Source organism: Gossypium raimondii, chromosome 5, assembly GCF_025698545.1.
Source record: "Gossypium raimondii isolate GPD5lz chromosome 5, ASM2569854v1, whole genome shotgun sequence".
In the NCBI taxonomy this organism is placed as follows: domain Eukaryota; kingdom Viridiplantae; phylum Streptophyta; class Magnoliopsida; order Malvales; family Malvaceae; genus Gossypium; species Gossypium raimondii.
This window is the reverse complement of record NC_068569.1, coordinates 27,780,375-27,852,463: the sequence shown is the minus strand read 5'-3', so window position 1 is coordinate 27,852,463 and position 72,089 is coordinate 27,780,375. Positions and strand designations below refer to the sequence as shown.

The 72,089-nt window shown below is 33.8% G+C and overlaps 4 protein-coding genes and 1 long non-coding RNA gene across 6 annotated transcripts; 4 read left to right on the top strand and 1 right to left on the bottom strand.

Annotated features, from left to right (window-relative positions):
- The first annotated feature begins 997 nt into the window (after positions 1 to 997).
- Positions 998 to 1,896, top strand: LOC128041387 (uncharacterized). The gene is made up of 2 exons (XM_052631792.1): positions 998 to 1,421; positions 1,549 to 1,896. The coding sequence occupies exons 1-2, from the start codon at positions 1,219 to 1,221 to the stop codon at positions 1,811 to 1,813; spliced, it is 468 nt and encodes a 155-aa protein (XP_052487752.1). The 5' UTR covers positions 998 to 1,218; the 3' UTR covers positions 1,814 to 1,896.
- Positions 1,897 to 23,101: 21,205 nt separating this feature from the next.
- Positions 23,102 to 31,164, top strand: LOC105771412 (pleiotropic drug resistance protein 2). Its single transcript, XM_012592871.2, has 18 exons — positions 23,102 to 23,556; positions 23,643 to 23,763; positions 23,855 to 23,943; positions 24,028 to 24,112; positions 24,910 to 25,200; positions 25,447 to 25,537; positions 25,920 to 26,820; positions 26,930 to 27,090; positions 27,194 to 27,297; positions 27,390 to 27,540; positions 27,625 to 27,878; positions 27,982 to 28,314; positions 28,425 to 28,715; positions 28,798 to 28,881; positions 29,032 to 29,165; positions 29,246 to 29,473; positions 29,890 to 30,316; positions 30,700 to 31,164. The coding sequence occupies exons 1-18, from the start codon at positions 23,102 to 23,104 to the stop codon at positions 30,967 to 30,969; spliced, it is 4,470 nt and encodes a 1,489-aa protein (XP_012448325.2). The 3' UTR covers positions 30,970 to 31,164.
- Positions 31,165 to 41,039: 9,875 nt separating this feature from the next.
- Positions 41,040 to 43,616, top strand: LOC105770784 (rust resistance kinase Lr10). Of its 2 annotated transcripts, none has more exons than XM_012592122.2 (4): positions 41,040 to 41,808; positions 42,023 to 42,135; positions 42,240 to 42,269; positions 42,397 to 43,616. In XM_012592122.2, exons 1-4 carry the CDS (start codon positions 41,081 to 41,083, stop codon positions 43,524 to 43,526), a joined length of 2,001 nt encoding a protein of 666 aa, XP_012447576.1. In that variant the 5' UTR covers positions 41,040 to 41,080; the 3' UTR covers positions 43,527 to 43,616. The 2 variants fall into 2 exon arrangements, with proteins under 2 accessions (XP_012447576.1, XP_012447577.1); XM_012592123.2 differs by having other exon boundaries at positions 41,601 to 41,808; positions 42,018 to 42,135.
- A 54-nt stretch (positions 43,617 to 43,670) lies between these two features.
- On the bottom strand, positions 43,671 to 44,551 carry LOC105770785 (uncharacterized). The gene is made up of 2 exons (XR_001126306.2): positions 44,301 to 44,551; positions 43,671 to 44,009 (listed from the first exon to the last, which is right to left on the bottom strand). It is a non-coding gene; the product is annotated as an uncharacterized LOC105770785 (long non-coding RNA).
- A 2,639-nt stretch (positions 44,552 to 47,190) lies between these two features.
- LOC105766930 (uncharacterized) lies at positions 47,191 to 48,099 on the top strand. Its single transcript, XM_012586476.1, has one exon. It carries the CDS (start codon positions 47,191 to 47,193, stop codon positions 48,097 to 48,099), a length of 909 nt encoding a protein of 302 aa, XP_012441930.1.
- The last annotated feature ends 23,990 nt before the right edge of the window (positions 48,100 to 72,089 follow it).

Genomic DNA, 72,089 nt, shown 5'->3' with positions numbered 1-72,089 from the left:
AGACAAATTATTCCACCGTCACCACAAGACATTGAAGTACTGCATAAGGTCAACTTGCGGGTGAGAACCGAAGAAGATTGACCTAAATTTCACGAGAGATATATCAACATTTAGAAGCATAGGTACGAAATACCAATTCTCGCACTAGAATTGACGACCTCTTCGGACTACATGCCATGGTTTAGACACCATAGCAAGCCATATCTACTGTTGGAGGAGGTGAGGAATAGGCAACAACGTAAAAGGAGGCCATGACGACTGTACCAAAATCCTAGGTCGGAGGAACATGCTGAGACAGGTTCATCATCGGCTCTAACCCAACCAGAGGCATCGATGGTTGCACCAACGTTCGGTTAGTTTCCTTCATATTATCCTATTACTTTCACTATCCTCATTATTTTTATACAAGCACCGCACAATGCACCACCGTACCCTGCATAAACACCTTTTGCAGGTATGTCTTTTGTACCACCTCCGTCCCAGCACAATATTACATGCCAATGCTGATGGCAACAACGATGTATCGGCAACCATAGGATACTAAAATTAGGAGTTATGGCAAAAATAAAATTAGGTGTTAGATTCCTGAAATCTCATTTAGTATGTTTGCTAAACATGCTTCTTACAAGGGATTCTAAAGATGTTGGTTTTTCAATTTCTAGCAAAGTATTCGATGGAGATCAAACACTTGACACCATCTTTCTCCACTATAACGATTTGATCAGATGTGAAGCTGTTCATCTTTCAAAATGTTTTTTTTTTTATAGATTCAATTTCTCAAGAAGAAAAAACTTTGTTTCGCGAAAAATGATGGGGTCTTTTTTTAAATAAAGAAAGGGTAATTGTTAATAAATAGATAATAGTAAAAAGGGCAGGTGTGAAAATATTGTAAATGGAACAGAAGAAGAGATATAATGAGGAGGGGGGGGGGGGAGGATGTCTGTGGGTTCCAAGTCCATAAACATCAATATCAACAAATCGTCCTATATTTTAATAATTCAATTTTGTTTAGAATAGTTAGAGAAACGTAGAATTCAATCAACCAGGAAACCCCAACTACATTCACCACTTAAAACCAAATCCCAAAAAGTTGAAATGATAGACATATAAACTCATCAAATCATTCATCACGTACAGTGAAAAGATTTCCTCTATATATAATATACCTTGAAGAAAAAGAAACTTAAGCTACCATCATAGAGGTCCTTGCCTGCAGAAATGGAATTAATATTGCTTCTTGTGAAGATCATTGGGACAGTGGTGTTGGTTGGAGTTAGTGTGATGTTCCTTCGCCTGTTGGATGCTCTTGTTTTGACTCCCAAAAGGATTCGTTCCCAGCTCCAAATTCAACCCATCACCCAAAGTACTCCGCCCCCTTCCTTGGCCCCAAACAACACCCAATTCAAAGGGAAACCGGTGTGGTTAAGTCGCCATCTTTATTCCCATTTTTCGGATTTAGTCTTACGGTTTCGTCTACGTCTGTAATCACAATAAACACCAAATATTATTATTTATTAGTCTGATATCTGGTTCTGTTTTTGGGGTTAGGTTCAACGCATATGTTTTCACCGAGGGGAATACGGATTTTGCAGAGGAAGCATCCGGATATGGCCGAAAATGGGTACGTCAGAGAGGCTACGAGGATGATAATGTGGTTTCTCCAGGGAGGTATGTCTGTAAATGTGAATATGGGTTTCCCAAGTTGGTCAGTTTCAAGAAAGACGACGAGGATGATCTCGTTCGTGCAAGTCTCTTCACTAGGTGGCTCACCTGTCTTTTTCTACCGGTTCATATTATTAAATTCCAGAATTAAGTTTCTACACAATATTTAGCTGTTTAGCGCAGTTTGGAATTTTAATTTTATTAACATTATTTATTAAAAAGTTTTTCTTGCTACGTAATTTTCTCAACTAACCTATAGCATACGAAAGTTAAAAAGGTAATCATATTAGTGTGTTTTGTTTTAATTACTAAATTACAAAAATTCTCAATTTCATTATTAATCATTTTAGATCAGTTTTGTGTGTTTTATTTTAGTTTTAAATTATAAAAATTAATTTCATTACTAACATCCTTCGTCATTTTTCTAATTGGTATTATAATATTTTTACTTTTTAATATTTAAACATTATATTAATTTGATTCTAGTTCTATATAATTCAATAAAATTAACTCTCTATATTTATAAAATTTATTAATTTAATCCTCAAATGCATATAATTAAATAGTTATTATATATTATAAAAAGTATAAAATATAATATTGTTTTTGTATATTTTGGAGAAATATTATATTATTTATATCTACTTTAACGAAAGACAATGAGATAAAAGTGTATATAGTTTTATTGCATCAACAAGAATTTAAGATAAAAGCCTGAAATTCAAAATATCTTTATTTTAATACTAAAATTATAGGATAGGGATTATTTAACTAAAAAATAATTTAAGGATTTATTTTAACAAAGTATAGTAGTTTAAGGGTTTTTAGTATATTAACCAAACTTAAAACCCATATTTTCATAAGTCCGAACTTAATTGGCGTCTTGTTGTAATGATCAAGAGAACGTGAATTTAAGTGTATATTTTCTTCAACTTAAACCTAATATTATTTTTACTTAAGAATAATGATAAATTATTTGAAAAAAAGTATTTAATAATTTATAAGTTCTATATTTTATATTCTTCATCACTTAAAAGAGAATAATAATTGAATATTATTTTTTAATAATAAATTTAACAATACAATTCCATGTATTGGATTTATTTCTCGTCTAAATTCTCTAATCCACAACACTTATCTGAGTAAGTTGTTATTGATATTTAATTTGAGGATGTGGTGAATATAGGGCAACTCTCTCCTCTTAGCTACCAATATATATTTGTTGTCAAAAGATGAAACTTGTTGTGAGCTGGGATAATGGTTTCTTGCACCTCATTTTATTCTAGGGGAGATAATAAAATATAGATTTAAAATATATATATCTATATATTTCATGGTTTGGATCACCCAAATTAAAGGGTTAATGGAACTAATTAAGATTTTTTTATCAAAGCGGAAACTCTAAACATTGCTTCCTCAAATTCATTTCCAAGTAACAATGAAATTAAGGTTCGTTTTTAGTGTTCTTCATTTCCATATTTGAATCTTTTTCATCCTTACATTTTAATTACTTATATTTTAAACGAAAAATTTAGGTTAAATTCTACAATTGATCCTTATATTTTTTAAGCAATTTAATTTTTTCTTTTATATTTTTTAACTTTCCTTTTCTTTTCATTTTCCGTTTTCTTCGCTTCTCTCTCTTTTCTTCTCTTCTTCATTTCTTTTAACGTAGTTTTTTCTATGTTTTTATTTGTTAAAATTAGTTCACAAGCTCGTCTCACTCGAAAAAAAATTAAATTGTTCAAAAAAATAATAGTATAGAGACTAGTTTTAACAAATGGAAAACATAGAGGAAAACAGAGGGAGAAACAGAAGAGAACGGAAAATAAAGAAAAAAAAATGAAAGTTAAACAACATAAAATAAAAAAATAAATAAATTGCTCAAAACGAAAAAAGATGGAGACCGATTGTATAAATTAATCTAAAATTTCTGTTTGAAATGGTGATTTAACGTGCCACGTCAGCTTACCATTACACCGTTAACGACAATTAATAGCTCAGTGACTCAAATGGTACAACATGATAATATAAGTGAGTAAAACGTAATATTTTAAACAAAAATAACTAAAATTGAACCTGAGATAAATAAGAGTGACTATTTGGTAGTTTACCCAAATTTTAGTAAGTGAGCGATGGAGGGTGGGAATCTTAATGGAACAAAGTATGTGGAAGACTGTGGTGATCCAACTACTGGATCAGAAAATAGGATTTAATGCTTATGGAGGAAACCATCATCACTGTACCAATTAATTGAGCTAGAGAATGATTATTGGATAGTATATGATTAATATCTAATCATCCATCCATGGACATGTAGCTTCGCCATTTGATAAGTCTACTCTACCCCTAACCTATATGATCAGTTTACTCTTTCTAAAAAAAAATAAATTTATGTTAGTTATTTTTAAAATTCTTTTACTTTTTATTTTGACTTAACCGTATTTAAATTATACTTCTTTTTTCTAGTTTAGTATTTAAACTATCTTTTTCTTTTCCCAAGTTGGTACCTCTATTAGCTAAACCGTTAGTCAAACTGTTAAGTCTATTTTAAAAGAGACTTAACCCACAAATTGACACTTAAACTATCTTTTTTCTTATTTTGGTATCTAAATTTTTTCTCAACTTGATACCTCTGTTAGTTCAATTATTAGTTAAACCCTTAAGCATAGTCTAAAAAATATAACCAATTAAAATTGACATGTGGCAAAAGATAAAAAGTATTATTTTATATTATATATATATATATATTCTTTTCTTTTTCTTTCTTTAGAATTAGACTAATGATTGAATCAGTCAGGCCACCAGTTCCTGCTTCGATTAGTTCATTTGATTCGATCAAATAAATTATTAAATAAAATTAATAAAATAAAAAAAATATTAAAAAATAGAGAAATTTGGTTCAATTGGTTTTTTAGCTTGATTCAATAGGTCTATATTGGTTTATGAGTCTATCGGTTCAACCCCTATATTGGGACCAGTACCTTGATTAGTTCCCGGTCCAACTAGTTCAGTTTAAAAACATTGGTTTTTGATCTATGAAATAACTTTTTCAATCTCATCAGGTAGAGCAAGCAAGCCATGAAGTTAAAAAATAGATTAAATCATCAACGTCTTAACTAGACCTGTCCATGGGCCGGGCGGCCCAGCCCGGTCCGACGGCCCGCCCGAAATATGGGAGGGTTTGGGTAAAAATATAGGCCCGAATATGGGCTTGGGCAAAAATTTAGGCCCGTTTAAAAAATGGCCCGGCCCGAAAATATTAAATATATATTTTTTTATTTTTAAAATATAATAGTTTTTTATTTTAAGTTTATTTACTTTCATTTCCTTGACTAGTGTTACAAAATAATAATAATAAAACATCAAGTTTGTTTTACTAATCAAATGTTAGATTTTGTTACAACAATTAATACAATTAATACAATTAATACAATTAATAATTTGATAAATTTACTAATCAAATGTTAGATTTTATTACAACAATTAATACAATTAATACAATTAATAATTTGATAAATTTACTAATCAAATGTTAGATTTTATTACAACAATTAATACAATTAACAATTAATAATTTGATAATTTTACTAATAATTAATTTTAATAACAATTAGTTTTAATTTTATTAAAAAATAATTTTAATTTTAATTAAAAACGGGTCGGGCCGGGCCTGGGCAAAATCTTAGGCCCATATTTCAGGCCGGCCCGGGCCCGGGCCTAGTAAACCGGCTGAAATTTTTTTGTGGGCCCGGCCCAAACCCGGCCCGGCCCATGGACATGTCTAATCTTAACCTTTAGAGGGAAAATTTCAAGCATTACCGGTATTGCTAGACATTATAAGGGAAGAAGAAAGAAAGAAAAAGGCATAATGATAAATTTATCCCTCAACGTTTACATTTTTTAATCAAATTGGCCCTTATTCTTCTTTTAGCTATATTTGACCCTTAACCTTTCAAAAAAGAGACATATCGCTTTTTTTAATGGAAATGATGACGAAAACATTAATTTTTAATGTTGTTCGCATGACAATCCATGTGTACGTCATGCTAAAATAACATCAATTGTCTTATATGTTGCATCAATAAGTAGTTCAAAAAATTATAAAAATAAAAAATTAAAATTAAAAAAAATATAAAAAGTTCATAAAAATTCAAAAAAAAAAATTAGCATGGAGTACATATTGGAATCCTACCTATTGCTATTTTACTTTTGGGAATGTAGACTTGGTGCCTACCATAGAAGAGTACACAACTCTGCTTCGTTGCCTGAGGATACAAGCCGACAAAGCTTATTCTAGAGCCGCCAACGTCCCGACTTTCTTCAAAAATCTAATGAGCATAACGGGGATGAGTGAGTAATGGGTCGCGGCTCGCGGCCCAGATTAAATAAAAGGGAGATAGTAAATGCATAACTTGGAAAAGTTTGTGGGATTTGATCTTGGCATATCCGGATACGAAAAAAGAGTCGACATCTTCGCCTTGAGCATTTACGGGTTGGTCATCTTTCTTAAAGTATTAAGGCATATAGATGAGGCAGTTTTAGAATTATTTGACCGACTTGACAAAAAGGTCTCGCCCGTCTCGATAATTTTGGCTGAAACTTTTAGATCTTTGCGTGCATGCCGGAGAGTGGGTGAAGGAAGATTTATCGGGTGTGCACAACTCTTGCTAGCTTGGTTCTATAACCATTTTTAGAAGGTAGAAAATGTCTCTTATCGATTACTCTCTGAGAACTACTCTCCGTTGAAAGAGTTAGTGGCTACCTTAAGGCGAGACAACATTTCAGAAGAAAAGTGGATGGCAATTCTCCAGGGTCTCCAAGACGAAGACGTTGAATGGAGGGCCCCTTGGATGATCCCTGATTAGATTTTGTACCGATGTGGAGACTTCGACTGGGTCCCTCTACTCGGGATATGGGGAGCTATTGGATATGCCCATTTACTTGTATTGAGCCAATATAGGTCAAGGCAGTTTATATCGGCAACTCAAGGATTGAGTCAGTGTGAGTTTGCGTATAAGGGTGATAATTACAAGAAGAAAGTTCGTGAAATATTGAATGCTTGGAACCAAATACACAGAATGAAAAGATTTTCCGCAAATCCAATTACGAGCCCCGAATATGATTGGTGGTAGGGTAAAAGAGTCAATGACAATGTCCCTGTGTCAAGTCAAGAAAACACTCGGCCAATAGAAGAACACCTACAAGTGATCCCGTCTGAGCTAAGGATCATAAATCAAGATTTTGAAAAGAGGAGTTCGGAGTTGGGGAAAAAGATAGAACAATTGGAAGAGGAAAAGATGCAACTAGGATTAGACATCGACGTCTAAAATTTAGAAACCGAAAAATTGAGAAAATGAAAGAATAAGACTGAATAAGACTTGGACAGTCTAAAAACAGATTATAAGAAGCTGTGTTTTTCAATAAGGACTACCGGGTAGGGAAAAACATCGGAACAATGATGACAAGAAATCAAATAAGAAAATATTAGAGTTGATCAATGAGAAAAAATTCAAGATGCTCGAGTTCAAGAAGTTGCTCTAGAAAGGGATTTATTAGAAAGTCGAAATGAAAAGGTTGGATTGAGAGCCAGGGTAGCAGAATTAGAAAGGTCATTGCATCAATATAGTAGTCGCAATTCTGCAATTGAGTTGAAAGTAAGCCTAAATAAGATTGAGGAGTTGAAGGGAAAGATAGAAGAGCTCGAGACTGCACTACAAAATTGTGAACTTCGAGTTGAGCTTCTTAAAATGAACAATGAACACTGGAAAGAGCAGCTCCAACACTCTCAAGTTCAAATTAGGGATAGAGATCATATTATGGGTGAAGCTGAGACTCAAGTATGGGAAGTAGCCAACCATTTGGAAACCCTAGCAAGTTAAGCCAACATGCTAAGCTTAACATACAAGTCAGAATCAGATCAGGACCAGGAATTAGCTTGGCTTCTTAGGAAAGTCAAGGCTTTGAGCATTAGGGTAAGGTCGTATATGTAAAATATCCGTTTTATGTAAAGAAATTTGTTTTCTAGTAAAGTTGTTCTAATAGAATTGAATCAGAATCAATGCCTCTTTTTGCATTCATTTCATTCATCTGCATTATATTTCATCATATGCATTAAGTTTTATAAAAAGACCCTAATTAATCGAAATTATGACAGTTACCCTAGAAACCAACAAGAATCTACCAATTGAATATCGTCATGGCACCCGCGGTAAAACCAAAGCAATAGATCAAAGATTAGAGAGATTAGAACAAATTCAGAAAGATGTGCAAGATCAGTTGCAAGCGCAGTTGCAGGAACAATTAGCTAAGTACAAAAAGACATGAATGATCAAATACAAGAATCCCAACAAAGTATGATAAGCCAATTGACCCAATTGCTTGTTGGAGGGATCGAAAAAGGGAAAATCATTGTGGTTAACTCGAGGGATGATAACGAAGACCCTACCTACCCCCCAGGCTTTACCCTGATAAATGTCCAGGCCCAACCAGATACATATCCATGAAGGGTACCCATTACCATAAGACCTCAACAATATCAAGCCAGTACCTCAGCACCGGTAAACTACCCAACAAGTTATGGTTCCAATCCTGGGGATAATCCGACCAACCCAGTTGTTCCTGATTTAGATGACATGGCAGAAATGGATAAAGCAAGGGCAGAACTGTTAAAACAACTACAATATCGGTGCAAGTGGTTGGAAGAGAAATTTAAAGCTATAGAGAATGGTGATTATCGTTGCGGGGTTTATGCTAAGGATTTAAGTTTAGTCCCAAATCTTGTAACACCCCTAACCTGTATTCGTTGCCAGAACAGGGTTACGAAGTATTACCGAAATTTTAATCGATCAAATAGACATTTCATTTTAATATCATATTCCAATCATAACCAATCATAACCAATCATAAATAATCATAAAGTCCCTAGTACGAGTCCTCGAGGCCCAAATTTTTCAAAGTGCAGGAGACACAAGCCCGTATGGCCAGGCCGTGTGGGCATTCGAAATAGGGACACACGACCGTGTCCCAGCCTGTGTCTACACTTATGTAACTTATTGACTTGGGTCACACGGCCAACTACATGCCCGTGTGCTAGGTCGTGTGAGGTATACTGACTAGATTCTTTTAAAAGATACAGGGGACACATGGCCATGTCATCTTGCCGTGTGTTACACATGGCTGAGACACATGCTTGTTTCTCTGCCCGTGTGGATGAAAATAGACCATGTTCTAAGCCATATTTCTCACCAAAATTTGTATCAACCTAATCACAACCATTAACATATAACCACATCATAACAAGGCATTCAAACAAACCAAAATTAATCCTAAAACATGCAATATCATCACCAACAACCATAATGCTTTTAGACATCTCAATTGACCAATTTTAAACATACCAAATATACCTCCAAAACTACCTAAATGGTCAATTACATATATGCAATATTGTGCCTAAAACTTAACCTATATGCCACATATCAAAATCAACTAATTGATACTCAAAATACCAACTCATAGTCAAGGCATTCCCATGGCAACCATACATCACACAAAATGAGGCTAGTTACACTTAGATACATAACAATATATACCAAAATCAAGCCAAATCAAATGGCTAATTACATAACAAACATATAGGCTACCATTAGCTGAATGACCTATACATGTCATTTAACCAAAATATGAAACCATAAATACCAAAATAAGTGATTGATAGTGTGATGCAATCTCTAACAACTTCCAATCCGAACAAGCTTCCGATTCACTATAAAACACGGGAAATAAAACAAAGTAAGCACTTAAGCTTAGTAAGTTCGTATAACATAGAATTTAACTTACCATTTAATTACAATTTAAGTAAGTAAACTTAGCATATCCCAACTCAATTTGGCCAAATGCCTAAGCACATTTATTCACCAATATGTTAGCCATGTAAAACACCTATAATAACCAATAAACATGGATGAACACAACAATTAAGCAAGTATCATATACATGTATCATCCATTTCATGTTTCAATATATCATATAATGTTATTTCCATATAATTCATGTAACACTTGTGCTAGTTCGTATCGAACTCATATAACCAGTAACAAAACTGTGCATGTTGAACTACTTAGAATATCGTTAGATACATGGGTAGTACACATGAGGTGTACTGAACTGTAATCCATTAATTCCTATACATGTATGCTCATACGAGCTATATATGGTAAGCTCCTCCGAGTTGAAATAACGGTAAGCTTATAAGAGCTGAGAATCAGTAAGCTCTTACGAGCTGTAAATCGATAAGCTCATACGAGCTGTGGTGAGTCCGCAATACATTTAGGACATCAACCAACTCGGTAAACCTAATGACATGTCATTTGTATTCTACGAATTCCTAAGGTTCAAACGAGGCTCGGTATTCTTTATACTTCATCGATTAGGCGTTCAATAATTATACATTGTAATTACACAGTCCACATACATACCTTTCAATTAAATTATATATATAAATACACAATTTAATTACACGAACTTACTTTGAACTCGAACGACGGAAAATGATCATTTAATCGATAACTGTCCTTTCTTTGATCTAATTCCGCGCGTTGCTTTTCTTGATCTATATAATCAAATTTTAAATAATTTAAACCTCATTCTAATTAATTCAATCCAAAAATCATGTTATGGAAAAATTACTATTTTACCCCTATACTTTTGACTTCTTTACAATTTAGTCCCTAACTCATAAAAATGAAAATTCATGCAATTTAATCAACACCCATGCTAGCTGAATATCATATATGTTCATAGCAGCCCATACATTTTATTATTTCACACATTTACCACACAATTTTCACATTTATCAATTTAATCCCTCATTAACAATTTCATCAAAAATCACTTAATAAAAGTTGTTTAACTAACAACAAGGATTCATTTTCCTCCATTAAACTTCAAAAACAAATAACATGTATTCATGGCAAAACCATAGGCATTTAAACATTTTGTAAATTAGTCCCTGGGCTAGCTATATTAAGCTACAACGATCTAGAAAACATAAAAATCATTAAAAACGGGATGGAAATACAGTTACATGTAATGGAATAGCTTGACTGAACATAAAACCCCTCTCCAATGGTTATTTTCGGTTGAGATTTCATAAAATGAAGAAGATTATACCTATGTTTTATTTAATTTTATCTTTATTTACTAAATTACCTATGTAACCTTTATTATCACTTAATAAAGTGTCCATATATGTCCACTAGTAATTTATATGGTCTAATTACCATATAAGGCCACTCATGTTTCAATTTCATAGTAAAATGACACTTTTTTTTTCTAATAGAACACAAGTTTTGCACTTTACGCGATTTAGTCCTCTTTATCAAATTAAACATGCAAACGATAAAATTTCTTCACGAAATTTGTATACGACACTACTAACATGCTGTAAACATTAAAATAATATTAAAACAAATATTCTTACATCAAATTTATGGTCTCGAAAATACTATTCTGATTTTACTAAAAACGGGCTATTACAGATCTAGTACTTCTACCAAAATTCAAGACTCCCGGATTCGAAAAGTATAATAGGACTAGTTGTCCTAAAGCCCATATCACAATGTTTTATCGAAGAATGATGGGATACGTTAATAATGACCAATTGTTAATCCACTGCTTCCAGGATAGTTTGATCGGATTAGCTGCCAAGTGGTACAACCAGCTAAGCTGTGCCAAAATTAACTCATGGAAAGACTTGGCACAAGCTTACATGAAACAATACAGCCATGTGATCGACATGACACTCGACAGAATTATGCTGCAAAATATGGAAAAGAAACAAAGTGAAAGCTTCAGGCAATATGCTCAAAGATGAAGAGAGGTGGCAACACAAGTCCAACCACCTCTTCTAGAGAAGGAAACAACAATGCTCTTCATAAATACTCTGAAATCTATATTCATTAACCATATGTTGGGAAGCGCTATCAAGAGCTTCTCAGATATAGTAATGTCCAATGAGTGATTGAAAATGCAGTAAGGAGTGGGAAAATAGACGCGGGGAAACGCTAAAAGGTCAGCCCCGAGGAAGAAGGAAAATAAAGTGAATAACATAAGTGTGTATAATAAAGGTTATTCAAAACCAGTCACTGTAGCAAACCAAAGAACCGTAACAACCAGCCATCAATACCCCTCAAGGCAAGAATCTGTTCGATGTGCATTTGGTATCCCTATTTTACTTGAAACCCACGCAACCTCCGTTCTCAAAATTGTATGATACGAATGCTCAATGCGAGTACCACGCAGGAATAACGGGACACTCAATTGAGAACTCCACAATATTTAAAAAGCTGATTGAAAGGTTCATCAAGATGGGAATTGTAAGGTTCGATGATCTATCAGGACCTAATGTGACAGGAAATCTGTTATCCGGTCATTTAGATCAAGGGGTAAATGCAATAATTGAGAGTAGAGGAAAGAGAACCAAAACCAATGTTGCGGAAGTAAAAACCCCACTAAAATGGGTTTTGAAAAAAATGACAGACGTGATATTAATTGTTCAGGATTCGGAGAATGTATCTAAAGGGATGAGGAGCTACTGTGAGTTTCACGTTGAAAAGGGTCATGAGATCCAAGAGTGCACTGAATTCAGAACTTTGGTGCAAAGTTTGATGAATAATAAAGAAATCAAATTTTATGAAGATGTCAAGGGTTTAGAAAGAAGAGATGTGTACGCTTCAGAGGAAGGATCGATGGAGACAGTCTACAAGGTGAATCACCCGGTGGTGATCATTTCACGACCAAGGAGTAATGAGGCGGGAACACAAACTGTGCCAAAAGTCATAATACAGAAACCTGTGGCTTTTCCTTACGGGGATAGCAAAAAGGTTTCTCGGAATTATAATTACAACATGATGATCTCAAGAGAGGAGAACGCGGTTAGACTTTAGAAGAGGGCCAGGATGTTGGTTTTTACACGCGCAGTAAAAGGTGCTATGACCCTGCAAATATAAGAACTGAGCCCGTTAAATGATAAACCCTGGCAGTTGAGCACAAGAAAAAAAAGACCGTTAGACTTAAATCACCTGTTAATAAGCCGGTAACTAAGAATGAGGCTAAGGAATTCTTGAAATTTTTTAAGCATAGCAAGTATAGTGTTGTAGAACAGCTACACAAACAACCAGCTCGCATATTAGTACTAGCCTTACTCTTGAGCTCAAAGACACATCGTAGCGCATTGATGAAAGTGCTAAATGAAACTTATGTCACCGATGATATCTCTATGAACAAGTTAGACCGTCTGGTTAACAATCTAAGTGCCAACAATTTTATATTTTCAATGATGATGAAATACTGTTAGGGGGCATAAGATCCATGAAGGCTCTACACATCACTACACACTGCAAATGATATATGTTGCTAGGGGTGTTAATCGATAATGGGTCTGCACTGAACGTCTTGCATCTATCCATACAGAATAGATTACCAGTAGACAGCTCTCACATTAAGACGTATCAAAATATAGTAAGAGTATTCGATGGTACGAAAAGGAGGGTAATGGGAAGGATTGAAATACCTCTCCTAATTGGTCCAAACACATATGATGTAGAATTTTTGATGATGGATATCAAGCTCTCTTATAATTGCTTACTGGGGAGACCTTGGATTCACTCGGTTGGGGCAGTGTCATCGTCACTACACCAAAAACTGAAGTTAGTAACAGAGGGTCGACTGGTGACGATAAACGCTGAAGAGGATATCATTGCATCTGTAACTAGTGACCTACCATATATAGGAGTGGATGATGAGGCAATAAAATGTTCCTTTCGATCACTGGAATTTATTAATGTAATTTTCATTATCGAAGAAAACAAGATCCCAGTATTAAGAATATCTAAAACCACGAAGATGGGCCTGCAATTGATGGCTGGGAAATAAGCCTTACTTAGAAGAGGACTCGAGAAATACCTCTAAATGAGAGTCGAAGCACCAATGCTGATGGACAAATGAAACCGCTTTGGCTTAGGATATAAACCATATGCAAGGTAAAAGAAGAAGGAGCTGTAGAAGAAGCAAGAAAAGAAAAGAACGCGATTAAGCGGGGGAGAGGTCAAATGGGAACTGATGACCTTTCCCCATATATCCAAAACATTCGTGTCAGTAGAAACCATTTATCTTGAACGAAAGATGTCAAGAAAAGAAACTATAAAAGAAATGTTGGGAAATCTGAGCATCAACGCTATATCCGAAGAAGAAATTAGGGAAAACTTATTAGACATTTGTCCTTATATCCCTGAAAGTGTTCTGAACAATTGGACTGCGGAAGAGATCCCTGTAATTTTTAGAACTAATTTAGAGTAATGTTCAAAACTTATTGCTCTAAGCCTGGGAGCAATAAGAATCCTTTTGTGAAATAGGTATATGTCTAATATCTTTATTTCAATAAAATGCATCTTTATGTCTCATTTTAGCAAATATTCTTTTATTTATTCCATTTTATTCATAATCATACCACACAGATAATTATTCCTAGATTCATTTATTCTTTGGGTTTTCTTTCATTCTTATAATAGGTCTACAGATATCAATGATATGAGCAGCACTGCTACTGACTCAGAGTTTCCTTTTGAGCAAGATATGTGTCCAGAGGAACCTCAGGATTTTGAAGATGATCGAGACTGTAACCTATTTCTTGATTTGTTAAGGATGGTAAAACAAGATGAGAAACAAATCCTACCTTACAAAGAGTCAGCAGAAATTGTGAGCTTACGAGACAAACAAGAAAAGAAATAGGTGAAGATCGAAGCTTGCATCACCGCAGAGACAAAGCGAGACCTCATTAAGTTACTCCAAGAATTCAAAGATATCTTCGCATGGTCGTATCAAGATATGCCTGGGCTAAGCACTTATATTGTGGTACACCGGCTCCCCATAAAGGAAGGATGCAAGCCAGTTCAACAGAAACTCTGAAAGATGAGGCCCGACGTCTTACTGAAAATAAAAGAAGAGGTCAAGAAATAATTCGACGCTGGTTTCCTGCAAGTGGTTAAATACTCGGAGCGGGTAGCTAATATAGTCCCCGTTTCTAAGAAATATAGGAAAGTGTGAATGTGTGTAGACTACAGGGATTTAAACAAAGCCATCCCGAAGGATAATTTCCCACCCTAGTGGATAATACGATAGGTTATTCACTATTCTCCTTCACGGATGGCTTCTCCGGTTACAACCAAATAAAGATGTATCCTGAAGACATGGAAAAGACCATATTCATAACCATGTAGGGGAAATTTTGCTATAAAGTGATGCCATTCAGATTGAAAAATGCAAGAACAATGTATCAAAAAGCCATGGTAACTTTGTTTCATGATATGATGCACAAGGAAATCGAGGTTTATGTCAATGATATGATCGCGAAATCCTGAACAGAAAAAGAACATATACAAGTCTTGAGGAAATTGTTCTTGAGTTTGAGAAAATTCCAGCTAAAGCTCAATCCAGCAAAATGTACCTTCAGAGATAGCTCGGGAAAATTACTAGGATTCATAATCAGCAAAAAAGGGATCGAGATCGACCTAGATAAAGTTAAGGCTATACAGGAGTTTCCTTCGCCATACATTCAAAAAGAAGTTCGAGTTTTCCTAGGAAGACTAAATTACTTCACCTGGTTCATTTCACAACTAACTGAGAAATGCGACCCCATATTCCGTCTCCTTAAGAAACACGATCCAGGCATGTGGGATGATGAGTGCCAGAAGACTTTCGATAAGGTCAACCATTATTTTTCCAATACCCTAGTGCTGATGCCACCTATTTCAGATAAGTCGCTTATACTGTACTTGGCAGTATTTGAAAATTCCATGCGATATGTGCTTGGCCAACATGATGAGTCAGGGAGAAAAGAAAAAGTGATATATTATCTCAGTAAGAAGTTTACTGAATGTGAGACAAGATATTCGCCAATTGAAAAGTTATGTTGCGCCTTAATTTAGACAACTCGGAGACTGAGACAGTACATGTTATACCATACAATTTGGCTAATCTCAAAAATAGACCCCCTAAAGTACATAATTAAGTTGACTGCTCTGAATGGAAGAATGGCCCGATGGTAAATTCTGCTTTCTGAATTTGATATAGTTTATGTAAACTAGAAGGCAGTAAAAAGAAGTGTAATAGCAGATTTTCTAGCCAGTAGAGCTCTAGAAGATTACGAGCTTTTGAACTTTGATTTCCCGAATGAAGATCTAATGTATGTTGCAACCACTGAAGAAGATGCTCAAGAAGGACACATTTGGAAGCTAAATTTTGAAGGAGCGTCAAACGCTGTGGGTAACGAAATTGGGGCAGTCCTAGTATCCTCAAACGGAGATCATTGTCCCTTTACTAGTAAATTTGATTTTGATTGCACAAATAATATGGTAGAATACGAAGCATGCATCATAGATCTTCACGCAGCCATAGAATGTAAGATCAAAGTACTAGAGGTATATAAGGATTCTGTACTAGTAATCTATCAACTCAAAAGAGAATGGGAAACGAGAGACCCCAAGTTGACCAATTATAGAAGGCTGGTCCTTGAATTAATTAAGAAGTTTAATGACATCACTTTTTGCTACCTCCTGCAAGATAAAAATCAGATGGCTGATGCCCTAGCTACTTTAGCTTTCATGGTCAAAGTTAACAAACAAGAGGATGTAAAACCTAACGAGATGAGTATTTATGAGGCTCCAGCCCATTGTTACAACATCGAAGAAGAAGAAAAGGATGACCACCCTTGGTACTATAATATACTGCAATATATGAAGAATCGTGAATACCTTGATCAAGCAACCGAGAATGATAAAAGAACGTTGAGAAGACTGGCCAATAATTATATTGTAGATGGGGAGATCCTATACAAAAGAAGAAATAATCAGGTGCTTCTAAGATGCGTGGACGTTGTTGAGGCCAAGAAGATTTTGGAAGAAGTCCATGAGGGCGTTTGCGAAACGCATGCTAATTGTTTTATAATGGACAGACAAATCATGAGATTTGAATACTATTAGTCCACCATGGAAGAGGATTGCATCAATTATGCCAAGAAATGCCATAAGTGTCAAATTTATAGAGATAAAATTAATGTGCCTCATTCACATCTTCATGTTATGACTTTTTCATGACATTTCTCTATGTAGGGCATGGATGTGATTGGACCAATCTCACCAAAAGCTTCTAACGGGTATCGATTCATCTTTGTGGTCATCAATTACTTCATCAAGTGGGTAGAAGCCGCTTCATATGCTAATGTCACAAAGGCGATAGTCAACAAGTTTTTGACGATAGAAATCATATGTCGGTATGGAATACCATAAAGAATTATATCTAAACAATGTACTGAATTTGAATAATAGTACAGTATCAGAAGTCTGCAGTCAGTTTAAGATCAAACACCACAACTTTTCACCATATCGCCCAAAAATGAACAGTGCAGTTGAGGCAGCCAATAAGAACATTAAGAAGATAGTGAGGAAAATGACGGAGACTTATAAAGATTGGCTTGAGAAATTACTATTTACCCTCTATGCCTATTGAACATCTGTTAAATGGATCCAATCCCAATATGATCAGTTGAACTTGATTGAAGAGAAGATGTTGAAAGCTATCCGTCATGGTCAGATATACCAAAAACGAATGATATGAGCTTATAACAAAAATGTTCCTCCTAGAAAATTTCATAAGGGAGACCTGGTATTGAAAAATATCTTGCCCACACAAAAAGACTTTAGAGGAAAATAGATGCTGAATTAGGAATGACCTTATGGGGTAAAGAAAGCTTTTTCTAGGGGAGTGTTGATTTTGACTAAGATGGATGGCAAGAACATGCCTAATCCTGTGAATTTAGATTCAATCAAGAAATACTTCACCTAAAAAAAGGAAGAGAGGCCAAGGTGAAAACTCACAAAGGGCGCCTTGAGACCAAATGGGTTTTGAGTTGAAAGCCCAGGAAAGGGCAACTCAAATTTTGATCGAAGATGGGGCATGTGGTAGTCTCGTCCCCTCAGAAACAACAAGGGGGTGAAAATTTACATATTGGGGAATCAAGAAAGTACTCTATATCTCCTAAACACATAGCAAGCTCAAAAGGGTCCTCGAGAAGTTTGTGCGGAGAAGCTCATGCTACGATATCTGGGGCACCTATTTTCATCTTACTCATTTTGTATTTTAGCAAAGTTTGTTATTTTGATTAATTTATTCATTTCGAGCTTTGCTCCTAATAAATTCCAATCTTGTCAATTGTTACGATCTTTTTCAAGTATTTTTCATTGAAATAATGATTAATGGGCTAATAATATTCAAGAAAAATGATTTTTGCATATTACTCTAAAAGGTTTTTAAATAGTACAAGGACCTGAAACAGGATCACTAGTTATAACTAACCTAATCTAAGGGTTAGAAATATTTGGGAACGAATAGTTGAATTGTGATTATTTCTTTGAATTTCCTGTCAAAGATATTAAATCCAAACAAGAAGGCATGGTAACACATTAGTAATGGAACCTTGACGAACAGCAAACAATGTGAACCTAAGCATTAAAAAAATCATTCTAAAAAAATGACATTCTGCATTGATGCAAATATCATTCATATACACCTAGTTAGGAGCATTTGATTCATTCTGATCATAACATCCTAATTGTTTGGCATAAATATAGGCCCAAAAAATGGATTTTATAGGTCATGCTCCCTAGAGAACAGTGTAACAGATCAGTGAAACCATAAACCCTATACCCCTGAAGTTGCAGTGGGATGGATTGAAGTCATCGTGGCAAATCTTATCTCCCTGAATTTGCAATGGAGTAGATTAAAACCACAAATCTTATCTCCCTGAAGTTACAGTGGAGTAGATTGAAGCTACAAGTCTTATCTCCCTGAAGTTACAGTGGGGCAGATTAAAGATAGCGAATCTTATTTCCCTAAAGTTGCAGTGGAACAGATTAAAGCTACAAGTTATTACAAATCTTATTTCCCTGAAGTTACAGTGGGCCGATTAAAGATAGTAAATCTTATTTCCCTTATCTTATTTCTCTGAAGTTGCAGTGGAATAGATTAAAGCTGTAAGTTACAAATCTTATTCCCTTGAAGTTACAGTGGAGCAGATTAAAGCCACAAATCTTATCTCCTTGAAGTTGCGGTAGAGTAGATTGAAGCTACAAATCTTATCTTCTTGAAGTTGCAGTGGAGTATATTAAAGCTACAGGTCTTATTTCCCTGAAGTTGCAGTGGAACAAATTAAAGATAGCGAATCTTATTTCCCTGAAGTTTCAGTGGAACAGATTAAAGCTACAAGTTACAAATCTTATTCCCCTGAAGTTGTTGTAGGGCAAATTAAAGATAGTGAATCTTATTTCTCTAAAGTTGCAGTGGAAAAAATTAAAGCTACAAGTTACAAATCTTATCTCTCTGAAGTTGCAGTGGAACAGATTAAATCTACTAGTTACAAATCTTATCTCTCGAAAGTTGTAGTGGAGCAGATTGAAGCTACTAATCTTATTTTCCTAAAGTTACAGTGGAGTAGATTAAAGTGACAAACCTTGTACCTCTAAAGTTGCAATGGGTTAGAATGAGGCTACTTGGAAAATAGAAACACCAAAGAAGTCGAGATTTAGTGAGACCAGGCAAAATTGGCCCTTTTTAAGGTCTTTGCTCCATTCCCGTTACACGTCAACGAGTAAAGAGGGGCAGCTGTAATAGGCCATTTTTGCCCGGGCCCAAACCAAACCAAACCAAATAAAAATAAAATAATTACAAGTCTAATTACAAAAGAAGCATAAATGGCCCAAAATAAAAGAAAACCCTAACGGCCTATTGGTCTAACAACTTAAACATTTTCAGAAACCAAAAAAAACGCTAAGCCCCTCTGCCCCGATCTTCCCTTCGTGCGCGCCACACGAGGCGTCTCGTCCCAAGGCCTGACACACCCTCCTTGCCGCCGTTGCACCAAAATGGCAAAGGCGCACATCCCATCACCCTCCATTGACTCCGCCACTTGCAAGAAAAGAGAAAAAAACGGACAGAGATTATGCGCTAGCAACAGACGCAGAACAATAACAGAAACAACAACACAAAATAGTAAACAATGTTGTAAATCGACTATAAAAGCCACAACAATCAATGTAATTTAGAAAAAATAAATAAATAAAACAAGCAATCAAGAAAGGTAGAAATCAGATACTAATTTTTAAGGTGATTTATTTTCTTTTTTGTTTTATTTATTTTTTAATTCGAAAGCAAAAAAATAATATATATATATATATATATAAAAGGGACTTTTTACTTGTTGTTTGGTCTTCGCACCACCGGCGTTATCTCTTCCGGTCCGAAGGCCGTGGCGAAGGACGCTAAGAACCGAAAGGTTTTCTTCCTTTTTGGGAGTTTTGGCTTCAGTTTGAGATTTTTTCGGCTTTGAATCGGGTTCTATGCGAAAAGGGGGTTAAAATAGGTTTTTTAGTAATTTTTCGACCACCGGAGATGGTGGTCACCGTTGCCTACGATCGGCAGCAACAACAGACGGTCGACGGCCCATGGCCAAATTCTGGGTTGTGCCTAGAGAGAAAAAACATAGGAAAGAAGGTTTTTTTTTTAATATGGTTTAAAATGATTTTTTGTTAATATTTTAACTTACATAGCTAATGCAAAACAACGCTGTTTCGGAGGAGTCCAGAAGGCCCTAAAACGACGTCGTTTTGGGGTCGACCCGATTACCAACCCGACCCGCCTCAGGATCCGCGTGTTTTTTAAAGAGGGATATTTTTGCCTTTGGTCCTTCCGCTTTTTAAGCATTTTTCAATATAATCCTATTTCTGTTTTTTTTCTTTTTCAATTTATCCCGTTTAATTTTAAATTTTTTTATTTTGGTCCTTTTAAACGATGCGTATAGGGAAGTTTAGGATTTTTTCCGCTTGATCCCTGTCCCTTTTAGCTTATTACATTTTAGTCCTTAATAGTCTATTTATTTATTTTTCTCTTTTTAATTTATACCCTTAATTTCATTAAATTTCGATTTAGTCCTTTATTTTAATCTCTATTAAAATATTTTCTTTTATATTTATCTACTTATTTATTATTTCTTTATTCTTTCTCATATATTAAAAATTATTGTTTATATTCTTGTGTATATTGTCATTATTATTATTTTTAGGCATATTTCTCATATACTTAAATTTAATATTACTTATTTTATTTATTTATTTATTCTTTTACTTTTAAATATTTAAATTTAATATTATTTATTTTGCCTCTTTATTTATTTATTTATTATTCTTTTATTTTAAATATTTAAATTTGACTTCCTTCCATTTTATTTTTTACTTTTTATTTCAAAGTTACTTTATTTATTTTGTTATTAATGCCATGAATTAATATTCTTATTATTGCAGTATTTACATTATTATTACTATAGTATTTATCCATTTATTTGTTATTTATCATTCTAATATAAATGTTCTACCCACATGACCATCTTATATTATTTCGCTATCACCATATCATACATTAAGTTTAAGCATTTATCCGTGTGTGTATTATGCCCGAATAAGTAAAATGCGTATTGTTTTAAGTATTACCTTTGTTTTTTTGCACGATGCATTAAAAAGGTAAAATTTTTAAATCGTGACAATGTTCATTATTTTTGGAATTAGAAAATTCGTGTTCCTAACTTACGGAGTATGGCTTCTTTCTAAAATAGAAATAGTCGAATATCCATTTCAAAAATATAAAAACGAGATTTAAGCAACTATTTAAACGACGATTATTCTGATTTTCGAAAACTAAAGGTGTCATGTCCTAACTCACGAGGCATGATCCTTCTTCTCGATTAATTCGGAATAAATTCTTTTCTATTAAAATATCTTAATACGAAGGGATCACATTTTAAAATCTCTTCAAATTTTTAATTTTTGACATTAAGACATCAAGTAATCAATTAGGCACCATTTTTGGGCGTTACGAGGGTGCTAATCCTTTCTCGTGCGTAATCGACTCTCGAACCCATTTCCTGAATTTTGTAGACCAAAAATCATCGTTTTAGTAAATTTGAACTTTTATTAAAATGATTAAATTACGAAATGATCCGATTACACCTAATAAAAAGGATTGGTGGTGACTCCCATTTTTTTCATTTAAAAAAATTGATTTAAAAAAAAAGGGTTTCGACCCTCTTAAAGGAAGAATTATAGTATAAAACTATGAAGACAACATTATTGAGAGAGATAACTACAAACATCGAAAGAATTGAACTATAAAATTATTAAAATATTAACTGAATCATTCCATTTAAATATACTAGTTTGCTATCCTTGTTTCACTTCAAGCAAATAATAATTTATACCAATTAAATTAAAAACAATCTATTTAAAAAATATATATATAACCTTTTGTTAAATCAAATAACAAAGGAAGTGTTAGGTATAGATTGTTTTAACTAAAATTATAGTTATGCTTTATATAGTATGTTTAAATTTAGAAATTAGCATCTATCATTTAATCGACATAATTAGGTGTCCCTATATAGTATCTTTAGTTAGTCAAAACAGTTGACATCCTTAATTATTCGGTTGACATAGTCGAGTTGATTTTTTTTCTTAAAAATACTTGTTCTTACTTATCATGCTGGAACAAGTTTTTCTTTTATTAGAAAAGTGTTCTAAAAGAAATTGACACCATCATTTCAACCGCAATGGTTAAAGATACTAACTATTTGGACTAACCAATATCATTGTAAAAGTAAATAATAAAATTATATTAAATTAAAATATTTAAAATTTGAGCATAGTAGAGGAACTAAACTGCAAATTTGTCATTATCTTATAATGACTTTAATAGGAGAAGAAGGATATGTGTCAATAGTTAATCCAAGTAATTAGCACCCTTATGACTTTGGTTGATGATGTGGATTTTTAAAGCATATATTTTAACTCATCATGTCAAAATTTTCTTTTGTTAAAATTGTATTTATTTTAAAAATTCGTGTAAAAACTTAATCAAAATAATTAACAATATTAACTAAAATTATATTAAAATTAAAGTATTTAAATTTAAATATAATAAAAATTATAATTAAAATTTAACCAAAGTAGTATAAAAAAACACACACAAAACGTGCGTGTGAACAAAAGTTGCCCTTTTCAACCTTCTTTTAAATAGAGATATAATATAGATATAAACATGACAAAAATCAGAATAAATTGATGAAAATCATTCATCTTTCTTCAGAACTCCGGAATACCCATTTCTGTCAGTACAACAATCTTCATCTACATAAACCATGCATTGGATTTGGACCCCCTCACATCCACCATCCTTTCATATATGTCCTTTTGATGTTTGAGTCGTCAAACGTGCGTTTTTGTTCCTAATATTAATCGTAATTCTATATAGCACCAAGAAAGCAAGGCACCTTTCCATCATGGCATTGGCATTGACCGGAGACGACCTCGTCCGGTCGATGAGCCGGAGAATGAGTACTACGGGATTGGGAAGCAGAGGAGGCTTGGCTTCGGCTAGTATACGTGAGGCGATGAACAATCGGTCGATGAGCACGGGATTGGGAAGCAGAAGAGGCTGGGCTTCAACTAGTATCCGAGAGGCATGGAATAATCAAACCGATGTCTTCCAGCGAAGTGGGAGGGAAGAAGATGAAGAGGAACTGAAATGGGCCGCCATCGAAAGGCTTCCAACATACGATCGTATTCGAAAAGCAATGCTGAAACAGGTTTTGGAGGAAGGAAAAGTGGGATACGAACAAGTTGACATCGCCAACCTCGACATGCACGACAAGAAGAACCTCATGGAAAGCATACTAAGCGTCGTGGAACAAGATAATGAGAGGTTTCTTCTTAGACTTCGAGAGAGAACCGATAGGTAAATATCCAAAATAGTAATAAAATATTTGTAACCCTTTAATATCACATTGACTTCAAATTAATCCAAATTGCATGACCAAATAGGGTGGGAATTGATGTTCCAAAGATTGAAGTTCGATTTGAGCATTTATCCATAGAAGGAGATGCGTATCTTGGAACCAGGGCTCTTCCAACATTGCTCAACTCAACCTTGAACACACTTGAGGTCATTAAGATTCTCTTTACTTGGATAAATTTTTTTCTTTTATGAAGAAATTACATAAGTGTTTAACGTTGGTAGTTTTTGAACAAAATAGGGGGCCCTTGGATTAATGAAGCTTTTCCCTTCGAAGAAAAGAGTGGTCAATATACTTGGTGATGTGAGTGGAATAGTGAAACCATCAAGGTATTGTTTTCATTTTTCTGGAAAATAATAGACCTCTGCTTGGCAATTTAACTTATATTTTCTTTTGTCTTTTGTGTTACGTAGAATGACATTGCTTTTAGGACCTCCAGGGTCTGGAAAAACTACACTGTTGCAGGCACTCGCTGGGAAAACCGACACTAATTTAAGGGTATATTATCAAATTCTCTAGGCTTTTATAGTATAATCTCCATTGTTATAAAACTCTTGAGTCAAACACTAAATACTCATTTTCTCTTTTAGGCAAAAACTATTTTTATATTTTTAAAGTTTTTCATTATATATTATATAATATCCTTGACTAGAAACTATTTCTCCTTAAAATAAAAAATATTTTAAAATAGATTTTTCTTTTCAAGTTTTTATATAATATATTTAAATAAAATATAACTTAAATAACCTTTTAAAGGAACCACCTCTAAAAAAATCTCACAAATATTAAATTAAAAATAACTTCTCAAAAGTTTAGAAATAAAAATCAAAATTTTAAATTAATTTAAAATATTTGATTGGATTGATTTTAAAAGTCAATTGTATACAAACCCAATTGAAAAATAATTAAAAACTCAAAATAAATAGATAAGCAATAAGTCTTAAACTTAGGACATTACAATCTTTAAGGTCTCAATTTTATCATATTAATCAAAGTTTATTTTTTTATTTACATATAAATTTTAAAAATATATTTTGATATAAAATTTTCAGCTTGAATATCTCATATTATATTTTTATATTAAAACAACTTACAAAGTACTAAATAGTAAATACCATGTTACCAAAAAAACAGTACTAAATACCAAACATTTTAAAAAATTTCCAGAAGAACCAAATTGATTCCTACCGGAAGAATTCATTTTAAATCAACCAGTTGAGTTTGATTAAAAAAAACAAACTGGAATAATGTTTTTGGTTTAGTTTACTGATGAACAATGTTCAATCTTTGAACAGGTATCAGGAAAAATAACGTATTGTGGCCATGAATTTCAAGAATTTATTCCTCAGAGGACAAGTGCTTATATAAGTCAACATGATCTTCACCATGGTGAGATGACTGTAAGGGAAACACTAGATTTCTCAGGGCGGTGCTTGGGAGTTGGGACCCGATATGAACTCTTGGCTGAGTTATCAAGGCGAGAAAAACAGGCTGGGATTAAACCAGACCCTGAGATTGATGCTTTCATGAAAGCTACTGCAATGGCTGGCCAAAACACTAGTCTCGTTTCTGATTATGTGCTCAAGGTTTGTCCATTTTTTCACTCGTTTCTAGTCTTTTATTTTTCATTGCCCTTTGTTACTCAGATTCAGGTGCAAGTATGTATTCGACATGATGTATGTGGAAGATCTTTGAATCCATATCCTTGTATCCATGTGTCGGACATGAGTCTTGAACACCAATACTTCAAGAAAAAAATGAAGAATCCTAGCAACATAGTACGTTGCAACAAAGTTATAAAAATTAACCTTTTAACTATGATGTGATGACAGATTCTTGGACTGGATATCTGTTCTGATATTATGGTGGGTGATGACATGAGAAGGGGCATATCTGGTGGACAAAAGAAGCGTGTCACTACAGGTAAACTAATTCTAGACTGAATAATGTGAAGGGATTTGAATTGTTTTTGTCCTCAAGTATTATTTAGGATCATTTTTGGTACAATGGAGACTGTAGTTTAGGAATTGGAAAGGGATATTGCAGATGCTTAGTTTTGAACCCACTTTGAGCATGAATCTGTTAGGCTAATCCCTAAGTTCGTATTATTTGAGATATCGATAAGTTCTTTTATAGACTAAACTTTTAAGGTGATAAACCATTTTTAAGGACATAATGACATCTACCATATATTTGATATAATGTCCTTAATATTTGAAGCATTTTAAAACCATTTTTAAAACTCCTTGTTTCCATTTCACTTTGTAAGAAAATCCTAAAAGGATCTAGTTACACAAAAATGCAGGGGAGATGTTGGTTGGACCTGCAAAAGCTCTTTTCATGGATGAGATTTCAACTGGTTTGGATAGTTCTACAACTTTTCAGATTGTAAGGTTTATGAAGCAAATGGTTCATATCATGGATGTAACCATGGTCATCTCTCTTTTGCAACCTGCACCAGAAACCTATGACCTTTTTGATGACATTATCTTGCTTTCTGAGGGTAAGATAGTCTATCAAGGACCACGAGAACATGTTCTCGAGTTCTTTGAAAGTTTGGGATTCAAATGTCCTGAAAGGAAAGGAATAGCGGATTTCCTACAAGAAGTGACTTCAAAGAAAGACCAGCAGCAGTATTGGTGTAGAGAAAATGAACCTTATCATTACGTATCGGTATCAAAGTTCGTGGAACATTTCAACTCTTTCCATGTTGGTCAAAAACTTGATGATGAACTCAGGATTCCTTATGATAAATCCAGAATTCATCCAGCTGCATTGGTGAAAGAAAAGTATGGAATCTCAAACTGGGAACTTTTCAAGGCTTGTTTTGCAAGAGAATGGCTACTGATGAAGCGCAACTCTTTCGTATATATATTCAAGACAACCCAGATAACCATTATGTCTGTCATTGCTTTCACTGTGTTTTTTAGGACCAAAATGAAAGCTGGTCATATATCAAATGGAACAAAATTTTATGGTGCACTGTTCTTTAGTCTCATTAATGTCATGTTTAATGGGATGGCAGAGCTTGCACTCACCATATTTAGGCTTCCAGTTTTCTTCAAACAAAGGGATTTCTTATTCTATCCAGCATGGGCCTTTGCTTTGCCGATTTGGGTCCTTAGGATTCCCCTTTCTTTGCTTGAGTCAGGGATATGGATCCTCCTCACATATTACACCATTGGTTTTGCCCCATCTGCTAGCAGGTATGGAAATGCACTATATTCAGTTACATAGAACTGTAGTTACCATTTTCCCACCTATGAGCTATGTTAATCTATAATTCTATTCATTGGCACATCAACAACGTTTCAGGTTTTTTCGACAATTCTTGGCATTCTTTGGCATTCACCAGATGGCCCTTTCTCTCTTTCGATTCATTGCTGCGGTTGGAAGAACACAGGTTGTAGCAAACACACTTGGTACCTTTACCTTGCTGGTGGTTTTTGTACTTGGCGGATTTGTTGTTGCCAAAGGTTAGCACTTTCTATCTTTAAATTGGCTATGCTTTTTAGGGTTTCCTTTATCATTATTGATATTATTGATCTCATAGCAACTTTCAATCATCTGTTCTGGCAGATGACATCAAGTCATGGATGATATGGGGATACTACATCTCTCCGATGTCGTATGGACAAAATGCTATTGTCATTACTGAATTTCTTGACAAAAGATGGAGTACTGTAAGATCTCCTATGAACATGCTTAAAGAAAGGTCTATATTGTATAAATGTTACTAGTTAATCTTGATATTTCCTTTACATTACCATTGCAGCCATTTAACTCCACCACAGTAGGGAAAGTTCTTCTCAAATCCAGAGGCATGTATACAGAAGAGTTTTGGTATTGGATTTGTGTTGCAGCACTCCTCGGATTTTCTCTGCTTTTTAATCTCTGTTTTATTGCAGCATTGACCTATTTGAATCGTAAGCTACTGAAAACTCGTGCTGATAATATCCCTTACCAATGTATGGTTTCAGTTTTAAAATTAATTTCAAAAACAAATGCAGCTCTGGGAGATTCCAAAGCTGTTATTCTGGAAGAAGAGGATGAGAGCAAGAAGCAATCATCTTCCAATGGACAGCCTAACTTAAAATCCATAGAAATGAGTTCACCATCAACTGATATGGCAATGAAGAATAATCTTGACAACTCAGTTCCTAGTGGTGCAAACCAAGGACCTTCAAAGAGGGGAATGGTGTTACCTTTCCAACCCTTGTCACTTGCATTTGACCATGTGAATTACTTCGTTGACATGCCTGCTGTGAGTCCCTTCTCCATATTTTTACACCCATCAAGCAATTTCTTTTACCGAAAAACAAAGAATAGGAATAGGAATAGATGGTAAAATTTGGTATCCTATTCAGGAAATGAAGAGCCAAGGAATTGAAGAGACTCGTCTTCAATTACTACGAGACGTAAGTGGAGCTTTTAGGCCTGGCGTGCTAACAGCATTAGTTGGGGTTAGTGGAGCAGGAAAGACCACCTTGATGGATGTTCTAGCAGGAAGAAAAACCGGTGGCTATATTGAAGGAAGTATTAGCATTTCTGGTTACCCAAAGAACCAACAAACTTTTGCTCGGGTTACCGGTTACTGTGAACAAAACGATATCCATTCTCCTCATGTTACCGTCTACGAATCTCTCGTCTACTCAGCCTGGCTTCGTCTTGCAAAGGATGTTGATGCAGAAACACGAAAGGCATGTTCTTTTTTTAGCCCAGATCTTTATTATTGTATGTTATATCTATATCTAACTGCACCTTATAGCTAAAGAAGTTTACATAACTGTTTTATTCTATTGTGCAACAGATGTTTGTTGAAGACGTAATGGAGTTGGTTGAGCTAAATCCTCTCAAGAATTCTCTTGTCGGCCTGCCTGGAGTCGATGGCCTGTCAACGGAACAAAGGAAAAGGCTCACAATAGCTGTAGAATTGGTTGCTAATCCATCAATCATCTTCATGGATGAACCAACATCGGGACTTGATGCTAGAGCAGCTGCTATTGTCATGCGTACCGTGAGAAATACAGTGGATACTGGAAGAACTGTGGTCTGCACAATTCACCAACCAAGCATAGACATTTTTGAAGCCTTTGATGAGGTATTCTTAAAATTTTAGCGTTGGAAACCTTTACTTCCTCTTCATCTTCCATTTGCTTAACCCATTTCCTTTTTCAATGCAGCTCTTTCTGATGAAGAGAGGTGGACAAGTCATTTATGCTGGACCTCTTGGCCGCCAGTCCCACAAACTTGTAGAGTACTTTGAAGTAAGAACCAATTTTCTCACACTGCATACCATGGTTTAATATTACAGTCATGGATGTGTTTTCGGTCGGATCGAATCGCATACATGTTAACAATAGTATTAGAACTCTTCGAGGCTTTGATCGCAACTTATGTCTATAAACTTTCTGCAGGCTATCCCAGGGGTTCCCAAGATCAAAGAAGGGTACAACCCTGCAACTTGGATGCTGGAAATTAGTTCCACTGCTGTCGAGGCTCAACTTGACGTCGATTTTAGTGAAATTTATTCCAAATCTGAACTTTATAGGTAACTAAAACTGAAACTACTATTTGTTTCCCTCCATTTTTATCTCTACTGAATCTGAAATGTTGTTGTAATTTTTCCAGGAAGAATGAGGAACTTATCAAAGATCTAAGCACCCCAGTCCCTGGGACTAAGGACCTTCACTTCCCTACAACATACTCTCAAGGCTTCTTTACTCAATGCAAAGCCTGCTTCTGGAAGCAACACAACTCATATTGGAGGAACCCACAATACAATGCCATTCGATTTTTCATGACATTTTTCGTTGGTATCATATTCGGACTGATTTTCTGGGGCAAGGGAGATAAGATGTAAGTTCAAAAATTCTTATTTAGTTATCATTTTGGTAGTGAAAACAAAACTACAGTTCAACATTAAAAAATGCTATGGTTACTAGGGTCCTCTCTCCTTACTAGGTCGTCTCTTAGAGATGTTGGATGGACCAATTGGTTTAAGCCCGAAGGTCACCTTGACCGAACTTCGGCACCAACAATTCCAACATTAAATGTGGAAAATACCATCAACTTATAGATGCAAGTTTGGAAATCATTAGAAACTCTTATAACAAAGTTCCCAAATTGGTATCAGCAGGTCATGTTATATAACTCTACATGGTCATATATCAATGGGAACAGAAATATAAACGGCATCTCTTATCTGGAAGATATATCTATGTCTAGCCTTTTTGGATTTCATTTGTGATAATTTGTAAACATTCTTTGAACAGACACAAGCAACAAGATCTAATGAATCTCTTGGGAGCTATGTACTCAGCTGTCCTTTTCCTAGGAGCCACCAACACTTCAGCGGTACAATCCGTTGTGGCAATCGAAAGAACGGTCTTCTATCGTGAAAGAGCAGCAGGAATGTATTCACCATTGCCTTATGCATTTGCTCAGGTAGCAATAGAGGCAATATATGTTTCAATCCAGACATTGATGTATAGCATATTGCTTTACTCAATGATTGGATTCCACATGGATGTTGGGAAGTTCTTCTTGTTCTACTACTTCATATTGATGTGCTTCATGTACTTCACACTCTATGGGATGATGCTTGTAGCTCTTACACCTAACCATCAATTTGCTGCCATTGTCATGTCCTTCTTTCTAAGCTTTTGGAACCTCTTTTCTGGTTTCCTCATCCCTAGGACGGTACGTATTAAAAGCCTAAAGCATTAGTTCAATGCTCTATTAATCTGAACTCAGGATTCAATATTCATGCAATCATTATTAAGAAGTAGCATTCAGTTTATCTGAAATCTGCAAATCCTATACCTTATTTCTCATACTGTGTCCTCCTTACAATATTTACCGGGATCCATTAGAAATAAAAGAAAAGGGTCGCAATACTAAATCTGCTGAATGCCACTTCTTAAGAGTGACTGCATAAACCAACTAAGTTAAACTTTGGGTTCTTTGAATGCCACTTCTTAAGAGTGACTGCATAAACCAACTAAGTTAAACTTTGGGTTCTTTCTTTATCTTAAATTACAAGAAAGAAATGAAAATGAAGGCTATGGTTTGAATATATGCAGGAAATACCAATTTGGTGGAGATGGTACTATTGGGCATCTCCAGTGGCATGGACAATCAATGGACTTGTGACATCCCAAGTGGGTGACAAAGATGATCCTGTTGTGATACCAGGAGAGTTGCCAATGGCAGTGAAAGCTTACCTTGAGACACACTTAGGGTTTAGGTATGATTTCCTTCCAGTTGTTGTTGCTGCCCATATTGGTTGGGTCCTTCTCTTCTTATTTGTCTTTGCATATGGAATCAAGTTCCTCAACTTCCAAAGGAGATGAGGAAAATGCTCCTTACATTCCCTTTTTGGTGCATGAATAATTGTCTCAAAAGAAGGGATTTAAAACATTCTCCTCTGTGGTTCTATAAAAATGTTGGGGCACATGTGTATATAGATACACACATTGTAATTTGTTGTTCTTTTATTTATATATACATTGTAATATGTTCTTTGATTTTCATTTCAAATAATAATGTTGTATTATTGTTTACCTGTGTCCTTTGTGTTTGCTTCCTTCATTTCTTAGGAGGAAAATAAAGGAAGAAAAATCAATCTTTCTACCCTTGTAGCCTTTTATGATTTGAAGGTTGGGCTTTTTTTTATTTAACAGTGAACTTCCCTTTCGACCAAACCACAACATCTTTCAAGGAGAATTTTTTAAGAAAATCTTGTCTCCAACGCTACACTAAATATCCTTCCATTTTAAATCTGCAAAAGATTTCTACCTACCCCATCCTGCTTTAAGCCTATCTCCAATAAAACAATTTTTCTCTTTAGTTTCTTGAATCAAATCTAGACCAACCAACTTCTTTTAGCTATGTTTGGTCCAACACAACAAAGTATGACACTTCCATACAAAATTTCATACTTAACCATCCCAATACTCGATTAAAAATTATTATTATATTCGATTAAATTTTTTCCGCGATAAAATTCTTGTGCAATATTTCTATTTGTTTATGATATTCAAACTTAACACACATCATGGAATAGTCACATTTCTATAGTTCAACATTTTATATCTTGAATTTCGAAGAGACTAAGATATGCAAATGAGTTCAATATCTCATATCGACTAATTTGAACATAGTAATGCATTTTTAGTCTCACTCGATCAAAGGACCTTAGATATTGCTCCCATTATTCAGGAGGGACAAATCATGTCTAGATCACTCATATCTCATTACATAATTTGTGATATACCCAACAATAGTATTTATAGTAAAATAGTTATGAAAGATGTTTAATTGTGTCAAAGCACATGGCTCATGATATTGGAAACTATAGTGATTTCAAGTCCAAAGATCACACACATCATTATCACAATGAAAATTGTTGTGACTATTATATAATAATCTAAGGCGGGTTAGTCCAATACACTATTCTTCTAATGAGTACTCATGCGTGGACTCAATATATTTTATTCATGACAACAACTCGTTTTCAATCAACCGTTCATTAATCTCAATGCATTATTGTTATCTCGACTTACAATAATACTCACTAATGACAATTTGAGAATAATTATATTATTTTAGGGACTTTATTATTAACTAATTTATTTAATGCACAAAAACAAAGACGAAATATAATAATAGGAATGTCGTTTTTTTAGTAAAATATCAAGGCTTCTTATTATAATATTAAAACAAAATAAAACAGCCATCCACACCTGGCATTCTCACAACCACATGTGGAGATCCAGTTATAAACAACAAAATTAACACATGAAAAGCATAACTCTTAAGGACAAAAAATATAAATGAAGAGCTTCGATCAAAACGGAAAGTCAATTCAAAACACAATAAAGAAAACTCATCCATCTTATAAGCATAACAAGGAATGTCTTTGTTAATAAAACAAATTAAATTATTATGCTATTATAATCATCTTATGATTGGTTTGTGAGCGTACTCCAATGGTAATTCCGTTATTGTGAGTGAAACCATATCACGCCTAAGCCATGTATTCAATATATCAAATTTTGGTTCATTAATTTGAGAGCACAAGTGAATTAATATATAAATTTATCTTGGATCTTATTTAATATATGTTCAGTCCAAATAATCATATATATATGTCTTTAATTTAGGAATCAATTTAACTTCAATAACTAAAACAAGCTATTTTCCCAATTGAACTTATAATAATCCTAACATGAATATCATTTGCTAAATCACTGCACTGTAAACACATCCTAACACAAATCTCCTTTTAAATATATTTTGAATAGGAAATCTTTTTGAATGGCATTGGATCCAAAAACAGAGATCAGAAAACGTGGGTATGATCTTACCCGAGTTGTGTTTAATATGTGTCATAAATGCACATGAAGTGACTGTTCCTCCTATTGGTTTGTTGAGATTCCAGCATTTCCTCTCCAGTCATTCTTTCCCCTCTTGTTCTACATTAATTCTAAATCTTTTAATTCTTTTTAATACCATATGCTTTACTTTATTACCACTTTTTCTTAGTCAAAAAGCCTGTTTTATTCATACCAAGTTCAAAAGTCAACTAGAACTCCAACACTTGAAAGAAACCCCAAAGCCAAGCGTATAAGAGAGCAGCCAAGAGCTCATCCAACCATACGTCCAGCAAAAAGAACATAATCAGACAAAAATAATTAACTAAGCTACTTATATTGAGGATATTCCATCAGTTGGCTTTTAAAAAAATATGTTATTAAAATGCAATACTCCATTCAACCCAAATATGAGGAGCAATGGTTGACTGGACCTATATTTCCTCTCCTTAAAAATATAGAAATTATTAATGGTAAATATAGGTAGTTAGCACAGGTGATTTGATTTTCACCATTATATATAAACTAGAGATGTCAACAAAAAACCTTGCTAGCCTTACTCATTTCATCCCGCTGTGCGGTTTCCAACATGCCTGGTTTTCTTATCCAATTTAAGGCATAAGACGTATTTAATTTTGTTTTTTAAATAAAATTTGAAAGCGAAATTAGGGTTTAGTTTTGTAATTTAATTTTGGTATATATATATACTTTTACAGGGTTGTGATCTTGGGTAAAATGTTTACTTTTTGCCCTTATAGTATGCATTTTACTTCCTTGTGGCGGGTGCTGCAATTTGGGCATCTTTGTTGGCAGGTTACTAAAAAAGATGAGAGGTTTATTTTTTTGTAAAATTCCTTAGGGTTTGATTGTTGAAAACAAAAAAGTTTGAATTTTTTGTTGTAGAAATCTCATGTTGGATGTGAATTAGTGAGAGACAAACAACAAAGATGAAAATTAATTACTTAGATGACATTCAATATTTTGACACTGAAGTTAAAATGTGTTGTTTTGGCTATCAACATTGATGTTGTTATGGTCATAAAGTTTTGGTCTTAATGAGGTCAAATTGAACTCTATTTTGGTTGTTTTTTAGTTAGGCAATTTCATTCATTACATGGCAATATTTTTGTCTTCTTGTGGTTCCTCTCATTTCCATAATTGGAGCAATACATACCATAACATTAGTTAAACTCTCTTAAAAAATCCAGTAAGCTTTAACACAAGGAGGTTTTTTTTTTTAAACAAAAAACAACCTAATTTAATTAATTAATTAAGAAAGTGGCCCTGAAAAATAATATACGAAAATGACCTAAAATCCGCAGTGTTCACTAACATCGCCTAACACACCAACAGCACTCCCCAATGATGAGTCAATGATCGGCTTTTAGTAAAAAATTTTGGGTGCCACTACTGTGTTAACTGACACCAGTATGTATTTTTCACTCGTGAAAAATACGGGTATTCATGGTGGAGAAAAAAAATTTTAATGGGTGTCGCTAGTCTATCAGGTGGCATCGGGAAATTTTCAAAAAAATAAATTTGGGTGTTGTCGATATGTCAAGAGGGACCCATTATATTTTTTTAAAATATTTTCTAGGTGTCGCCGTTGTGTCAGGTGGCAATGATGATATTTAAAAAAAATTGTAGAAAGGGTAGTTCGAAGCTCTGGCCATTGTTTTAGAAAATTTGGAGCTGACTATCGGGAAATTTGAACCATAGAAATCAACGAGAAGGAGGAAATCTCTTTTTTGTTGTTGAAATCGACATGAAAGGCTGTCATAAACAACAACATCGATGGCTATTGAATACAATGATTGGGGTTTTCAATTGAGCGGAAGAAAGGAAAGAAAAAAAAAGAAAACAAAAAGAACAATGTAAAAAGAAGAAAGAAAGAAATAAAAGAATAATAAAAAAGAAAGTTAAGTGAATTTAAAAGTTTTAATGGTGCCACCTGACATATCGGCATAACTCAATTTTTTTGACAATTTCTCAGTGCCGTCTGATAAACTGGTAGAACCAATTAAAAGTTTTTTTTTCTCCACAGTGAATACTCATATTTTTCATGGTATTTTGAAAAATATATACTGGCGTTGTCTGACACAATGGCGGCACCCAAAAAATTTCTAGTTTTTTAAAAAGCCAATCATAGGCTCATCATTGGGGAGTAGTGCCGACGGTGTGTCAGGCGACATCAACAAACACTATGGACTTTAAATAATTTTCGTATATACTTTTTTACTTGGATCATTTTCATAATTAATTAATTAAATTGAGTTTAAAAAAAAAAAAAAAAACCTCACAAGTAGGAAACATTGTAAAACATGTAAAAGGATTTTTTTTTTTTCATCTGTTTCAAAATCTGGACAATTCACTAAATGTGAGTTTAATTGCAGACAATGGTTCAAATCCGGTTTGTTTCGGTTTTTGTCAATGAATCAAAAGCATTACAAGCCCACTCATCAGCATTGAAAGTAGCACAAAAGATTGGTTGTTTCGACTAGGGTTTGTTAGGGAAGGGAAATCAGGTGAAAACAAAGAAGAGCAAGAAAAGAGAGGAAAATTAAAAATATTAAAATATTAAAATATTAATAAAAGAAAGAAAATAAATTTATTAAACATGTGGTACACTTAACATGTTAAGTCAGATGTCGTTACTTAAGTAACGACAGTAAATGATGGAGTGACATCTTTGTAATAACCCGATAACATTACAGGCATCTTTCTAAGTTTTAAAAGTTTAGTGGTAAAATCTTAAAACATTGAGTCCAATACTTTTTTTTATTTGAAAATCTTGGTCCCTTTGTCAGATTTATAATTTTGTAAAAATTAAGTCCATATTCTTTACATAAACAATTACTAAAAAAATGTTTTAAAAGTTATTTTTTGTATTTTCAATAAAAATTTAAAAATTTTAAAACCTTTTAAATTTAAAAATAATGTAAACTAATTTAAAAATATAAAAATTAAAAAAAAGGTTATTTACTTAAACTTGTTCATGGGTTAATCGAGTAGAGTTGTGACCCAATTCCAAAAAATTCTAGCCCAAGCCTACTTTTGACACGAATTGGGACATAAAATACATTGTCCAAGCCCAATCAAAGTTGGGTTGAACCTAATGGACTAATTTAATTTATGAACAAGTCTATTAATTTACTCCATAAATGGTGATGTCTCTTCAAACTTTGAACTATTTGTTCAGTCCATAATAAATTAAATTTGTACAAATTTGTTATTATTTTTATTAAATTAATTATATATAAAAACTACTTTTATGTAAAATTAGTTATAAAGTATGTAAAATATTAGTATACAATAATTTTTAAATAATGATACCAACTCTTAATTTGTCCTATTTGAGTCAAGTTTGGACAAGGTTTTTTATGTCTCGAGCTAGCCTAGACCGAATTCAATTTAAATAATAAAAATATTTTTAAAATTTAATTTAATTATAATTTATGATATTGATATAAAATATATTTTTAATATTTTATTATTCAATTTAAATAATATTAACTTTTCCATTAAAATTGAAAATGTCAAAGGTGAAATATTTTTTACGTCAACAATTACAGTTTTTTTGTCAATTTGATCTTTCCTTTAAAAGCACATAAAATTTAAAAAACTATAATTATTACAAAATAAAATTAAAAATTATGGAATAACTCTTTAAAATAAAAAATTAAAATATAACTAATTTTAAAATATAAGAAAAAAATTCCAAAATTTAATGTTATATAAATTGAACTGGTTTGGCCAATTAGACTGCGAACTAGTTGGGGCATTTCTTTGGTGAGAGGTAAAAAATCAATTGACCTACAAACCGGTACAAACTGCTTGAACTGAGATAAAAAATTAATTGAACCAATTTTAAACTAGTCTAATCAATTGCTTTCAAGAACGACCAGTTCAACTGGTTTAAAGCAAATAAATTATTAAAAAATAAATATTAAAAATTATAAAAATCGACTCAATTGCCAATTCAACTAGTTCATCTCGGTTCACGAGTCTGTTGGTTTTTAAAAATTTTAAACGTTTTTTAGCCTTCAACATTTATAGTTTTTGTCAGTTTTGTCCAGACCCTTTAAAAGTACATAAATTTTTTTAAAATATTTAAAATTTATTATTATTTTATTATTTTATACAAAAAATTAAAAATATATATAAAATATAAAATCTTTAAAATTGAAAAATATAAAAAGATATTTCTAAAAATAAAATTTAAATTGGACTAGACTGATTGGATCAAGAACTATTTGGGGTATCGGTTTGGTGAGAGGTAAAAAATTGGTTGACCCACGAATCGGTACAAACTAGTTAAACCAGGCTATAACAATTGACCTGGTAGTTGAACCGATTTTTATAATTTTTATTTTTGTTTTTTTAAATATTTTATTTATTTTGAACTAGTCAGATTGGTCATTCTTGGAACTAATTGGTCAAACTAGTTCGAAATTAGTTCAACGGTTGGTTCAGTCGATTTTTTAATTTGGTTCAACCAATTCGTACCGGTTCATGGGTCAATTGGTTTTTTTTATCTCTCATCGAAATGATACCAAACTAGTTCTCAATTCAACTAGCCGGTCTGGTTCAATTTAAATATATCGAATTTTGGAATTTCTTATATTTATAAAATCAAATATTTTTATTTTATGCTTTTTATTTAAAATATAAAAAATAAATTTTAAATTTTTTATGTACTTTTAAATGGTAATGACCAAATTGACCAAAAATGTAAATGTTGAGGGCTAAAATGTTATTTTAACTTTGACACCGTTAATTTTAATGGCAAAATTAGATTAAAAAAAATACAAGAACTCAATGTTTCAAAAATAAAGTATAGTGACTAAATTTTAATTTCCAAAAGAATATAGGGACTTTTAGCATGTTTAAACCTTTTATCTTTTACTATTTTTTACGGTGCATTATTGTATCGAAGAATAGTCCAAAAACCAACGACTTGAAGATACAAAAACGTTTTCCTCGAAAATCAAAGCAAAGATGCACAAACATAATATCCATGCACCTGCACGAAACCACTGTTTGACAAAAAAAGAGGACATATTGCAGAGTATGAACCAACCCCCAAAATTACATATTTATATAAACAACTTGGAAAATCAAAAGTAATGGCAAAACACTAGAAAGATGTTATCTTAGATGTGAATGCTTTGTGTGATGTTCATTTCCTTAAATAAAACCAGTGGGATGTAGTAGGAGCTTCTTCTTTTCGGAGGTGGGATTGTGGATGGTGAGAGCAACTTGAAATTGTCGCACACCACCAGCAACCTTCCCAGCCTTTTGGATTATAACTGCGTAGCTGTTTTCACCACTGGGTACGAATTCTGCACCATAGCTCACACCCCATCCTATAACTCCCACCGACAGTCTCATCCAACTCCTAGCAGCCAATACCAAAGAAAAAGAGTACATTAATTGGTTGTTTATGACTTTTCTTTTTCTTTTTCTGGCCACTCGTTTATGACCATTCGATTGCTGGTTTGCATTTTGAGATTTGTATAATGTATCTTTCGTACCATCTCAGTCAAAAAAGCCAGCTTTATTCATACCAAGTCATACAAAGTCTAAATAGGAAATGGGTGTCAACTACATTTCACACTTCAGTGTTCCATGCGAACTTGCATCTCAAACGTTTCATCTTAAAAGTAAATATATGAAATATTCATTTTTTAACTTGAAATTTAAAATAACTTACTACCATTACCAGTTAAATTGCTTTTGACTGTAACCCATGAAAATAAATTTCTCATTCTTTTTTTCATTAATTTTCTCTTATTTTAAAATTCAATAAGAAATTCAAATTTGTATATAAATATTGTTTTTTAATTTTTTATTTTTAAATTTTTTTAACATTTAATTATATATTCGAAAATTTCTAAGGCTCAGCCACATGTAGACTTATTCATGGGCTGGGTTATTCGGTCTGACTTGAAGGTCCGCCCAAAAAATGTGAGGGTTTGGACAAAAAAATAAGGTCAGTTTAAAAAACGAACCAGGCCTCGGGTAATGCTTTTTTGGCTCGAGCCCAGCCTGGTCTTACCTGAATATCAAAAAAAAACTACTACTCTTTTTTTTAACTGTTTCTTGCTTTTTATTTATTTATTATTTTCTTGTTTTTTTTCATTATGTTGCTACTCTTTTGTTGTTATTATTTGGATATTGTATAGCTTTTGTTTTATTGTTAATTTGTTACTATTTTAGAGACATTTGCTTGTTAAGTTGCGTCTCTATCTTAGTATTATTTAAGTATACACATTTTTTTAAAATTTATTTTCAATTTGTTAGGAAACATTTAAAAAAAAATAATATATAAAAAATTTGATACGGGCAGGCTGAATCCAGATTTTAGCATTTGTATTCAGGTTGGACTTGGGTAAAATTTTAGACCCATTATTTGGGCCGAGCTTGAGCCTAATAAGCGGGCCTAAAATTTTTCTTAAACGCGACTCGCTCATAAACACCTCTAGCCACATGTTATTAATCTTTTAAAATATATATATATATATATTGTTTTTACTTTCTTTTTTTTTTTGTTTTAAACTTTTTAGCATTTAAAATTACTTTGGAAAACTTCTAACGCCCTGTCACATGTTAGTGGTATTTTAAGGAGCTAAATCCCTTGGTAGCAAACAAAGTTAGCTTTTTAAGGTTGTATTTTTATTATAGGCTTAAGCCATAAATTGATATTTAAATTATACAAAAAAATTTAAATTGTTATTTTTTGTCATAAATTATATTTAAAATATATATTTTCTCAAGTTAATACTCTCATTAGTCAAATCATTAGGTATATTTTAAAGAGGATTAACCCACAAATTAATACTTAAACTATGTGCTTTTCCCATGTTGGTATCTAAACATTTTTTCTAGTCACAAGTGATACCTAAACTATTTTTTTCCAAGTTGGTACCTCTATTAATTTAATTGTTAGTTGAACCACTAAATTTTTAAAAAAAAAATCAATTAAAAGTTGGCATGTGAAAAAAAAGACAATATATTATTTTCTCTTATATATTTTCTTTTTTTTCATTCTTCGGAACTAGACTGGTGGTTGAGCGAGTCAAGTCACCAGTTCCCGATTCGATTAATTCGTCAGGTTTGATCAAATAAATTATCAAAAATTCATAAAAATAAAAAAAATTCAAAATAGAGAAAATAAGTTCAATTGGTTTTTTTAGCTTTGTTCAATCGGTTTGTATCGGTTCACAGGTTAATTAATTCAACCTCTATCTTTGGACCAATTCCCTAACCATTTCAGGTCTAATTTTAAAAATACTAATTTTGATCGATGAGATAACTTTTTTGCTCCCGTCAGGTAAAGCAAGCATGAAGTGATGTTCAAAAACAAAATTAGTGACCAGCCTCTCGACTTTTAGAGGGCAAATTTTGAGCATTACTACTAGTATTGCTAATTCGACCATTGGTTCAATTTCAAAAACATTCATCTCAATAGAAATTATTAGTTTATTATATAATAAGTAAAATTTTATTGTAAGGAGATATTTCAATTATGTTGTCATTAAAATGAATATTTGTTATTGTTAATTGTTACTTGTTAGTATAAAAGTTACAATTTTAATATAAAAGTTATATTATATTACAAGTTAGATATATTAATTTTAAAATGATTAAATAGATGCACTTGATTTCTAAAAGTAAAAAAAAAAACAATTGAGTTTGAAAAGAAAAAGAAAAGAGTTCACTAAATGAAAAGAAAAGGGAAAGGATAAATCATTTGATAATTTAAATTTCTGTACTTAATATATATTTAATTATTTAGGTCAAAGATTGGAATTCCAATGTAAAAAGATAGTAGACACAAATTAGATTTATTTTTATCAGTTCAATAATTAAGATAATTTTATATTAGGAAGCTCCATGCAGGACTTCCCCGTGGAAAGGGTTACCTATATTGACGTTGAATTTTCATATGAAAATGACAGACAACTTGCTTCCCTATACTACCAAAAACGAAGTCATACTCTTTCTCAGCCTACTGGATTCATGTTTCTATATAAAAGCTACTTAGCCTATCTCATTTCTCATCCTTTCCCCACCCAAACTGTCCACAATGCCTAAACCAAAACCACATCGTCCATTGTGTGGGGTGTTGTTGGTCACTATTGCTCTATTTCTAAGCCCGAAAGCCTGTGACGGTAGAACCAGAACCCATGATTGCGGCCTTACTATGTGCGGAAACGTTAGCATCCGCTATCCTTTTCGATTAAAAACCCAACCCCTCCACTGCGGCGCTCACGTCATCTTCCAACTGGACTGTGATGAAAAACATAACCGTACGATTTTGGGCAATGAAAACGGGAAATTCTATGTTCAAGAAATCCTTTACAACAACTTTACGATCCTACTTGTTGATTCGAATTTGGCAAGCAATAGTTGCTCGCTTCCTCGAAGCTCTGCCCCTGTGCTTTATGATAGAGGATGCTTCGTATCGTATTCTAGACCCTATGTTGATCAACATACTGGTTTTCAAATTATGCATCTTGTAAATTGCACACGGTCAATCAAATCTTCAAAATATGTCGACGCATCTCCTTGTTCCGATAGCTCTTCCGGCCATGATCCACCTTCTTCATATCATTACTTTTTAAATGAACTAACCGAGCCTCTCGATTTCAGTCCATATTGCACAGTCATAGCCCGGGTCCCAGTTATGGCTCCCTATACCACCGACATTGCTACTTTGGATATCTATGAAAAGCTATCTTTGGGATTTCACTTGTCATGGAAAAACTACATCAAAGGCAGCGGCTGTTACGAAAAATATACATTCCAAACGATGTAAGAATTTTGGTACCTTAGCTAATAATACAGTTTTTCTTAGATCGGGTTTGCTGTTTTGGGTTATTAAATTTCTGAATATATTTGCTAAAGGCTGATCATGACATTGTTTCTGGATAAGTTAATCCATAACTGTAGATAGTTCTTTTATTTTATTTTTACTTTTTTATTGAATTGTACTAATATTTTTATTTCTACTTATACAAAAGAACAGGTTGGAAACATTGCGGGATGGCTTCCTAGACTTTGTCAACAGCTTTGTGTATTACCTTTTCCATCACAGCCCTGTAACCTTTGGACATAATTTTTATTCGGTTGAACATGAAGGTATGCTTTTAATTTCCAAGAGTTCATTACTATTATTTCCATTAGATTTGCCATCTAATTCCTTACATAGAAATAGTGATGACATATATATATTTTTTCTACAGGCAAGTATGCCATTTGTCTTGGGATAATAGGTGAGTTTTTGCTTTGGAGTTGCATATATGAAATATATACAAAATTACTCATAATCTTTTGGGGGCAATTATAGCATTAATTCTAAAGACATTTACTAATGCATTTCAATTTCTTTTTCTTTAAAAGGAGGAAGAACATTTCTGGGGATATCTATATTGATTGCTCTTGTTACGTATAAATGGAGAAGGAGGCATTTATGTGCGGATAATAAAATTGAAGAGTTTCTCCGTAATCAAAATAATTTAATGCCTATTAGATATTCTTACTATGAAATAAAAAGAATGACAAGAGGCTTTAGTGATAAGTTAGGTGCTGGGGGTTTTGGCTCAGTATTTAAAGGAAAGCTTCGAAGCGGTCATGATGTAGCAGTAAAATTATTGGACAAGTCTAAAGCTAATGGGCAAGATTTCATAGCTGAAGTCGCTACAATTGGGAGGATTCATCATGTTAATGTGGCAAGTCTTAGAGGATTCTGTGTGGAGGGATCAAAACAAGCTCTTGTATATGATTTTATGCCGAATGGATCTTTAGATAAGATTATATTTGAAAAAGAAAATAAGACTAGTTTAAGTTGGGACAAAATGTTTGATATTGTGATTGGGGTGGCTCGAGGAATTGCATACTTGCATCAAGGATGTGATATGCAAATTTTACATTTCGATATCAAACCACATAATGTTCTTCTAGAAGAGAATTTTGTCCCAAAAGTTTCGGATTTCGGTCTTGCTAAACTATATTCCGTAGATGATAGTATTGTCTCTCTCACTGCAGCACGAGGTACAATAGGATACATTGCTCCTGAATTGATTTACAAAAACCTTGGAGGCATATCGTATAAAGCTGATGTTTATAGTTTTGGAATGCTATTAATAGAAATAGTGGGAAAAAGGAAGAATTTGAATGTATACGCTGAACATTCAAGTCAAATATACTTTCCATCATGGATCTATGATCAACTTCATCAAGGAGAGGACATTGACTTGGAAGAGGTTACGAATGATGAAAAATTGATTGTGAGAAAAATGGCAATAATTGCTTTCTGGTGTATACAAATGAAGCCTTGTGATCGTCCTTCAATGAACAAAGTCTTGGAAATGCTTGAAACTGATGTTGAACTCCTTCAAATGCCTCCAAAACCTTTTCAGCAGCTTCCTTTTGAAATACCAATTGAGGATCATGTTGATGACAATCCAAATGATGAGGATCCAACTACATCACTTCTTTCTACAAGTGAAATTAGCTTAGAAGTAGCGTAAGTTGTGAAACTTTTGTTTCAAAATTTCCAAACTTTGTTTTGTATTTTGAGACTTGTTTCATTTACTTTCCATACCATAGGCTTTACTGTATTATCACTTCTTCTTCTTCTTCTTCTGGCTTAGAAAAATTAAAAGAATCGAAAATGATAAAAAATATAGCCAATGAGGCATTGATTGTGTTGGTAAGACTAATGTACAACCCATTTTGCCCGGCCCAGTACCCAAATCTACCCAAAACCCAAACACCCAAAACCAATATCAACCCAATACCCACCTAAACCAACCCAAACCTAAACCCAAAATTTAAGCCTAACTAAAACTAAACCTTAATGGCCCAAACGGCCCAAAATACAAAACAGAAACAGTAACCCTAGCCCCCTATTGCGCCGCACCACCTGCCTTCTGACTTTCACACCGCCGCCGTCACCTACCCTCTGCCATCGCCATTGTTTCGTTCACCCGCTCCACCAGCTCCTCTGACACCTGCAAGACAAGAAAACACGCAAACAACAAAATAATAGAAAAAATGGAAACAAATCGGCTATAAAAGCCGAGCACCACATCTGTATTTTTTTTCTTTTTTTACAATTGGTTAATGGAAAAGCAGAGCAAAAACTTAAAAAAAAAAAGGTTGATTCAGATTTTATTGTTTCTTTACTTTGTGTTCTTGTTCTCTTTTCTTATTATTATATGTGTTTGTTTATCTTATGTTATTTTATTTTTTTTACGAACCCTTTTCAACAAAAAATATAAAAAAGCGGAAGGGGAACATACCTGTTTGCTTCGAAAGCCGGCGCCGGAACCCTTCGTCGCCGTCACCGGAGTAGAACAGGGAGAGGGATCTTTTTCTTTTTCTCTCGGTCCCACGGTTGAGAAGGCCTAGCCTTCGGGGACGCCGTGAAGTGAGGGCTGAAAAGCCCGTTTCACGCGACTCCGGCCACTGGCCATGGAGGTGGCGCGACGGAGGCCCGAGGAAACTCAACGGCCGGAGAAAGAGGGTTTTGAAAGGAAACTCTCATTTTTTTTCTGGAAAATAATGGGGAAATGAATTTTTTTTAAAACGCGACTTTTGTAGGCCGAGAAAACGGCGTCGTTTAGGGCTGGTTACAATAGCCCTAAAACGGCGTCGTTTTGGTCTCTGACCCGCGACCCGACCCGTCCGGCCTCAGGATCCGCGTGTTTCTACGGTGAAGGGGATATTTTCGCTCGAGGTCCTCCCTCTTTTGTGACTTAGTGCAATCTGGTCCCATTTGGAATTTTTAAATTCGACGAGTTTTTTTCCGTGCGTTTCATTTTAGTCCCGCATGAAACTACACGCATAAGGCTGGGGATAATTATCCAATCGGTCCCCCACCTTTCGTGCGTGTCCTGATTTGCTCCCTTTCTGCGTTTCCCCTTTTTTTTTTTAGATTTCGACCCTCACATTTTGTTTGGGTTTCAATTTAACCCCTTCTTCTTTAGTTTTGGGTTATTTTATTATTTAAATTGATGAATGTAATATTGTAATTTTTTATATTTATGGTCTTTTTTACTTCAAATTTTGCTACATATATGTACATATATGCATATTTAATATTCAATAAATGAGTACATTTTTATCTATTTTATAATTTATATATATGTATATGTATTTATATACACATCTTAAATTTTACACATATACATACATATTTTTATAATATGTGTACGCACATAATTTTTCAAGTTTATTTATAAATATATATACCTACTTATATATATTATTTGTACTTTATACTTTATACAGATATATACATATTTTTTATTTTTTTATTTTCATAAATACACACATATACTTATATGGTTTTTATATTTTCATATAATTTATATATATATCTATGCATTTTAGATATATACATACTAATGTTTTTACGCTTTATAATTCATATATATACATAGATATGCATATTCGTTTATATATATATATATATATATGTATATACATTCACACATTTTATAACTTATAACTTAAATATATTGATATACTATTCGTATTGTTATTGTCGTTCTATTGGACATTTATTTATTCATTTATTTATGTGTTCGTCATTATTTTTAGGAAATACTTTAGTTCTCTTTTTATTTACTTGTTATTTCATTTTTTATGTATTTTATTTTTTATTGTTACTCATATTAGTTATGCATGTATTATCATGTTCATTATAATTTTGTTACACATGTTAATATTGTGTTTATTCGTACAATTTTATGTTAAATTAATTTTATTTAATGTAAATCATGGCTTTAAAATAAGCAAAATTTTGTATTCCGAGATTCAAAAAGATCGTGCCTTAACTTAAGGGGTTTCGACTTTCTTGACGAATTTAAACATACGAATTTTTTCAAACTTAAGTTTTTTAAACAATCTCGGAAATTATTAAAAGTTCGTGTTCTAACTTACGGGACATGATTTTATTTAAATCTGAGATAATCAAATATCTTTCAAAATAAATAATTTATTATTTTTGGGCATTTATTTACGTATCAAAAATTCAAGACATTGTATCCTAACTTACGGGATATAATTCCCTTTTTCGATTAACGTGAAATATGTCCATTTTCTCGAAATTTTTAGCATTTCAACAACGGATCATGTTTTGAATTTTTTTCAAATTTTCAATCTTCGACACTAAGGCACTAATTAATCAACTAGGTATCAATTTTGGGCATTATGAGGGTGCTAATCCTTCCTCGTACGTAACAGACTCTCGAACTCATTTTTTGATTTTCGTGGATCAAAATCATTGTTTTGATAAAACCAAATTGTTTATTAAAACAACTATGTTTCGAGGTGGCCCGATCACACCTCATCAAAAAAGATTGGTGGCGACTTTCATTTTTGTTTTCATTTTTCAAAACCCAAGTCGATCCTGTTTTCACAAAAAAATGGTGTCAACAACTTAGCGATTCCACTGGGGACTGTTCAAGAGAGTCTAGCCATAAATTGATTAATTTTTTTGTCTTTTTGTCGAAATTTGAAATTTTGGTTTTAACCTATGATCCTCTCGTTGCATTTCCCCTGTTTTGAGTTATACTTTTCATTATGTTTTGTATTTTATTTTTTTTATTTCTCCGTACATTGCATTGCATGACCGTTGGTCACACCTTTTTAAGTGGGAGTGAGAAACTACGCCTTCGTGAGGTTTTCACCTTCGCATGGGATAGTGAATTACTTCCGGGATACATCCGTACTTATGTCTTCGTGAGATTTTCATCTTCGCATGGCCATAGGGAAATGTATTCCCCTGAACTGAACTTGGTCCATATGAGCCTATAATGGGTGAGGATCGAGGAATCTGCTGGTTCGGGTACCTTTACTTTAGAACCGAACCACATGTAGTGAGCCATAGGAACCCACCTAGATAGAGCTACGCCAAACCTAGTTACTTACCCGAATAGACGCTTTATTTATTATAATTTACTTTAAATCCTGCTCTGTGTCTAATACTAATTTGCTTTGTTTGTGATTGCATGGCATTTTCATTCTAAAAGAGGTCGATTCACGTTCAGTATCTAGATAGAAAGCTTATCATGGAAAAGGAGGTTCTTGATAAAGTAGAAGATAATGCAGCTGTCTGAAAGAGGGGCACGCATCAGAATTGTGGGATTTCACCCGTATCAGCGTAATCCAAAATATATTTGAGAAATGAAAGAAATATTGGATCAATGGGATAACGCGACCAAGCAGTTGTTCTATTTTAACTACGGTGACCTGCCTTATCTGCTCAGTGTCAAGGTGGACAAGTATTTATTCCAAACCCTTGCTCAGTTTCGGAACCCTGCCTACAATTGTTTCACTTTTGGAAAAGTAGACTTAGTTCCTACCGTGGAAGAGTATACGACTTTGCTTCGGTGCCCAAAGATTCAAGTTAACAAGGCTTATTCTAGAGCTACTAGTGTCCCGACGTTGTTAAAAAAATTGATAAACATCACAGGGATGAGTGAACAGTGGGTTGCTGCTCGAATCCAACAGAAAGGTGGCAGCAAATGCGTTCCTTGGAAAAGCTTGCGAGATTTAGTACTAGTACATCCTAATGTGAAGAAAAGATCTGATGTCTTCGCTCTAGGTATCTATGGATTAGTAATCTTCCCCAAAGCTTTAAGGCACATAGATGAGGCCGTCTCTGATTTTTTTGATCTGCTTAGTAAGGGGGTTACGCCCGTTCCGGCAATACTGGCTGAAACTTTCAAATCTTTGAATGCATGCCGGAGAGCAAATGAGGGAAGATTCATTGGATGTGCACAGCTTTTATTAGCATGGTTTCATAGCCACTTCTGGAAAATAAAAAAAGTCTCTTATCGAGTATTCTCTGATAGCTACTCCCCTCTGGAGGAATTGGTGGCTACGCCAAGGCGAGATGACATTTCGAAAGAAAAATGGATGGCAATACTTCAGAATCTCCAAGATGAAGATGTCGAATGGAGAGCTCCTTGGTTAATTCCCGATGAGATTTTATACCGGTGCAGAGATTTTGACTGGGTTTTTCTGCTCGGGATATGGGGACTTGTCGGATACGCTCCTCTACTCGTATCAAGACAGTTTAGATCACGGTAATTTATACTAGCTGTAGGGCCCAATTTTTGCCTGGCCTGTTAAAGAAATAAAGCCCAAACAATCACAAGCCCAAATCAGCCTAAAACACAAAAAAAGACAGAAACCCTAAACAGCTTTTGCCCCAGCGCCGTATCACCCTCCACAACAGCCCCCCGCACATCGCGCCCATCACCCCCGTACGTCGCGCACTTTAATCCGCGCGTGTCGCGCGTATTCTTCTCCACAGCCGTACCTGCAACAAACACGAGCAGCACACAAATAGGATAACAGATTAAGAGACGGGATTTTTTGGGGATTCGTTTGATTTTAGTTTGTATTTCTCGGCTATAAAAGGTGCCGATTAATTTATGAATGGGGGATTACAGTTTAGAGATACGAAAAACAGAGAGAAAATAGAGATTTACTTATTGATTCCCGAATACAAAAGGTGGTTTTTTGGAGTTCTTGATTCCTAGTTTCGTTTTCTTTTAATTTTACTCTATTTTTATTTTTTTTTGTTTTTCGCTTAATAAAAAGGGAAAAAGAGAAAGAATTTTACCTGGTGCCGTCGCGGTGTCCCCTCTCTGTCACAATCGGAGGCTGGGGGTGTCGTCGGAGGCCGAGGGATTGCCCAGTGGCGGCGGCGCACAAATGGGTTCAAAAAACCTTAGCAGAGGGTTTCTCTGCCTTTTTTGTTGAAACAAAGAGAAAAGTGAAATTTTTTTAGGAAAATTTAGATTTTATAACAGTTGTAAAACGGCGCCGTTTTGGGGGAATCTGCGTGTCGACCTGACCCGGTTCCAGGATCCGCGCATTTCACTTTTGATGGTCTAATTGCACATTTGGCCCCTCCCTTTTGCAGCGCACTCTAATTAAACCCGTTTTGCTTTTTTTTAAAATTGGACCGCATATTCTATTTTTGTTTCAATTTGGTCCCGTGCTACGCAGTGTTTTGGAAGGAGGGGATATTTCTCCTTTTGGTTCTCCACTGTTACGCATGCGTTCAAGTTGGTCCTATTTTTTTAATTTCTTTTAAATCCCCCCATTTTTTCGTTTTTAATTCAATTTGACCCATTTCTTAGTTTTTATCACAATTATGCCATACTATTATTTTGTTTTATTTTATTTACTACTATAATAATAATAATAATATTATTATTATTATTATTATGCGCATATGCATGTTAGTATGTATATACTTTAATATTTTAAATATATATCTATTGTATGCACATTGTATTATTACTTTGTTTTCATAGTTTTTTATACATATAAATATACATACATACATTTTTAAAAATTTTTTACATACACTTTTCATTTTAAATTATTATAAATATTTTTCAGTTCATGTATCCCATTATTTTATATACATATTGTACATATATATATGTATTTGAATATATACGTATGCTAATTTTCATGATTGGTCTATGTATATATACTTATACATTTCATTTTTCTTGCCTTTGTAAATATATACACACATACATATTTTTGTATTTTATCCTTTTCACGATTTTCAAATACATATACATGCATTTTTTAGTTTTTGATTGATATATTCCATTCTATCTTTTTAAACGTATCCTTGTACACGTGTGTCAAATATATGCATGCACGTATTTGTGAATTTACTTGTATATCGTACTTGTATATATATTTGTAAGTATGTACATATATATTGTAAATTAAGGTATTTGTATCATATTGTATAGTAATTCTCTTACATACCCTTTTTTGAAAATATAGTTTGGTTTACACCATACATCAAAGTTATTTTCTTGATTCAGAGGTTTTTTTTTGAATAAAAGCAATATTCGAAGTTTGGGATTTTTGAGGGAAATTGAGCCCTAACGTATTGGCTTTTGATTTTCTTTGTTATTCTTAAATAACCGAGGATATTCTTTATTCAAAATGCATGAGTATAAAAATCATTTTTGGGAACTTAACTTGTTGTGTCCTAAAGCATTGGGTGTGACATGTTATTTTTTCAAAATGAAGATTTTCACATAAAATAAAGTGATATTCAAAGTTCGGGGATTATGAGGAATTGTACCCTAACGTATTGGGACTCGATTTCTTTACATGACTTGAACAATTGATTATCCTTTTTTCAAATTCCATCGTTTGAGTTGATTTTAAAAATTTTTTTAACCTTCGACACTAAGACATTAAACGATCAATTTGGTACCGATTTTGGGCGTTACGAGGGTGCTAACCCTTCCTCGTACGTAACTGACTCTCGAACTCATTTTTTTCAAAATTCGTAGACCAAAATAATTTTTAAGGTGAGCCGATCATACCTTAATAAAGGATCGGTGGCGACTCTAGTTTTATTTTTAAAGTCGACAACTAGATTTTTGTTTTCAAAAAAATGGTTTCGACAGCTTGGCGACTCCACTGGGGAAGTTAGAGAGTCGAGCCATGACTTAGTTATATTTTGTCTTTGTGTCGAAAATTAAAAGTTTTTTTAAATCATAATTTCCTTTCTCATCTTTTGGTTTTCATCGTGGTTCATTTCCATGGTTGAACCAAGTCGGTTGATCTATATTTGCATTTTGCTTTACATGGTCCGTTTTACCCCTTTAAGTGGGAGCGAGAAGCTAGTCCTTCGTGAGGTTTTCACCTCCGTGCAGGGTAGTGGACCGCTTTCGGGATACATACGTACCTATGTCTTCGTGAGATTTTTATCTCCGTGCAACCATAGAGAAATGTATCCCCCTGAACTGAACTCGATCCATATGAGCCTATAATGGGTGAGGATCGAGGAATCTGCTGGTTCGGGTACCTTTACTCTAGAAACTAAACCTCATATAGTGAACTTTAGGAACTCGCCCTAGGTAGAACTGCATTAAACCCTAGTAGATACCCGAATAGGTGTTTTATTATTTCCAATTATATTGGATTCTTTTATTATACCTGATACTAACTTGTTATGTTTTGTTTTGGTTGCATGACATTTTGACTGCATTGCATTTCATCATAGAAAAGAGATGTTGATTCACGTTCAGTTGCTAAATAGAGAGCTTGTCATGGAAAATGGATTTCTTGATAAAGTGGAAGATAATACGGTTCTCTGAATATAGTTTAAGAAAGCGTGATGCGAGAAGTGTAACAAGAGGAGTATACGACTTTGTTGTGTTGATTCAAGATTAGCAAAGATTATTCGAGATTCGTCAAACATCTCAACTTTTTAAAGAAGCTCACAAGCATAGGTGATCAAGGAGTTGCAACCTAGATGAAGTAAAAAGGAGCTAGTAGATGTTTATTGGAAGATTCACGAGATGCATCTTAATGGTCGTTGTCTTCGCTTGGAGTTCGAGGACGAAGCCGTGTATATATATCCGCTTTGTGTAAAGAGATTTGTTTTCTAGTGAAGTTTTCTAGTGAAGAATTGAACTAGAATCAACGTCTCTTTTTGCATTCATTTCATGCATTTGCATTACATTACATCATATGTATAAAAAGTGGTTAAATGATCCTAATTAATTAAAATCATTACTCAGTTAACCTGGAAACCAACCAACCAACCCAACACCATTACGGCACTCGACCAAAGATTAAAGATATGGATCAGAGGTTGGAAAAGCTCGAACAGTATCAGAAAGAGATGCAAGACCGACTTCAGCTACAAGTGCAAGAGTGGTTGGACAAGATGCAACAGGATATGTCGGAGAAGATGCAAGAATCCCAAAATAATATGATGGCAAAGTTAACCCAACTGTTGAATGGAGGAGGTGATAAGGGAAAGGGTCCCATGGCTGATGTCGAAGAGGGTAATGAGGATGAACCACTCTATCCTCCAGGCTTTACTTCTCCACATGTGCGAACTCAATCAGGCCTCAGGAGTCCCAGGCCAGTGCTTCGAACTTTCAAGCTAGATTGGGCTCTAGCCCCGAAAACTACCCTGTTAACTCTACCATTCTTGACTTCGATGAAGTGGCTGAAAAGGAAAGAATAAAGGAGGAGCTACCAAAGCAGCTAGAGGAAAGGTGCAAATGGCTCGAGGAGAAATTCAAGGCGATGGAAGTCACTGAAAGCTGTCGTGGGATTGATGCTAAAGAGCTGAGCTTAGTTCCTGATTTGGTACTCCCTCATAAGTTTAAGATGCCGGAATTCGAGAAGTACAATGGGACGACTTGCCCAGAGGCTCATATCACCATGTTCTGTAGGTGAATGGCTGGATACGTTAACAATGACCAGCTATTAATACATTGTTTCCAAGATAGCCTAGCAGGGGCAGCTTCTAAGTGGTACAATCAACTGAGTCGTGCCACGATTGGTTCATGGAGGGATTTGGCCCAGGTGTTCATGAAACAGTATAGTCATATAACAGACATGGCTCCTGATAGAATCACTCTTCAAAATATGGAGAAGAGACTGAATGAAAATTTTAGGTAGTACGCACAAAGATGGAGGGAAGTCGCAGTCCAAGTTCAACCACTGCTCTTAGAGAAAGAAATGACGATGCTGTTCATTAACACACTGAAGGCACCATTCATTACACATATGTTAGGGAGTGCCACAAAAAGCTTTTCTGACATAGTCATGAATGGTGAAATGATTGAAAGCGCCATAAGGAGCGGGAAAATTGATGCAGAGGAGAGTAACAAGAGGTCAGTCCCCAGGAGAAGAGAAAATAAGGTGAACAACACAGGTTACTCTAAATTAGTTACTGTGAGTCAGCCAAGAAAGGTGGTTGGTAATCAACAGAATTTATCGAGGTAAGATTTCGGCATAAAGACTGAAAAGTTCCAGTTTACACCAATCCCAGTACCGTATAAGGAACTGTATCAAAATTTGTTTGATGCACATGTTGTTTCCCCTTTTCATGTGAGGCCTCTACAACCTCCGTATCCCGAATGGTATGATGCGAACGCACAATGTGAATACCATGCGGGAATTACGGGACACTCGATTGAGAATTGTACTACCTTCAAGAAGCAAGTTGAAAGACTTATCAACATGGGTATTGTCAAGTTTGGTGACTCGTCTAGCTCAGGAAATCTGCTACCCAATCATGATTGAGGATTGAGGGATTACAATGTATGAAGAAGTGGTGAGAAATTTATACATCGATGCCATATATACAGACACAATTAAAAGGGCCATTGTTAGATATTCGCCTTATAGGTGTTCTAAATAATGGGACTGTAGAGGAAACCCCTGAAGTATTTAGAGTCTGTTAGAGTAATGTTCAGAACACTTGTTGCTTTCATCCTAGAAGCAATAAGAATTTCTTTGTGAAATAGGCTCACGTCTGAATATTATTATTTTAATGAATACATTACTGCAATCATCTTTGAGCAAATGTTCTTTTGGTCTTTACGTTTTCTTCATTCTTTTGGATTTTTTCTGCCAAACCATTCATTCGTTCATTCATATTATTCATACATTCTTTTGTATATTCTTTGGTACCCACTATGGGTCCCCAAATATCAATGACATGAATGACTCCGCTACAGACTCATAATCTCCTTTTGAGTGAGACATGTGTTTAGAGGGATCTCACAACTTTGAAAATGACATGGATTGTAGCCTATTTCTGGACTTATTAAGGATGGTAGAGCAGGAAGAAAATTTTACCTCATGAGGAGACAATAGAGACTGTGACCTTGAGGGAACATGTATGACCGAAAGAACAAAGTAATACGTTGTTGAGTTACTTCAAGCATTCAAAGAAGCCTTCGCATGGTCATACCAGGATGTGCCCGGTTTAAGCGTTGTTATTGCAATCTGAACAACAGCACAATATCAGAAATTTACAGTATGTTCAAGGTGAATATCATGAATGGTGCAGTGAAAACTCTACCGCAGCAATGCCACTCTTTTCAGTTTATCACGATATTTTTTTTATTGAAGTTGAAATTCTTTCTCTTCAGGTTTTGACTGAGCTGAAGTAGGATGAAGATCCAATCCCGATACGATTAGTTGAATCTACTTGAAGAAAAAAGGCTAGAAACTATTCATCATGGTCAGATGTACCAAGAAATGAATGATGCGAGCCAATAGCAAACAGTTTGTCCCAGAGAATTCCACGATGGCGACCTAATGCTGAAAAAGATCCTCACTCTACAAAAAAATATAACGGATGCCAAATTGGGGAAGAACCTTATGTTATAGAGAAGGTCTTTTCTAAAGGAGCTTTGCTTTTGAGGGAGATGGATGATAAACCTGTAAAGTCCTGTAAATTCAGGTTCAGTCAGGAAATACTCCGCTTAAAGAATGAGATGACCAAGGTAAAAACCCGCAAAGGGCACTTTGAGTCGTAAAAAATGACGAGATGAAAAATGAAAATGAAAACTGAAAAATGGAAAAGTAAAATGGAGAGGCTAAGGTGAAAACCCGTAAAGGGCGCCTTAGACCAAAGGGGATTTGAGTTGAAAACCCGAAAAGGGCGGCTCAAATATTGATTAGAATGGGGCATGATATTATCGGAGTAGCTCAAATATTGATCAGAATGTGGCATGAGATTATTGGAGTAGCTCAAATACTGATAAGCATAAGGTATGCAGTGGTCTTGCTATACCTGAATCAACAGGAAAGGGTAGGCGACATTTTAGGGCATCGACAAAATACTGTAGATCTCCTAAACACATGTTAAACTCAGAATGGTCTTCAGAAAGTCTGTACAGCAAAGTTCAAGCTGCGATATCTGGGGCACCTAATCCTTATACTATTTTTGTTATTCTTGGAACACTTCATTCATTTTCAAGATAGGCATTCCTAAATCAATTTCTTTGTTATCCATCTTTATTATCTTTGACAACTTATTCATTTCGAGCTATGCTCAAAACTGACTCAATTCTTATCCATGATCTTTTTTGCAAGCATGTTGCATTAGAATAATGATTAATGGACTAATAAAACTTTCACAATGGAAGTTTTGCATATTACTCTAGAAGTTTCTGAATAATATAGGAACCTCAAACAGGACTATTGTTTAGAACGCACCAGGTTGGAAATCTGATAAAGAAGAGTCTAAATTAAGATTATCTCTTTGAATTTTCTTGTCTAAAGTATTAATTGAACAAAATGGCAAGATGTCGTGTTGGTGACGAAGCTTCAATGAACAAGCAAGCAATGATCACTGAATAATAATAAGAAGTTGTTCTTGGAGAAGATTTCTTCATTTGTGCATGAGCATTTGGTACAACACACTGGGAATGGTGTAAGAGACTAAAAAGTTTCACATCCTGTATCCTTGAATTGTGATAACAGAGGATTGAGAAAAGGCCAAATCTTTTACTCTTGGGTTACAACGGGAAAAGATGGTACAAATTTTGCATCCCAGTGGATCAAACTTGGAGGTTTACAGTGGGGGGCAATCTGACTAAGTGTTTTTTTGGAGACGCCAGCTGAGCAAAAGGTGTTATAACACATTAGTGATGAAACCTTAATAAACTTGGAGTAATAATAACTCAAGTGTTAAAATATCATTTTCATGACATTTAGCATTCATTCAAATGTCATTCAAATGTCATTCATACATGTCTAGTTAGGAGCATTTGATTCATTCTGTTCATGACATCCTAATCATTAGGCATAATTAGGCTCATAAAGTGAATCATATAGGTCATGTTCCACAGAGAACAGATCGGTGAAAGTATAAAGCTTTATCTCCCTGAGCAACAGTGGAGTAGCAACAGATCTTGTCTTCCCATACTGGTGGCGAAGTAGATCGAAGAAAACAAATCTTGTCTTCATGTACTGGCGTGAAGTAGATCAAAGATAACAGATCTTGCCTTCCCGTACTGGTAGCGAAGCAGATCGAAGAAAACAGATCTTGTCTTCATGTACTGGCATGAAGTAGATCAAAGATAACAGATCTTGTCTTCCCATACTGGTGGCGAAGTAGATCGAAGAAAGCAGATCTTGTCTTCATGTACTGGCGTGAAGTAGATTAAAGATACTAGATCTTGTCTTCCCATACTGGTGGCGAAGTAGATCGAAAAAAATAGATCTTGTCTTCATGTACTGGCGTGAAGTAGATCAAAGATAACAGATCTTGTCTTCCCATACTGGTGGCAAAGCAGATCGAAGAAAGCAGATATTGTCTTCATGTACTGGCGTGAAGTAGATCAAAGATACCAGATCTTGTCTTCCCATACTGGTGGCGAAGTAGATCGAAGAAAACAGATCTTGTCTTCATGTACTGGCGTGAAGTAGATCAAAGATAACAGATCTTGCCTTCCCATACTGGTGGCGAAGCAGATCGAAGAAAGCAGATCTTGTCTTCATGTACTGGCGTGAAGTAGATCAAAGATACCAGATCTTGTCTTCCCATACTGGTGGTGAAGTAGATCGAAGAAAGCAGATCTTGTCTTCATGTACTGGCGTGAAGTAGATCAAAGATACCAGATCTTGTCTTCCCATATTGGTGGCGAAGCAGATCGAAGAAAGCAGATCTTGTCTTCATGTACTGGCGTGAAGTAGATCGAAGATAACAGATCTTGTCTTCCCATACTGGTGGCGAAGTAGATCAGAAAAAGCAGATCTTGTCTTCATGTACTGGCGTGAAGTAGATCAAAGAAAGTAGATCTTGTCTTCATGTATCAGCGTGAAGTAGATCGAAGAAAGCAGATCTTGTCTTCGTGTACTGGCGTGAAGTAGATCGAAGAAAGCAGATCTTGTCTTCATGTATTGGCGTGAAGTAGATCGCAGAAAGTAGATCTTGTCTTCCCATACTGGTGGCGAAGTAGATCGAAGAAAGCAGATCTTGTCTTCATGTATTGGCGTGAAGTAGATCGAAGATTTCAGATCTTATCTCCCTAAGCAGTAGTGGAGCAGATCGAAGATGGCGGATTTTATCTCCCTGAGGTTACAGTGGAGTACATTGAAGCCAGTAATTCTATCTCCTAGGCAACAGTTGACTAAATTTAAGATTACAGATCTTATCTCCCTAAGAAGTAGTGGAGCAAATCGAAGATGACAGATTTTACCTCCCTGAAGTTGCAGTGGAGCAGATTAAAGATAGCAAATTTTGTTTTTTTGAAGAGCTACAACGTACGAATTCTATCTCCACGACATTGTAGTGGAGTAGATTGAAGCACCAATTCCTATACCTCTGAAGATGCAGTAGGAAGGAATAAGGCTACCTGAAGCACTGAAGAAGCTGAGACATAATAAGACCAGACACAATTGGGCTTTTAGTCTTTGCTCTGTACCCGTTACACGACAACGAGCAAAGAGGGGCAGCTGTAGGGCCCAATTTTTGCCTGGCCTGTTAAAGAAATAAAGCCCAAACAATCACAAGCCCAAATCAGCCTAAAACACAAAAAAAGACAGAAACCCTAAACAACTTTTGCCCCAGCGCCGCATCACCCTCCACAACAGCCACCCGCACATCGCGCCCGTCACCCCTGTACGTCGTGCACATTACTCCGCGCGTGTCGTTCGTATTCTTCTCCACAGCCGTACCTGTAACAAACAAGAGCAGCACGCAAATAGGATAACAGATTAATAGACGGGATTTTTTGGGGATTCGTTTGATTTTAGTTTGTATTTCTCGGCTATAAAAGGAGCCGATTAATTTATGAATGGGGGATTACAGTTTAGAGATACAAAAAATAGAGAGAAAATAGAGATTTACTTATTGATTTCCGAATACAAAAGGTGGTTTTTTGGAGTTCTTGATTCCTAGTTTCGTTTTCTTTTAATTTTACTCTATTTTTATTTTTTTTGTTTTTCGCTTAATAAAAAGGGAAAAAGAGAAAGAATTTTACCTGATGCCGTCGCGGTGTCCCCTCTCCATCACAATCGAGGTGGGGTGTCGTTGAGGTCGAGGGTTGCCCACATATGGCGCACAAATGGGTTCAAAAAACCCTAGCAGAGGGTTTCTCTGCCTTTTTTTGTTGAAACAAAGAGAAAAGTGAAATTTTTTTAGGAAAATTTAGATTTTATAACAGTTGTAAAACGGTGCCGTTTTGGGGAATCGCGTGTCGACTGACCGGTTCGGGATCAGCGATTTCACTTTTGATGGTCTAATTGCACATTTGGCCCTCCCTTTTGCAAGACTCTAATTAAACCTGTTTTGCTTTTTTTAAAATTGGACCGCATATTCTATTTTTGTTTCAATTTGGTCCCGTGCTTACTGTGATGTTTTGGAAGGAGGATATTTCTCCTTTTGGTTCTCCTTTATTACATACGCGTTCAAGTTGGTCCTATTTTTTTAATTTCTTTTAAATCCCCCCCATTTTTTCGTTTTTAATTCAATTTGATCCATTTCTTAGTTTTTATCACAATTATGCCATACTATTATTTTGTTTTATTTTATTTACTACTATAATAATAATAATATTATTATTATTATTATCATATATGCATGTTAGTATGTATATACTTTAATATTTTAAATATATATCTATTGTATGCACATTGTATTATTACTTTGTTTTCATAGTTTTTTATACATATAAATATACATACATACATTTTTAAAAGATTTTTTACATACACTTTTCATTTTAAATTATTATAAATATTTTTTCAGTTCATGTATCCCATTATTTTATATACATATTGTACATATATATATGTATTTGAATATATACGTATGCTAATTTTCACGATTGGCCTATGTATATATACTTATACATTTCATTTTCTCGCCTTTGTAAATATATACACACATACATATTTTTGTATTTTATCCTTTTCACTATTTTCAAATACATATACATGCATTTTTTAGTTTTTGATTGATATATTCCATTCTATCTTTTATATGTATCCTTGTACACGTGTGTCAAATATATGCATGCACGTATTTGTGAATTTACTTGTATATCGTACTTGTATATATATTTGTAAGTATGTACATATATATTGTAAATTAAGGTATTTGTATCATATTGTATAGTAATTCTCTTACATACCCTTTTTTGAAAATATAGTTTGGTTTACACCATACATCAAAGTTATTTTCTTGATTCAGAGGTTTTTTTTTTGAATAAAAGCAATATTCGAAGTTTGGGATTTTCGAGGGAAATTGAGCCCTAACGTATTGGGTTTTGATTTTCTTTGTTATTCTTAAATAACCGAGGATATTCTTTATTCAAAATGCATGAGTATAAAAATCATTTTTGGGAACTTAACTTGTTGTGTCCTAACGCATTGGGTGTGACATGTTACTTTCTCAAAATGAAGATTTTCACATAAAAAAAAGTGATATTCAAAGTTCGGGGATTATGAGGAATTGTACCCTAACGTATTGGGACTCGATTTCTTTACATGACTTGAACAATTGATTATCCTTTTTTCAAATTCCATCGTTTGAGTTGATTTTAAAATTTTTTTTTAACCTTCGACACTAAGATATTAAACGATCAATTTGGTACCGATTTTGGGCTTTATGAGGGTGCTAACCTTTCCTCGTACGTAACTGACTCCCGAACTTTCAAAATTCGTAGACCAAAATAATTTTTAAGGTGAGCCGATCACACCTTAATAAAGGATCGGCGGCGACTCCAGTTTTATTTTTAAAGTCGACAACTAGATTTTTGTTTTAAAAAAAAACGGTTTCGACACCAGCAACGCAGGGGTTGGCCCAATGTGAATTTTCCTATAAGTGGGACAATTACAAGAAAGAGGTTCGAGAAATGTCTAATGCCTGGAACCAAACTCGTCGAATGAAGATCTTAGTTGTGGGTCCGTCAATGACCCCCGAATATAGTCAATGGCGTGATCAAAGGGTCAATCACAATATCCCGGTGTCGAATCCAAAAACTGCTCGATCTTTAGAGGAGCACCTACAAGTATTGCCCTTTGAAATAGAAATCATCAAACAAGATTTTGAAAAGAGGAGTTTGGAGTTAGGGAAGAAAATAGAGCAACTAAAAGAAGAAAAAATGCAATTAGGACTAGATGTTGACGTTCAAAAATTAAAGGCCGACGAACTTGGAAAAGGAAAGAACAAAGCCGAAGAAGATTTGGACAGCCTGAAGACGGATTACAAGAAGTTGCGTAGGTCAATGAGAACTGTTGGCTTGGGTAAAACGTCGGAGCAATGGTGACAGGAAATCCAGGAGGAAAAGACTAAAGTTAGTCAATGGGAAAAGAAATTCTAGGATACTCGAGCTCGAGAAGTTGCTTTGGAAAAGAGTCTACTTGTCTGCCAAAACGAGAATGCGGGGTTGAAAGTCCGAGTTACTGAGCTAGAAAAGTCACTTCACAAGCACCGTAGTCGTAATTTTGCGGTTGAGTTAAAAGTAAGCTTAAACAAAATCGAGGAATTGAGAGGAAAGGTAGGAGAGCTTGAGGACACGTTGCAAAATAGCGAACTCCGAATAGAGCTTTTTGAGAGGGGTAATGAACAGTGGCAAGAGCAGCTCCATCGGTCTCAAGACCAGATTAAAGAAAGAGACCATATTATGGGCGAGGCGGTGGCTCAAGTACGCGAAGTAGCCAATCACCTACAAACCCTAGCAGTTTAGGCCGATGTATTAAGTCTGAAGTATGAGTCAGAATCGGACCGAGACCGAGAATTAGCTTGGCTTCTTAGAAAGGTTAAGGCTTTGAGTATAAGGGCAAAGCCGTATATGTAATCTATTTTATGTAAAGAAATTTCTTCTCTAGTAAAGTTTTCTAATGAAGTTGAATCAGAATCAATGCCTCTTTTTGCATTCATATCATGCATTTACATTACATCATATGCATCAAGTTTCATAAAATGACCCTAATAATTTAAAATATGATAGTTACCCTGGAAACCGACAAAAACCCATCAATCAAATATCACTACGGTACTCGTCGTCAAACAAAAGTAATGGATCAGAGGTTAGAAAAGCTGGAACAACTGCAAAAGGAAATGCAGGATCAAATGTAGGAACGACTGGATAAAATCCAGCAAGACATGCTAGAATCCCAGAAAGTTATGATGAACCAACTATCGCAATTATTGGCTGGAACGAATGATAAAGGAAAAGGCCCAGTAATTGATTCTGGAGTTGATCATGAAGATCTTGTTTATCCTCCAAGTTTCACTCCGATGAGTACCTAGGCACAACCAGAGATGTGCCCACAGAGAGTACCTATCGCTATTAGGCCTCAATACCAAGCTGGTGCCGCAGTACCTATGAATTTTCAAATAGGCTCGGGTTCTAATCCGGGAGATAATCCGACCAACCCTGTCGTTCCTGATCTGGACGATGTAGCGGAAGTAGAAAAAGCAAAAGTGGATTTACCGAAGCAACTTGAAGATAGGTGTAGGTGGCTAGAAGAAAAGTTTAGAGCAGTAGAAAATGCCGATTATCGTTGCAAGATCGATGCCAAAGATCTGAGTTTGGTCCCTGACTTAGTTCTCCCGCCTAAGTTTAAAATGCTAGAATTTGAAAAGTATAACGGGACTAGCTGTCCTGAAGCCCATATCATTATGTTCTGTCGGAGGATGACGGGATATATTGACAATGATCAATTGTTAATTCACTGTTTCCAGGATAGTTTGATCGGAGCTGCGGCCAAATGGTATAACCAGCAGGGTCGTGCCCAAATTTGCTTATGGAAAGACTTGGCACAAGCCTTCATGAGACAATACAGCCACGTAGTGGACATGACGCCCGATAGGATCACGCTACAAAACATGGAGAAGAAACATAATGAAAGCTTCAGACAGTATGCCCAGATATGGAGAGAAGTGGCAACTCAAGTCCAGCCGCCTGTTATAATAAAAAAATGGAAACAAATCTGCTATAAAAGCCGAGCACCACTTCTATATTTTCTTTTCTTTTTTTACAATTGGTTAATGGAAAAGCAGAGCAAAAACTTAAAAAAAAAAGGTTGATTCAGATTTTACTGTTTCTTTACTTTGTGTTCTTGTTCTCTTTTCTTATTATTATCTGCGTTTGTTTATCTTATGTTATTTTATTTTTTTACGAACCCTTTTCAACAAAAAATATAAAAAAGGGGAAAGGGGAACATACCTGTTTGCTTCGAAAGCCGGCGTCAGAACCCTTCGTCGCCGTCACCGGAGTAGAATAGGGAGAGGAATCTTTTTCTTCTTCTCTCGGTCCCACAGTTGAGAAGGCCTAGCCTTCGGGGACGCCGTGAAGTGAGAGCCAAAAAGCCCGTTTCATGCGACTTCGGCCACTGGCCATGGAGGCGGCGCGGCGGGGGCCCGAGGAAACTCAATGGCCGGAGAAAGAGGGTTTTGAAAGGAAACTCTCATTTTTTCTGGAAAATAATGGGGAAATGAATTTTTTTTTAAAACACGACTTTTGTAGGCCGACCAAACGGCGTCGTTTAGGGCTGGTTACAATAGCCCTAAAACGGCGTCGTTTTGGTCTCTAACCCGCGACCCGACCCGTCCGGCCTCAGGATCCGCGTGTTTCTACGGTAAAGGGGATATTTGCGCTCGAGGTCCTCCCTCTTTTGTGCCTTAGTGCAATCTGGTCCCATTTGGAATTTTTAAATTCGGTCAGTTTTTTTCCGTGCGTTTCATTTTAGTCCCGCATGAAACTACGCGCGTAAGGCTGGGGATAATTACCCAATCGGTCCCCTCCTTTCGTGCATGTCCTGATTTGCTCCCTTTCTGCGTTTCCCTTATTCTTTTTTTTAATTTCGACCCTCACATTTTGTTTGGGTTTCAATTTAACCCCTTCTTCTTTATTTTTGGGTTATTTTATTATTTAAATTGATGAATGTAATAATGTTATTTTTTATATTTATGGTCTTTTTTACTTCAAATTTTGCTACATATATGTACATATATGCATATTTAATATTCAATAAATGAGTACATTTTATCTATTTTATAATTTATATATATGTATATGTATTTATATACACATCTTAAATTTTGACACATATACATACATATTTTTTATAATATGTGTACGCACATAAATTTTCAATTTTATTTATAAATATATATACCTACTTATATATATTATTTGTACTTTATACTTTATACATATATATACATATTTTTATTTTTTTATTTTCATGAATACACACATATACTTATATTTTTTATATTTTCATATAATTTATATATATACCTATGCATTTTAGATATATACATACTTATGTTTTTTACGCTTTATAATTTATATATATACATAGATATGCATATTCGTTTATATATATATATATATATACATTCACACATTTTATAATTTATAACTTAAATATATTGATATACTATTCGTATTGTTATTGTTGTTCTATTGGACATTTATTTATTCATTTATTTATGTGTTCGTCATTATTTTTAGGAAATGCTTTAGTTCCTTTTATTTACTTGTTATTTCATATATACTTGATTTGTTTTTATGTATTTTATTTTTTGATTGTTACTCATATTAGTTATGCATGTATTATCATGTTCATTATCATTTTGTTACACATATTAATATTGTGTTTGTTCCTACCATTTTATGTTAAATTAATTTTATTTAATGTAAATCATGGTTTAAAATAAGTAAATTTCGTATTTTGAGATTCGAAAAGATCATGCCCTAACTTACGGGGTTTCGACTTTCTCGACGAATTCAAACATACGAATCCTTTCAAACTTAAGTTTTTTAAACAATCTCGGAAATTATTAAAATATCGTGTTCTAACTTATGGGACATGATTTTTTTTTTAAATCCGAGATAATCAAATATCTTTCAAAATAAATAATTTATTATTTTTGGGCATTTATTCACGTATCGAAAATTCAAGACATTGTATCCTAACTTACGAGATATAATTCTCTTTCTCGATTAACGTGAAGTATGTCCCTTTTCTCGAAATTTTTAGCATTTCAACAACGGATCATGTTTTGAATTTTTTTCAAATTTTCAATCTTCGACACTAAGGCACTAATTAATCAACTAGGTACAAATTTTGGGCGTTACGAGGGTGCTAATCCTTCCTCATACGTAACAGACTCCCGAACCCATTTTCTGATTTTCGTGGACCAAAATCGCTATTTTGATAAAACCAAATTGTTTATTAAAACAACTAGGTTTCGAGGTGGCCCGATCACACCTCATCAAAAAAGATTGGTGGCGACTCGCATTTTTGTTTTCATTTTTCAAAACCCAAGTCAACCCCGTTTTCACAAAAAAATGGTGTCAACAACTAAGGTTTAAGAATTTTGAGTTATAGCCTCATCGTGTGCAATTCATGGTTGGGTTTTAGTTAGTTAGCTAATTTAAGTTAGTCTCAATTCAATATTTGTAATGATTGATTTTGAGTGAAATTATTAATCTAGTTGTAACATAAGGCGTGTTTATCACTTAATATTGAGAAAGGAATAAAATAAGTATGTAGATAACCATTTATCACTTAAAAATTAATATTGTTACATTCAAGTACTAAAATGTATAACTTTTTTCAAATACAGATATCATATTAGAAAAAAATTGTACCACTTTAAAAAATATATATATATTTAAATTCAAATGGGAAATACTATATTAAGTGTTTGCTTATAAGAAAAATAGGTGGTGAAGAAGGATCGTAAAGTGGAAACTAGCAATTGGGACAATGAGAGGTCTCTAAGAGCATTGAAAGAGAATTTAGAAAAGGTGTTATTGATTATGATTGATCAATTGAAATAGACTTACGAGATGATTACCGTACATTGTGGGATCTAGAATTCAAACAAAGGTCTGGTGGCTATGGTTATGGTTTACATAGGAAAGATGGTCGATCATGTTTAGTGGGTAAAGGTGGGAAGAAGATTGATGACAATGCAATGAATGCTCGCATATGAATTATTTTGATGATTGAATTGAATGTATTTATGTTATAGTAGCTTGAGTTACTTCAGTGACCGGGCCGGTTATGAGGTGTTACACACAATTTCTAGTCATTAAAGACCTAGAAACTTCAGATGCATTAGATCGGGTTTTAGAAGAAAACATCGCAAACAACAAAGCAAAAACAAGAAAAGAAAGACTCTTACCTTGAGAATAAACTTGAACGAACAATAAAAGAAATAATGCAAAATCAAGAGAACTTGAGTAATAAAATAGTGAAAGCAAAATAATAGAATAACAACACAAGAAATAAATAGATGATGAATAGAAGAAGGGTTTTTATAGACCTCCTCACCCAAACGGTGCGTTTTAGTGAATTAAATGATGTCCCAACACTATCCAACACTGAAGGAGTCATAACTTTCAATATTGAGCTTCATTTTAAAAATTGACCTCAATTAAATTCATTATAAACCCTTCATTCTTTAATTATATTGAAATTTCACCTCAATTTCAAAATTTATTCACTTTAATCTTTATATACAAAACTAACAATTAAATATTACAATCTAAGCTTAAAATCTATCAATTTAACACCAATTTCTTCAAGAAATCAACAATGATAACTTTCAAAAATTTTAACAATTTTACAAATCAATATATGAGCTAGCTAAATCAAGCTCCGATAACCTCAAAAACATAAAAATTATAAATAAATAAAAACCTTAAAAATCTTACCTAATCGAGGACGGAATGTTTGAAACTCAAAAGGATTTTCTTCCTTTCAACTTTGGGCAAAAATGAAGAAGATGAAGAAAGATGTCACCTTTTTTTCTCTATTTGTCTTATATAGTATAATTAAGGTATAATTAAACTAGTTTAGGGTTTAGGGCTATCATTAACATGGTTTAATTAATATAATCTAATCTTAAACAAATTTAGTAGATTTTAACATCACCACCCACTAACACATACTCCAAAATGGTTTAATTTTCATTTTGGTCCTTTGACAAATTGTAATTTAAATCCTTAAGTCTTTGGCCAATTAAAACTTATAGCGATAAAACTTTTACAATTTAGTTCTATACCCTAATTAAGCAATTAATTGAAAAAAATTACCGGACCAAACTCTAATATAACTTTATACCAACTCTATAAATATTCATATTTAATATTTACAGACCTGATTTACGAAAATAGAATTCCGAAACTGTTTTTCCTGACACCACTAAAAATTGGCCTGTTACAAAAGATCTTTCCCAACAAATGAATAGGGCTGACTACTAGAGTAAGTTTATTAACCATCAGAATAAAACTGATGACCATGTACAATATTAAACTAAGGATGAGTCCGCATTTCTTAAGGTGTCCGTTGAGCCATGTTTATGCCAATTGGCAGTTGAATTTGGTCTCTGTGTCTAAACTCTACATCAAGTAACAAAACAACAACACTTTCAAGGGTAAAAGGTTCCCTACTAGAAGTTATAACTACCATAAAAGGGTCATAGTCTAACGAGAGACCATTTAGTATCGTGGCTATATGCTCCACTTCAGACACTGGACTAGCACAAGCAGCAAGAGTGTCACAACTTTCGTTTACCTTTGTGACATAATCACGGATATTTAATTCACCTTTTCTTAGAGCTCTAAGCTAACAGTGCAAATGCATGGTTTTAGTAGTAAACCATGTAGAAAAAATGTGCAAGAGTCCAATTGGAGCTAGATGTTTTAGACCTAATCAATTAGGGTGATATGCGAGTGCTAATTGTGGAAAGCAACCAAAATGCTATTACACAATCTTGCTACACATGAGTAGCATAGGCCTCATTCTCAAACTGCTGACCTTTATCATTAATAAACTTATTTTGAAGGAACTACCATATCCATTCAAGAGGTTTTCAAGCCCATGACTTTGCATAGTCAACCAGACTTGTTTCTACAGCAAGATATTATTGGCATCCAATTTAACATTAATTCTTTTATTAGAAAAAAAAATCCTAATTTATGCCGAAGTAGAGAAGGAATTGTATGAAATTGTGATTCTATGTTATCCCTATATCTGACAAATTAGATTTTTTCTTCAAGATTTTCAGCCTTTTTTTTCTCTTTAAAAAATTCAAATCCAACTAAAAATGCTAAAAGTCAAGAAGAAAAATCTAATTTTTTTTTTGTTCTTCTATTAAAAAGGGATAAAAATAAGGTGAAATTATAATTTCCTATGATCCGTTCTATAGCATCTTATCTGAATCTACATTTCCCAGTCAGAAGAAGTCGGCAAAGAAAGTGAAAACACAAAGTACATAAAGTTAACATAAAAGGAGAAAAAGATGAAGTAAAAACCTCCTTTGTCAAATGAAAAACTTTTAAAAAATCCAAAATAGGAAAAAACAATAAAATGGACCCCTTTTTTTTTGTTTAAATTCACAGAAAATTGCTATAAATAAATAACAAATAGACATCCATTAATGAGTGGGAACATGCAATATCATCCACTAACAGAATATTAAAGATATGATCGAGAGAGTAATGATGGTTTATTGACTCTAAAACCAAGTTTATATTTTTAAACATCATCCTTATCCTTTTCTATGGGGTCATTATCGTTAAAGCTGTGGACCTTTATATGAATCTAGATTCTGAGACCCAATATTTGGGTTATTACTTGATTTTTAAATTTTATAAATCAATGCTCCATGGATGATTTCTTTAATTTACTTAAATCTTAAACATAATAAGTGTCTACCTAAACCTTTGACTTAATGATTATACAACAATTTATCTGTTCAAAGAGCAGGATTGAATTTCGAATCCAACCATCCAGTAAGAAAATCAAGATTTAAAATAAAAACAGGTAGCTTCATGTGAGTGTGGCCACTTGATTTTTTATAATTCTTCGAATTAAGAATCAGTATTTCAAAATGGAGAAAACTATATTGAAGGAATCATTCATGAAAAAATATAAAATCTAATCAATCTCACATGATCAGCTTAGACATGATAAAATCAAACAGTCAGATTTTAGTTGATGTTAAATTACAAAATTAAACATTACCCTGTATTTGGCAGTGGAGTTAGTGTTAGAAAGTTGACAAGTGTTCTATAGAAATGTAGTAAAATATTAAAGAAATCAACATTTAAAACAACACATGTCAACTTCTTAAAATATTTATGGAATAAAATAGGTACACTAACACACTGTTAGTGTACAAAATACTCGCTATTTCTTTTATAATATATCATGAGAAATTATTTGGTACACTATCAGTAGACTTTTAGACTTAACAAGTGTCCTATTGTAATATAGTAAAGTATTAAAAATAAATATATAAAAAAAGAGATGTGTTAATTTTTAAGTCTTCTTATGGAATAAAAAATATACTACCGAATACTCACCCACATATAAAGTCAACTTTTTAACATATACAAATAATTGATCTTTAAATATTAACAACAAAACCATATCACACCTCATCTCCACTCCTAATATTATATTAAAAATTGGAAGAATTGGAACTTGCTTACATTTCAAGGCATTTCTTGGAGTAATAATGAGATTCTTAAAATTCCATTCACTTGAGCATAACAATATATTTTAATCTCTAAAATTGCACTTCATACACCTCACATTTATCTCCACTCTTCAACTTTAGCTAGTAGTTGGGTTTGTTTGAGAAGAGATGGTTCGGTTAGGCTTGACGAAGGTTTTGTAGCAATTGGAGGTAACATATATGATCATAATGATAGGTGGATCATTGGGTTCTGCCGATATTTGAGTAATTGCACAGTGACGGAGGCCGAGCTTTAAGGGATCTTGGATGGGTTAAACATTCTTTTGGAAAGACGATTTGATAGGGTCTCAATCCAACCTGACAATATTGAGGCCGTTAACATTATTCAAGATGTCTCTTCCAGAAACTCTAATTCTACCCTAATCAGGAGAATACTTCAAGTCTTGAATATGTTTAAGCAGTGGAAGATTCAACATGTTCCTAGAGAAGAGAACTCAATTGCAGATAGTTTGGCTAAGTCGGTTCGCACTAAAAGCCTCGGTTTAAGATTGTTTGAGGATCCTCCTTTGTTGATCTAATTTAATAACTTTAGAATTTTAATTTTTCAAAAAAAAAATAGTTTTTCAGTATTAGAAATAAAACTTATCCGGGAGTAGTTTCATTTTTTTAAAAAATAATCTAATATTATTTAAAACTAAAAGTACAAGTGCAATAATAATCACTCATTAAAAGCATAATACCAAACTGATGTGGTACTTTAATGTCATCATTTGGAGCAAAATTTTAACATTTTCTTTGAACTTTTCAAAACGTAAATAACCAAAATATCGTACCTAAAACAAAACATAAAACATAAAACATCAAAACTCATTCTTAAATATAATCTCAACAAGAAGAAACATAAAGCCATCATCTTCAACCCCTTCTTCATTATTTGTTGAAATGTGTAAATTTATTTTCCAACTTTTATGGACTTCTCTTTTCACTATTAATGACTATGTTTAGTTTTATTTCCTTAGATGCCACTACATCAATGAGTAATTAGAATTTTTTATTTTTTATTAATAACAGGATTCCATGTTTGATATATTTTAAGCTAATTGGATTTTAATTGTGAAAAGGTTGATTTCAATCACTTTTATTGCAAACATTCAATATTTCTCTTTTAGTTTTGAGTCGGGTTTGGGGATGGTTGCTTTTTTTGGAATTCCTTAGTTTTACTCACCGCGGTATTATATTATTTGATCAGATTTGAATAAGCTTTGTTCCAGTTATGATATTCAAACTATGGGTGGAACAACAAAATTTGATTTACAACCGTTTAAACAATAATGTTGAAATAGAAGTTAAAACAGAATTTAAAGAGTTTGAATAATAAATCCGAGTCAAAGAGATAAATAAATAGAGAATCAACACATATATTTGTTAACACAGTTCGGATTCCCCAATCCTCCTCTGTAATGCCTTATTTAGAGAATGATTTTATTCAACAATTCATCCAGTACTACTCTTGGTTTAAGTCTAATCTACCTCTCCCTAGATAATCGCGGCCTAAAGTCAAATTCAAAATGTTATAAATCACCCTCCTCAAATTCCCCACATTACATACAATATTATCCACAAAAAGCTCTAAACAATGAGTGTCTAAAACACCCTAAATGGCAAACATACCAATACAAAAACTTTGACTACATCAAAGCTTTCGTTTTATCTATTGTTCAAACATGAAGCGATTAAGTTCCAAAAATCTCCCCTTTTAATATTTTGACAAAACTTGTAGTAAATGATAGCTCTCATAACAAAAAGTGTAAGTAAAGAAAACTAAACAAAAACTCCCCATAAGAGTGTGCATTACCAAGTGTCTTGGCTAAACTCCCCTTATCATCTTGGGTCATCAAATCATCACCATGCATTATGTTAGATCTGGTGCTCTAAGTGTAGTATATTCGTTTGTACATTTATAATTTTTTCAAACAGACTGGTTAATAAAATTATTCATGAATTACATTAATATCTTTTGCATATTGTCATCACGTGGTTTTTGCATGTAAAACAATATCAAAACAAAAATGAGCTCACTAGTTATCTAATGTTTAAGTATTACTAAGTGGTATTACGTGGTCGATCGTAATACTGGAAAAACAACTTATATTATAGATGCTAATGAAACTACTCTGTTGAAACCGAAATGAATTGCATGTTAAATCAAATGAATGAAATGAATATAAATGATAAAATCGGATAAATGAGTTACATTAAAAATGAATGTAGTTTCTCACTAAGTATGGAAATAACATGATAATTAATTTAAGTTTTTCTAATTATTATTCAATTAAATAATTGAAGTTCGAAAATAAAATTAAATTAATTAGTCATTTTGAATCATTAAATGTAGAAATTAAATATTTTTCATAGATTCTTTTATGGTAAAGTTGACATGATTTTAACGGAATTAAAATTGAGTTGAGAAAATTATTTAATTAGAAAATTAATTTAATAAATAATGTCTAAAAATACATTTAATTGAGTTGAGAAGGCCATGTATTGGGTTGGATTAAATTATAAAGTGCTGAATTAAAAGTCTAAAAAACACATATAATTGGACCCAATACAGTATAAACCTAAATTCCCATCATAATACATATGAGGGGAGACACACCCTATTAGAAGCCTTCTCTCCTAGTTCAACTAGGGGAATGTTTTTTTCTATTAAATAGGCATTAAATGCAATATATTAATTCAACTAGGCTTTCACTTCCTCTCTCTATAAATAGATGGCATCAGTAGGGCTAAAAATACAATAAGTTATACACAACTTTTGAGATATTTTTATTTTGCGAGAAAATAGTCAGAATTTATTTCTAAGTATAAATTCTATTTTTCGGGAATAATAATTCTACCGGTTTCTATAAGAGAGAGATTTACTTTTCTACTAAAAGTAAAAAAAAAAATTCTAGTTCTATATTTTATTCAAAATTGTTCAAGCCCACACTCAAAATAGTTTGTGGTACGAGAATAGTGGAAAATGTCATTCGATTGAAAGATAAGAACGACAAGGATTTGTCTAGCCCAAAATGTATGTGCGATTTCAGGAAAATTTTTATTACTATAAATATCACAAACTGACTCGATTTTCAAGAAATTTTATTTTTCCGTTGTGCAAGAAAATCGTTTTCAAACCAGATTTTTTCCAACACACTATGTACCATAAAATAGTTTGTTGCTGTCATAATCTCTCTTTTTTTGGCAAAGATTCCAAAGTGGCTTCTTCTCATCTTATGATCTTCTTTAAATCATCTTAACAAAGTGCATAAACATCCAATAAAGTAATAGGGATTAAGAGCAAAACCAAGCAACAACAACCAACTTCAAGTTGAAAATAAAAAATGCACAAAGTGAATGCATCACTACAACCAATCAGCAAGGACATCAACAACCAAATCAGTAGCATATTTGCTTATATCATCTTCTCCCCATGCCAGTTCATAACATAGTCTCGCTTTAAGAGATAGAACCATGCTCGATCATATACTCCCCCTATCAATATGCTTGTTCATCACATCATCCACCAAGCATACACACATTCTCCAGATCAATTTTAAAAGGTATAGAACATGAAAAATAAGTTGAATATATATTATCAAGTATCTAGCAAAAACAACATCAAGTTGCAAAAAGAGATCACCAGATAAGCAACAAATTGTAACGCCCCAAGCCCGGCCTAGACGTTATGGCTGAATCTGGAGATGTCACAAAGAAGGGTTTTGAAAATAGAGTTATTTCGATATAACTTTGTAACCTTTATTCATTA

Coding starts and splice junctions, on each gene's coding strand:
- LOC105770784 (XM_012592122.2), top strand. CDS start 41,081: ATGCCTAAACCAAAACCACATCGTCCATTGTGTGGGGTGTTGTTGGTC. Junction 42,136..42,239: donor TTATTCGGTTGAACATGAAG/GTATGCTTTTAA, acceptor TTTTTTCTACAG/GCAAGTATGCCATTTGTCTT. Junction 42,270..42,396: donor CATTTGTCTTGGGATAATAG/GTGAGTTTTTGC, acceptor TTTCTTTAAAAG/GAGGAAGAACATTTCTGGGG.
- LOC128041387 (XM_052631792.1), top strand. CDS start 1,219: ATGGAATTAATATTGCTTCTTGTGAAGATCATTGGGACAGTGGTGTTG. Junction 1,422..1,548: donor TTCAAAGGGAAACCGGTGTG/GTTAAGTCGCCA, acceptor TTTTGGGGTTAG/GTTCAACGCATATGTTTTCA.
- LOC105771412 (XM_012592871.2), top strand. CDS start 23,102: ATGGCATTGGCATTGACCGGAGACGACCTCGTCCGGTCGATGAGCCGG. Junction 24,113..24,909: donor AAACCGACACTAATTTAAGG/GTATATTATCAA, acceptor ATCTTTGAACAG/GTATCAGGAAAAATAACGTA. Junction 27,298..27,389: donor TTGACAAAAGATGGAGTACT/GTAAGATCTCCT, acceptor TTACCATTGCAG/CCATTTAACTCCACCACAGT.
- LOC105766930 (XM_012586476.1), top strand. CDS start 47,191: ATGAAAGAAATATTGGATCAATGGGATAACGCGACCAAGCAGTTGTTC.